This window comes from Lichenostomus cassidix, chromosome 18 (genome assembly GCF_008360975.1).
Source record: "Lichenostomus cassidix isolate B80296 chromosome 18, HeHo_3.0, whole genome shotgun sequence".
Classification (NCBI taxonomy): domain Eukaryota; kingdom Metazoa; phylum Chordata; class Aves; order Passeriformes; family Meliphagidae; genus Lichenostomus; species Lichenostomus cassidix.
The window spans coordinates 10,458,935-10,530,068 of NC_139498.1; the positions used below are offsets into that span (position 1 = coordinate 10,458,935).

General features: G+C 49.2%; 1 protein-coding gene across 1 annotated transcript; it reads right to left on the bottom strand.

Moving 5' to 3' along the window:
- Positions 1-20,991: 20,991 nt before the first annotated feature.
- On the bottom strand, positions 20,992-24,145 carry LOC146429697 (uncharacterized). The gene has a single exon (XM_085077985.1). The coding sequence runs from the start codon at positions 23,275-23,277 to the stop codon at positions 21,643-21,645; it is 1,635 nt and encodes a 544-aa protein (XP_084934111.1). The 5' UTR covers positions 23,278-24,145; the 3' UTR covers positions 20,992-21,642.
- Positions 24,146-71,134: the final 46,989 nt, after the last annotated feature.

Below are 71,134 nucleotides of genomic sequence, written 5' to 3' on the forward strand. Positions count from 1 at the left end.
CTGTGCTGCCCCTGGATCCCTGGAAGTGTCCAAGGCCAGGTTGGACACTGGGGCTTGGAGCAGCCTGGGACAGTGGAAGGTGTCCCTGCCATGGCAGGGGTGGAATGAGTAGATTTTTGAGGTTCCTTCCAACCCAAACCATTCCAGGATTCCATGGCTCAGGTGACCCCAGTGACCCTGATACCCAAATCAGTTCATCCAGCTCTGCCTGGGCTGTCAAATCCTGCTCCTTGTCCTGGCTGTTCCTTCCCATGAGATTGATCCACCTTCTTTGTGGGGTCAGAGAGGTTCACAAAGCTGCATCCTTGTCACCTGTCCCTTTATCCCAGAGACCCTGCACCCTCCAGCCCTGCAGAGAGGCTGCAACACCCGAGGGATCAGGGGAGAAGCAAATCCAGCTCCTGAAACATCTGCTGTGGTTGTTTCCCCTGCAGCTCTGGGGACATGCTGGGGGGTTCAGAGCTCTGGTGTCTGTCCCTGTGTCCATTGCTGTGCCATCTCCCTGGAGCACTGGGATGATCCCCTCATTGCCAGGGAGCAGTGTGTCCCACCAGAGGGCTCTGAGGCAGAGATTTAAGGGAGGCATCAGCAGCTAATCATCAGGTAATTGCTAATTTTCCTCTCGAGTTCCTTCATTGTGTGCCATGTCCAGGCAGGGTGCAAACACTGGACAAGGGAACTCTGTCCTCTCCCAGGGTGTGACAGCCAGGGAACAGGGAGAACAGTGTGAGATCAGCAGCCCAACTGCAGAAAAGGCAACCCAAACCCACGTGGGGATGGTCCCTAACCACAGGATGAGCAGCCATTCACACCAAGAAAATGCACATGGGAAAACCAGGGCTTGGAAATCTTTCCTTCTTAAGGCTTTGCTGGCTTTAAGTCTTCCAAGGCAAATAAAATCCTTGCTAAAAACCCTCCCCAGAGGCAGCAGGAGGGCAGGGCAGGCCCAGCTCTGCTCCTGAGCTGCAGGAAGATGCACTCAGCTCCTTGGCCACCTCTCCAAAGGTCACTCCTGTCTGTGCTGAGGAGCCCCAGGCATTCTGGAGAGGCTTTTTGCTTTCTGCCTGGATGAGGCAGGAAAATTCTAGAGCAAAAAGAGCAGCTTCTCCCATATTTTCCCAACATTGTCTCTCCTTAGAGTCACGGAATCACAGAATCACAGAATCATTAAGGTTGGAAAGACCTTTAAGATGATCAAGTCCAACCATCAACGAGCACTACCTTGACAGGGCTTTTCCTGAGAAAAGCAGAAGCTTTATTTCAGGTTGGATTTTTTGGGCAAACTCACTCAGGGCAGTGATTGGAGCCCACCAGAGCTGCCATGGAAGGGTACAGGAGAGGTGGTTTTTCTCCAGGTAGAAGAGAGATGGTTTTTCTCCAGGAAAAATCACGCAGCAGCTATTGCTTGTGCTGGGAGAGAGCCCTGAAGCCCAGCAGGAGCCACTGCCTGTATTCCCAGAGCAGGAAAATGTTCCCAGAGCCATGAGCTGTCAGTGTTGCTGTGACATGGCACAGGGAGAGCTCCCACCCTCCTGTGCTCTGTCATGGCTGGGATTGGATGCTGCCAGCAGCTCCTGATTTCCCAGTCACCTCCAGGGATCCACGTGTGCAGTAAGGATGGAGGGAAATTGCTGCTCCTTGTCTAACAGCATCTGGGGCTTTCCATTGTTGGGAAGGAGATGAGTTTTGCACTGGAGTTTTGCTTGGATGAGGGAGGCAAGAGGAAAAGTGTTGTTAGTGTAGATAACAAGCGGGAAATGGGCAGACTGAACCTCCAGCAGCTTGGAAAAGCTCCCAGGAAAGCAAAGCAGCTGCAGGAGCTGTCTGGAAACTGGGGCAGGACAGAGAGGAGGGATGAGGGAATTTAATTTAGGGAACTAAGTTTTGAACATGGCTAAATTAGGGCAGGATCCTGCTTGGGATCTGACTTCTGGTGTCATTTTCTGCTGAGTGACATGGTGGGACATGGCAGGGGCTGGGCTGGAGCTCAGAAATCAGACCAGGGCATTGATATTGCAGGACACATGGAGTGATGGGTCATCTGAGAGTCTCAGAATGACCTGAGCTGGGAAGGAACCCACAGGATCATCCAGTCCAACCCCTGGCCCTGCACAGACACCCCAACAACCCCACCCTGTGCATCCCTGGCAATGCTGTCCAAACACTCCTGGAGCTCTGGCAGCCTCAGGCTGTGCCCATTGCCTGGGGAGCCTGGGCAGTGCCAGCACCCTCTGGGGGAAGAACCTTTCCCTGATCTCCAGCCTGACCTGCCCTGGCACAGCTCCAGACCTTCCCTGGCACAGCTCCAGACCTTCCCTCAGATTGTTGAGGGATCCCTTGATCTCTGTGCTTCACAAAACCAGCCCTGTCAGAGCCTGGCACAGGAATCTCGATTTTGTTTCCTGCAAAACCTTGAGCTTCAGCTTTTAAAAAAAAATGCCCTGAAGGAAATGTCCCCCTCAGGGCCTCATTGCTGCCCGTGCTGAGGGGCTGCAGGAACATCTCTCACTTGTAATGACCTCCAGAGGGAGGGATGAGTTCTGCTAGAGAGCAGAGCACACCTGGGCTCCCTCTGGCCTCTCCAGGGAGCTCAGGGTGTGTTTGGTGGCTGCACTGAGCAACAAATTCATTATGGAGCTCCCTGGTGTGGAGAACAAAGGGCTCCCCCTTCCCACTCCTCACTCCTCTTTAGCACAGGACTCATTCTTTATTCCCCATCCGTGTTTTCCCAGTGAAATCCACTGGAATCCTTGTGGAACACCAAGGTCCAGCAGCTGTTGGCCACAGTGCCAGCAGGACTGGGCAGCATTAACCCATTCAGTGCTGGCAGGGCAGTGCTGGCAGTGTTCCTGTGCCTCAGTGATCTGCTCTCCCTGGGACACTTCCTTGGCTGCAGCCCACAAAGCCTCCTGCAGGACCTGCTGATAAATTCTCTGTCAAACGTTTTCCAGGGGGTGATGGGATTCCAATACTTGTTTTCACTTTTCTGAAAAGACTCCATTTTGCCTTGGGCTCGGGGGAGAATATTTGACCTATATCAGATGATTTCATTTCTTTATTCAGGCTGAAGTGCTTTGGATCAAATTAATTCAGGATGCTGTCAAACAGAATCTCTCTGCTGCTCAGTGGCTGACAGGAGCTGCTCTGCTCCGAGTCCCCAGCTCCTCCTCTCAGGATACTGATGGGCTTTTTCAGGAGAAAGGGAAAAGGTTTTCAGCCCCCATGAAATATGAATTGATTGAAGCCAGTGGGGTGATCTTTTCCATGGGAAAGGGTGACATTTTCCAACTTTAGGAGTGGTGTAATTGTCATCTGTGATTCCATGACTCAAAGTGCTGGCAGAGGATGCTCTGGGTCCTGATATGGTGATAATTAACAGAGGGAAAAAGCAGGAGGTGATCCTGGGCATGGATATCACTGCAAACCCACACAGGGAATTTCAGGCTGCCTGAGGAAGGGAACTGGAGCTGTAATCCTTGCCAGTGTGGAGTCTCAGGGTGCTCAAAGCTTTTCTCCTGGCAGAGCAGTGAAGGTCTTTGGTCAATTCTCCCAGTAAGCAGTGAAAATGCAGCTGTTAGTTCCTTCTGCTGGAGAGGCTAAAAAGCAGCTGGAAAACAGGAACCCACCCCCTGAGCTGCTGTGGGAAGGGGGTTTTGGGCTTTTTGCAGCCTGAGCACCCCCAGGCTGGGCTGTCTGCCTGGATCCTTAACCCTGCTCCTTCCCTGGGGGTGACATGGATGCATCAAACCTCAGGGAGCCCTCAGGGAGGAGCTGAACCTCTTGCAGGTGCCTTCTGGGATCTTTCTCCCTTTAACTGAGAGGATAAATGTGGGACCAGCTCTGCTCCCAAGCCCAGAGCTTTCTGTGGAGCACATCCCACATATCTGGGCAGCTCAGCAGGTGTTGGGATTTGTGTTAGGAGCAGCTTTAACCCTGGACTTGCTCTGCCAAATCCAACTTTGGGTTTGGTGTGGTGCTGGGATCACCTCGTGCATTCCACACAGCTGGAACTTACTGGAATAAAAACCCTGAAACTCTTGGTGTGCTGCACAACCCCCTTTGCAAACGAATCCTTGAAGCTCCAAATGAAATTTCAGGATGTCAGAGCCCCCCGTGATGATTTCCAGGATGGATTTACTGGCTTTGATTCACAGAGATGGAGGGAGCAGCATCCAGGTGGTTTTTTTCTGTTTGATTTAATGTCACTGTGTCAGTAACTGATCCCAGGTGAATTGCAATCAAACAGAAACGAGGGTGTCTAGACAGGGTTTGCATAGCTGAGCAGCACAACTCCCCTTGATTGGATGCTGGTTTGAGCACAGACCCACCAGGAAGGACAGCCACAACCAGTCCCTGCCAGCAGGAGTGACATTGCACCGTGCAGGAATCCTGGAGAGGGGGAAGAACCTCGGGAAAGGTGACTGCAGGGACAGCAGGGAGCTGGGAAAGCTGAGCTGTGATCCTTCAGGGTGTCCTTTAACCAGGGGGACTTCCTGCCCTCTGCCATGGCCTCCTGCACATCCCTACCTGAAAGGACACAGCTTTCCTCCTGCCTCATGTGGAGGGAGGGGACAGAGCCGAGAGAAGCAGAGAAATAAAACCCACACACATCTGACAGAGTACAACCAACCTCAGCTGCCAGAGGAGCTGCTAATTAGCTCAACGAGATTTCTTGGAACGAGGAAATATTACTTATTTCATTAGCTGCATGACAATTGTGCTTCGGAATGAAGCGAGAGATGAATCTGAGAATTAAGATGTAAAAATAAAAAATAACCACTTGCCAGAAAAGTGCTTTAACCCGGCAGCCAGGTTAGGTTTAATATCCAGGAATAGTGTGGGATTGTTGGATTCCATGGCAAGTGTGGAGAGCTTCTCCCCATGTCCCTGGGGGTTCCAACACCAAGGATTTCTGCTGTAGCACTTGGACCCTGAGCTGAGCCTGGATAACCCAAAATGTGGGGTCCTGAGTGGTCTTGGAGCAGAATTCCTGGGATTTTCAGCAGCACTGGGGTGGGGGTGAGCACAGATCTGGGGACACACCTTGGGCAGGGCTGTCCCAACAGAGCCCTTGGAACTGAGGGATGTCCAGAGGGTCAGACACCTCCACGGGTGGGTTTGTGGAGATCAGATCATTTTTTGGACACTGGAAAGCAGCAGGAGCTGCCAGGTTTGGGATGCAGCTGGTGGGCCAGCAGAATCTGGTGGATAATAGGAAAATTACTCCATGAATAATGGGCATATTGGATGAATAATCCCTTGGCAAATAATCTGGGATGTGCCTGAGCTGTCAGCAAGGGCTGTGTGCTGGGGAAGGCGCTGAGGAGTCTGCAGCTCTGGATCCAAGCTTTGTTCAACAAAGCCAAACAAAGCCCAGATGGTTCGTGAATAGAGAAGGTTTTCATCCTGTGGGAGAAATGCAAACGTGGAGTCGATGGTTCTGCTGAGTGGGGGTGGGGAAGGGAGGGAAAAGAAACCCAACAATTCGAGTTCACTCTGCAGTGGGACTGAAAGGAAAAATGCAAACAAACGAGGGCTGGAGCAGCTCTGGGGTGAAGCAGAAGGTGCAGAACATCAGCAGAGCTCAGAGAGTCCCTGCACCTCCTAAACAAGGGACCAGGGATGGAAGAGCCCAGAGCACTTCACAGAATTCATGGAATCGCACAAGGTTTGGGTTGGAAGGGACCTGAAAGCTCAGTTCATCCCACCTCTGCCATGGCAGGGACACCTTCCACTGTCCCAGGCTGCTCCAAGCCCCAATGTCCAGCCTGGTCTTGGACACTTCCAGGGATCCAGGGGCAGCACAGCTTCTCTCAGCATCTTCTCCCGACCCTCACAAGGAGGAATTTCTCCCCAATATCCCATCTAATGATGCCCTCTGGCAGTGGGAAGCCATTACCCCTTATTCTGTCACTCCATCCCTTTTAGATTGTCTCTCTCCCTATCTCCTGTAGCTCCTTCAGGCACTGGAAGGCCACAGTTTGGTCACCCTGAGGCTTCTCTTGTCCAGGCTGAAAAACTCCAACTCTCCCAGCCTTCCCTCATTGTGCTGCTTGACCATGGCCCAGGGCACGGAATGGCACAGGGAGTGGCACAGGGAGAGGCACAGGGAAAGACACAGTCCCCATCACCCCACACTGCTTCCATGAGGGGAGGGCTGAGAATGCACTAAAGCCACTCCCAAACTGCCCCAGGACTGGGCCACTGTGACAGCACAGGGATGGTGTCACAGTGAGAGCCCCAGACACGTTCCTGGGGAAATGCTGCCTTTAATGGGGCTGGGGAGCCAAGCCTATGGGAATTTCCAAGCATACCCACAGTGTGGGATGGATAAACCCCTGCTCTGCTCTCACCCACCCAGGCTGGCTCTGCTCTGGCAGCTCATGTCACACATGTGTCACACGGGACACACGGACACAAAGCCATCCCCTCTCACTGCTCCTCTGCCTCCTGCCCTGGGAACAGCCAAAAAGGGCAGGGACTCCCCTGTGGCATTGCCCTCATGGCCTGAGCTCCCCATCCTCCCTCTCCCTTCTGCATTCTTGCAGCTTCTGTGCCACATCCACCCCCCTGTGCCATCCATCCCTCCATGCCACATCCACCCTTCTGTGCCACATCCATCCCTCCATGCCACATCCACCCTTCTGTGCCACATCCATCCCTCCATGCCATCTCTCCATCCCTCTGTGTCACATCCATCCCTCTGGTGTTTAAACCTTTCCCACATCTCTCTGAGCTGCCCCTCTACAATCCCTTGGCCACTCCAAGCCAGGCTGAGGAAATGCTTTTGCTGCTTGGGGCTTAACCAAAGAAAGCAGGATCTGTGCTGGAAAGCAGGAATCTCCCCCGTGGGGATGTGCTCCTGAAGTGGCTCCATGTTTAGGGGTGATCAAACTGCTTTCCAGGCCAAAATTCAAGCCAAAATCTATTTTTTTTCCTAAGAGAGCGCAGAGAATGGAGAGAGCCCTCCCTGGTGTCACAGCCTGGCTCAGTCTGGGGGTGACATCAGGGGACATGAGCTCATTTCTGTCCCCATCTCCTCCCTCAACCAAAACCTTCTGCCAAGTTCATTTCAGTTCTAAACCTTCCTTTCAGGATGTGTCTCCAGCACAAACCCTGTGCTGAGCTCCTCAGCCAGGGCTCTGCAGGATCCCCCAGGTCCCATGCCACAGCTGGGACACAGGAGCCAGGGGACAACTCCAGCTATTGTGGCCTTCAGTGCCCCCAATTCTGCTGAGCCTGTCTGCATCGATGGTTCCATTTCTGTGCTGCTGAACAGACAGGGCTGAGTTCCTCCCTCTGCATCTCCACTGCACTGCTCTGGGTAATGCACACTTGGAAATTGAGAGCCAGCAGCTGCAGGGCTCCTTTGGTCCCCTGAGCTCCCAGCTTGTTTAATAAACTTGTATTTTTGTGAGCAGCACAGCCAATTGTGAAGGTGAGCTTAAAGGGAAAACTGCCTGTGAACAGAACTGATTAAATAGCAGGAAATACAAAGCAGCCTGAGACCCAAAAGACAGAGCCACCCGATGGAAAATCCACAAAGAGATTTTAATTAGAATTTATTACAATGGGCAAAAATAAACATCTAAAAAGTCGAGATTAAATCCTTCAATCAATACAGAACTTCACACAGAGAGAGGACTCTTCTTCCTTTCCAGCATCAGCCCAATCCCTTCTCTGAAGGCCCCTGGGAACAGAAACAAAGGAAAAAAGAGCAGATGCAGCAGATTTTAGAGCCAGGTGTAACCAAACACCCTCATCCCACCAGGGTGTCCATGACAGCACAGCATTTTCAGGGTGACAGGCTCAGCCCTCAGCACATCCATGTCCTGGATCAGTCCATGCTCTGGATCCATCCATGTCCTGGATCAGTCCATGTCCTGGATCCCTGATTTCTGATGTCCACCTGCCCCTTTGCCACAGGAGATATTTGCACCCAAAGCACTGGGATGCCTTCACTGAGAGCTTCACTTCTGCCAAATTCTGCCTCTGTTGTTCTCCTGCAGGGAGGGGGATGGGATTTGCTGGAGCTGGAATGTTCTGTGTGTCCATCACTCATCACGAGGTGACCCCAAATTCCTGCTGGGCAGCACCATCCTGCTGATGCTGTGTCCCCACGAGGGTCCCAGCTCCTGCTGTGTCACCTCTGTTACAAACCACCTCTGAGGCTGCTTCTGTGTGATCCAGCTGTGCCCAGCTGTGAGCCCAGGCTCTGCTGTGGGGCACAGGGACATACCCAGTGCTCCCCAGCCCCAAACCACAGCCTCTGGCCCCGGGGGTCCTGCAGAGTTCTTCTTCCAGGGATGCTGGGGAGGTCCTCAGCCTCTCCCAGAGGGACCAGCACACCGAGCAGCTGAGCTGCTTCTGCTGCCATCCTCTGGCAGCTGCTTTTCCATGGAACACTCTGCCTTTGGACACCCCAGGCCAAGCTCCAGGGGAGCAAAGAAGCCACTGTTCTCCCTCCAACACACCAGTTTAACTTTTCCCATCTTCCTAGCAGACGCAGACAGGACATCAGAGGTCACATCTTCATAGCAGGACATCAGAGGTCACCAGTTTGGCACCTGGGGCACAATTCCCAGCAGCTGATTTCAGGGAGGGGACGTGTCCTTGTCCATCCTGGTGCAGGACAGTGCCTGAGGGACAGACAGACTCCTCTGGCACTGCCAGCCATGTGTAGGTCCAGCAGGGAGGCCTCTGGACCTGCAGAGGTGACATGCAGCCCAGATCCTGCCCAGACCCACCCAGGACAAAGGGCCAAGGTCTGTTTGGTGCCATGGAGGATTTGTTTTACATTTTTGAGTAAACAGAAGAAGTGAATTCCCAGTGTCTGACAGAATGGGATGGAATCAGCCACAGACAAGGCAGTGATTCCCATTCCATCTCCACATCCCATTGGGATCCAGGCTGGAGCTGGGCTCACCCAGTGCCACTGGGGCAGAGCTGGGGGACACTGCCAGGCATCACCCCTACAGGAGTGGGAGCAGAGCAGACTGAGCTGCAGCATTTGCATGGATTTTTTAATGTTCTGACTTAAAACATCTTCTTGAATTTATCTGAGTTTCTCCTCCTCACAGGTTGTGAAAAGCTTCCCTCTATCTTTGGGATGCTCCTAACAGGATCCCTGGGATTTGGCTCAAGGTGTTTGGTGGAGATCAGGGCAGGTGACAAACACATTGCTCTGGTGACCTGGGAGCTCAGCAGCTCCCCTGGCTCTGGGGGAGCTCTGGAGGTGCCTTGCTGAGGTTGGGGGGTTGAGACCTGGGGAAATTCAGGATCCTGTCACTGTTGTCACTGGGAAAGGAAGAGAAAAGCTGGTTTCTCTGCAGCTCTGAGCTGGCTCTGTGCCAAGCAGCCTAGATCCTTGAACAATCCTGACAGTGCAGGAAAAACCCCTCCTGACAAGCAGATAATCCAATTAGCTCCTGGTTTTCACATCAGCTCACTCTATCTGTGAAATTGCTTGTCATTTATCCATCACTCCAAGAGAATCCAGGATCCAACTGCCTTTCCCGAAGGCAGGAATGAGGCACTGACAACAGGACCCCTTGGAGATGCCATTCAGGGCTTTATTGCTGCTCTCTCAGGTAATGGATGAAGGATTCAGGGCAGTTTTTCCTCTGCTTGGAGCCTCTGCAGGATCCCCCGAGCCAGGCAGAGGCAGAGCCTATAGAAAATTGTGTCAGGATAGGCAGCACAGCTCCAAAAACCCACCCACCTGGAGCAATCCTGACTTTTCATTCTGCATAGCTCGAGCCACCCTTTGTCACTGCAGGAAGTGTCTCAGGGGACAGCAGAGTGTGCAGCCTCCAGAAGGAACAGAACTGGGATTTAAGGCTGTGTCCAGTGAGGCCCCAGTGTCACAGCAGGGACAAACAGGGCTGGGAGGGGACAGACATTTCCTCATTGTTGAGGTTTAGGTACCTGAGGACACCCCGAAAACACTGTGGATCCAAGTTTTCTTGTCTAGGATAGCCACAGGAATTTGCAGCCCAGAGTTCATCCCTTCAGGATCCAAGTTTCTTGTCCAAGACAGCCACAGGAATTTGCAACCCAACATTCCCTCCTTCAGGATCTGAGTTTCTTGTCCAGGACAGCCACAGGGATTTCCAGTATCAGAATTCACCCCTCACTGTGCTCCCCAGGAGGATCACAGCAGGAGATGCTCAGGGAGCACCAAGGATTTGTGTTTTCCACAGCATCCTCTTCACAGTGGGCACAGCCAGGATGAGGCCCCAGGTAAAAGAGGGATTTAGAGAAATTACCAACCCAACTTCTGGCCTCAACTGAGCATTGCCAGAGCCCAGCAGGTTTTGAGGTTGTCACTGCTGAGGGGTTTCCCCAGGATTAGATCAGATCAGTAACTGTGGCCATCCCTCCTCTGGCTGGTTTTGAGTTTTCCTGGGGAAATCTCTCTGGTGAATCAAGGAAATCTCTGTTTCTTTCCCACCCAGGGAGCAGCGCCCAGCACCCCAGCTGGATTTATTATTCATAGAATCTCAGAATGGTTTGGGTTGCAAGAGACTTCAAAGATCAACTCATTCCACCCTTGACATGGGCAGGGACACCTTCCACTGTCCCAGACTGCTCCAAACCCCATCCAACCTGGCCTTGGACACTGCCAGGGATCCAGGGGCAGCCACAGCTTCTCTGGGCACCCTGTGCCAGGGCCTCCCCAGATGATCTTTTCAGATCCCTTCCCACCCAGCCATTCTGGGATTCCATGACTCTGTGACATAAAACCATTCCATGTGACCAGCACCCCACCAGGGAATCTGGGGTTTGAACAAGGAATGTGCTCCTCTCACAGACTCCTCAGCAGCTGCAGTGGGAAATGATTCCCAGAACCTCTACAGGGAGTGATTTCATCCATGGGAGAAAACACCACCTTGCCCATGAGTGCTGTGTGAGCACAACAGGAGTTACAAACTGGGGGAAGGCTCCATGTGAATCCTTCCTCCCTGTGCCTTTCAGAGAGGGATTTCATTTCTTCAAATATTGGCAGTTTGGGCTGCAGTCAGGAGCAAAATGGAAAATGTTTGGAAGGAGCAGGAAACCCCTGGTGCCTGTGGTTGCTGGGCTACAGTGGGGGCACTGTGCAGATCCCATAATCCCCATGTTTCTCTGGCACTGAGGGGCTGTTGGGGCTTCTCTGTGCACCTGAAACCTGCTTTGCCAAGGGCAAGAGAAAACTGGGAGGTGACATTTTACAGAGATCCAGGCTGCCCAGCACTGCTGGTCCCTGTCCTGGCCATGGAGCCACTCTCAGGGTGTACCACAGCCCTGGGGGATGCTCAGCTGCCCCTGGGCACCACCTCAACTCCTCTGCAGTCCCTGGTTGCTTCCAGCCCCAGCTCCTTTCATCTTGAAGAAAGCAGAATTTGCTCTGAGCTGCTCCCAGATTTGTGACAGGGAAATGTCTAAAAGGGTTGCTGAGCATTGTCTGTTTGGTTCTAGGAAAATCCCCATTTTAGCCTGCTGAAGCATCTCAAGATGAATTTCAGTGGATATGTTTCTGTGGCATCAGCTTCCTGCCAGCCCAAAGCTGTCACTCCTTTCCTGCCACTCCTGGCAGCTCTGTGTGCTCACAGCAGGAGGATCTGGGCAGATTTGGGTGATGAAAGGTGTTCAGTGCTGCAGAGCAGTCCTGAGTCAACCTCAGCATCCTCCTGGCACATTCACTCCCAAAGCATCACTTCAGTGCAGGGCTTTGCTCACAGCTCTCAAGGGTCTCAGGGGTTTGTCCTGGTCTGAGCCACCTCAGGGTTATTTCCCTGTGATGACATCTGTAATTCTCACCTGTCCTGCTTTAACTCCATCCTGGCAAAGCCCTCACAAGCCCTCTCTGGTCTGCACAGCAATCCACAGCATTTTTTGTTTAGGGAGCCAATGGAAGCTCCTGAGGCTTTAGCTGGGAGTCCATGAACAGAGAGCAGACTGTGACCTGAAAATGTGTAAAACCAGCCTCAAGCAGATCTGAGAATAAGGAGGAAGAAATCCTCACCATGAGCTCTGTGCTTCTCTTGGAGGAGAGCAAATTGCCATAACCTGTGACCTGAGAGTCACAGCCAGTGTGAACATAACCCACCAACCAGACTCTGCTGCTGGGGAGTGTGTATGTAGCATTTAACCCTTTCATTGAGGAGGCTTTTCTGTATTAGAAAACTTGGGCTGTCACACTACTAAAACTTTGCCCAAATTTACAATAAAGTCTCTCCTCCCCGTGTAAGAAGCGTTTCCTTTTGCCCACAGTACTGTTCTGACTGCAGCAATGTGATTCCAAACCCTCCTGCAGACGGGAAGGAATCCTGCCAGGAGGCCCTTTGATGTCAGCTCCACTCCAGAACAGAATCAATCTGCTGAGCAGGTCAGTGCTGCCCTGGGAATGCTTCTGGTTTGCTGCTTCCAGGGGAAGTGAACAAGGTGTTAACAAGGGCAACGAGCCCCGGGATGAAAGGCAGGGAGTGTGAGGCAGTTTCCAGAGGCAGGCCAGAGTTTTACGTGTTCCCAGCCCAGCCCAGAGCAGGCAGCCCTCCTGGGCTCTGAGGATCAGCTCAGCCTGCTGGAAGGTCAGCTCACCCTGGCTTTGGGGTTCAGTCAGTTGAAGGTGACCATGGTTTGGGTGTTTGCTGTGCTGTGGTCTCCTGGGTGACTCTGAGCATTTATTAATAGGAGTCCACTGTGAGGAGATTTGCAGATGACACCAAGCTGGGTGTGAGTGTGGATCTACAGGAGGGCTTTGCAGAGGGACCTGCACAGGCTGGATCTAGGGAATGAATCCAGCAATGGGAGGTTTAAAAAGACCAAGTGCAAAGTCCTGCACTTTGGACACAACAACCTCCTACAGGGCAGGACTGCAGGCTGTGGGACAGAGGGGCTGGACAGTGGCCAGGCAGAAAGGACCTGGAGGCACTGATGGACAGCAGGCTGGACATGAGCCAGCAGTGTGCCCAGGTGGCCAGGAAGGCCAATGGCACCTGGCCTGGATCAGGAATGGCGTGGCCAGCAGGACCAGTGATTCTTCTCCTGTATTGGGCACTGGTGAGGCCTCACCTTGAGTGCTGTGTCCAGTTCTGGGCCACTCAGTTTAGGAAGAATGTGGAGATGCTCAAGTGTGTCCAGAGAAGGGCAACAAGGCTGGGGAATTGCCTGGAACACAAGTCCTGTGAGGAGAAGCTGAGGAAACTAGGGGGGCTCAGCCTGGAGAAGAGAAGTCTCAGGGGAGACCTCATCACTCTCCACACTCCCCGACAGGAGGGTGCAGCCAGGTGGGGGTTGGTCTTTTCTCCATGGCAGCCAGCAATAGGACAAGAGGACACAGCCTTAAGCTGCTCCAAGGGAGGTTTAGGTTGGACATCAGGAAGAATTTCTTCATAAAAAGAGTGATTGGGCATTGGAATGAGCTGCCCAGAGAGGTGGTGGAGTCACTGTCCCTGGAGGTGTTTCAGAACAGACTGGATGTGGCACTCAGTGCCATGGTCTGGGTGACAAGGTGGTGTTGGGTCACAGGTTGGACTCAATGATCTCAAAGGTCTTTTCCAACCTGGTTAATTCTGTGATTTTGTGATTCATTCCCTCCTGTCCTGTCACTTCAGACCCTTGAAAAATGTCCCTCTCCATCTTTCCTGTCAGCTCCAAAGCAAAGCTCTGCAGCACATGAAGGACAATCAAGGTCAGGATGTTTCAGAGAGCCACCAGAGCCCTCCCTAAAGCAGGGACTGTTGGGTCACAGCTCTGACTGAAACCAGAGGCAGTTTTCAGCCCAGGCAGCATTTCAGGTCCACCAGCACCTCTGTCTGCTGCCCAAAATGCTCAGCAGGTGCAGTCAGCAGCTGGAAAAGCATTGTTGTGACAAATTATTGTCAGATTTTTGCAATGAGCCAAAATAGGGGAGGAAAAAGAGAAATGCAGAGAGAGGGAAACAGTTCTGACGTCATTTTTCTTATTAATGGATCAGACTCACCCAAGGTCATTTTGTGCCTTTGGCCTGGATACAGAACGATTTTAAAACATCCCAAATCTTTGCTCTGGGCCAGGCTGGATCAGCATATATGGAGGGCTGTGCTGCTCATCTCCATTCCACTGGTGGCTTCACCAGCTCACTGCCACCTCTCCCTCTGGGACACAGCAGGAGGGACTCTGCTGCAGGAAGCCTGGTGGCATCTGGTGGCTTCCAGAGGATTTGAGTCGTATTTGAGTCAGCTGCCAAGGGTCAAGAGTAGGCAGTGTTTTCTCATGGTGAGAAACTCTCCATGGCATTGAAGAGGCTGATTCCAATTCGGGCACTACAGAAGAGCTGTCTGGAATATTTTCCAAGTCCTTTATTTTGCTGGGAAGCAGTGCAATGTATTTTCAAGCAATCCCTCCTTTCACCCGCTGATTCTTTGCTGCTAACATGGATTTAATTCCAGAGCAGCGTGTTCCCAGAGTGTCTGGAAGGTAAATGACAAACTTCTGCTATTGAGAAAGAAAATAAAATGTCTTTCACAGCTGCTGCCTATTCTTGTGATTGTTGCTACTCCAAACAAGTTTGCCTGCAATGTAAAAGAAATGTCCTCATTTACAATCCTTGGAAATCACAAAAGAAGCAGGTGAAGACTTCCTGGGAAAGAGAGTGCAGGAATGAGAGGGACAGCAATCACAGAGAGCTGGGACTGAGATGCTTTGGGATGAGTTTGTCCTGGGAAAGTGGAAATGGCCATAGCTGGAACATCTCAGGAAGGGCACAGTCCTGGAGATTCCCTTCTGACCTGATCCAAAGGATGCCCACAGGGATGGAGCAAGGGCAGAGCTCTGAAGGATCATATTTGGGGCTATTGTTTCAAAGGGGAAGCATCAGCATTAAAAATGTGGATGGAAAGTCACCCTTAACTTGTCAGAGACACTAAAATCAACAGCAGGTCGCTGTGATGATTTCACAGCCTGTGAGGAGCAGACTGAGGACAATCCCATCCTCCCAGGGCTGCCCAGCTGTGTTTCCCCATGGAAAACAAAAAACCAAGTGGCCAGAAGTCTCCAGAGGGAGCAAATTCTCCTCTTCCTAACCTCGAGGGAGGATCATGTGTCTTGGAATGAGATTATTTGCCTAAAAAAGAAGTTAGAGGTCAGTGAAATGAATGCTGGTATTCGTGGTCCATGAGAAAGGGACAGGGACTATCCCAGGCACAATGGGAGCTTTGGATGAGGTTTCTTAGGGACACCCTTCCCCTGGGTCACACGGGGAAGGAAGGAACCCCTTGCATCCCAAATTTCTCAGACAGGGGTCTGGGTGCAGCTGGATCCAATCCCAATCCCAGATTGGTCATTACTTTATGTCTATAGGATTATATATGTACATATATATATGTTTTTTTGTTTATATTATATATATATGTATATATATATATGTGTGTGAACAAAATCAATGATTTATTTAATTTAATGATAAGGATTAGACTGAGAGATCTTAATCAGAATTATTTCCTACACAATGTAGGTAGCTATAAATATTAGTATAGTGCATTACTTATTGAAGCAATGCAAGTTGCAAAGTAATTTAAGTTTGCAAAATAATTATTATTAGAGATTGATTCAGACCAACACCCAGATCAACAACTGTGGGCAAATCTCCCCTTCAGCCCTGAGGAGTGACCTTGAGACGCTGTGTTTGCATGGAGTGGCCTAAGAAAATTCTGCTTTATTTCAGCTTTACCTTTGGCAAAAGATCCTGACATTAATTCATGAACGTTTGCAAAATACTTGGAACTTCTCTGACAAGAACCTCTATAATAGGCATCCAATTCAATGGTTCAATTATTAATTGCTGCTTTCAAAACTTCAGGCATTAAATTATTAATTGTTCTGATGATTACTGTTACTCAGACCTGCAGAGAGCATCTCCAGGTCCTGCCTCCGAAAATTGTCCTCCTTTGGGAAAGAGCTTGCACATGTTGGAGCACCAGGCTGGCACAGCCCTGACTCCTCTCTCGTGACCTAATCCTGAACCTTGGCTCATCCTGAATGAACAGCTGAGTTCTGAGCATGTTTTACCAGCTGGGAGGACAAGGTCCTTACAAACCAAACCTGATGTTCCCTCAGTTCCGCGGATGAAAGTTTGGAGTTTGATTCCTTGTGAAGCAGAGAAATGATTTTACAAACCATGGAGCAGCTGGGTGATATCCAGGAGCACTTGTGGACATCTATGGTTTATGGATCACGTCTAAAAGCTGTGATTTGTGTCTAGCAAAGCCCTTTTCATGATGTTGTGGCTCAAGAAGGACTTGTTTTCTTCACACATGTGCTAAAGGTGACCCAGCCTGAGGGCAGATCTGTTCACAGGGACCTCAGCATCTGCACATCACACTGACACTGTTTTTGTCCTCCTCAGTGCTGCCCTGGAGCAGCACAGGCTGCAAATCCTCCCCTTTTCTGCAACACCAACAAACCTTCCCCACAAAGCTGAGAGCAGAGAACTCAGCCCAAGAATTCAAAATGTTTGCAAGAAGAAGTAAAATTCAGGGTCAAAATTATTTAAGTGGCCTTAAATGTAGCAGAGACAACCCCAGGAGGGTCTGGAGAACTCCTGAGGGAGCTGGAGGGGCTCAGTCTGGAGCAAAGGAGGCTCAGGGGGACCTTGTGGCTCTGCACAGCTGCTGACAGGAGGGGACAGCCGGGGGGTCAGGCTGTGCTCCAGGGAACAGGGACAGGAGGAGAGGGAACAGCCTCAGGCTGGGCCAGTGTCACGATCCACTCCTAAGTGGACACATGATGGTTCATACCAGCTATGATCTCTGAGTGCAAAAAAGAAAGTAAGGCAAATTATCCAACAAGTCAAGGGAGTTCAATTTCAATCCAAACAGGAACTTTATTAACTGTGCCCATAAAGCAGCTTGCAAGAGAGAGGGAGAGAGAGAATAAAGGAAAAGACAGGGAGAAAAGGGAGAAAAGGGGTTTATAGCTACCACCATGGGTCCACAGACATCCAGCATCTCTGAGGTCCCATCCAGAAGGCATTCCTCTGCTTCTGTCTCGATTGATGTGATCTCATCAAGTTGAGAAGATCTTCAGAATTTAATTATTCCAGAGCTGTCTTTTATGCTAGTCCACACACCTGGTCCGTCCTTGCAACCCACCTTTGCTCCCCCTTAATTCCTGTGGAGATGTGGCAACACAGATTCTTTCCCATGGGAATTTTCTCTTCTTCTTCCTGTGTTTTTATAAATAAAGATAAAGTTTAGATGTTATTGAAACGGTCTTTGGAAGATAGGCGGCTCAAGCCTGGCCAGTCGGCCTAGGGGGAGGTTTTGAATTGGCCCAATCCGAACGACCTGTGAAAGTCTATATACGTTCTTAAAATAATTAATAAATTCAGAATTCTGTTCACCTGAGAATCTCTCTGGACTCCTCACTCTGCTAGCGGTTCAACAGCGACATGGAGATATGCCAAACTCCACCTGGCAGGCCACACATGCCAAGAGAGGAGTGTCTGAGGTGTGCTCAGCTTTGGAGGCAGCTCCCCTCTTCTTGCCCATGCTTTGTTGGGGTATGGGTCTGTGGTAAGTCCCATCATTTTTGCTCCATGGATCTTTCACAATAGTGGGTGGCAGGGAGTCTATGGCTCTGTGGTCTTGTCTTGCTTCATGGATCTTTCACAATAGCAGGGACTTGGAGAAGGGTGCAAAGCCTTCGTCACACACCAGCTTTGGCAGGAACAAGGCCTTTGTTCTGTACCAGCTCAGGCAGGTGCAAAGCATTTGTTCTGTACCACCTTAGGCATGTACAAAACGTTCATTCCTAACCAGCTTCAGGTAAGTACAAAGCATTCTCTGTGTAAATCCTGCACCTGTGGTTTCTGATGAGAAATGTTGAGACAGAACTCGGTTCTTTGACTGACCCTTACACCACCCGGTGGCTCAACATTTATCTTCAGGATCAGTTGTCTGTGTGATGAGTTGTCTTCTTTGTGATGAGTTGTCTTCTTTGTGATGAGTTGTCTTCGGGACCACATGGCAGTAGCACTAAGAGAGGGAGAGAGAGAGGGAGAGAAGGGAGGGAAAAAAGGGAGGAAAGATTTTGCATGACTTATGAGTTATGTTCATTCCAATAGACACAGGCACTAACTCAATAATCTGTGTAAAATTAGTTTTCAGAATTTGGTGGGAAGTGACTGCAGCTGAGTAAGAGAAGTCACCTCCCGCAATTACAGTAAAATTACAAACACAAGAATTCATGTGATTACTGATATAAACTATTACATTTCCTACTGTGATATTACTACAAACAGTTCTTAAGCATACACAACCTCTGCCAATATAGATTATTACAGTTTTAGGGTTAACCTCAGGATGAACTTCAAAATGGCAAACCTTTTGGTCAGTATCTAAACAAAAATCTTGTTCTGATGGTGTTACTTTCAGAGATAATTCCTAGTTGTTCCCACACAATGCAGGACTCCAGGTCTATCGTTTGCCATTTATCATTCACCTTTTGGGCCCATGCTCTGTGCTTGAAAGGATATAGTCCCATTGTGGTTCAAGCCTAATGCAAAAACATGATAAATCAAAATACTGAAGCATTGTGAAAGGTTAACACATAAGCTGTGACAGTGTTATTAACAGGATCATAGGTAAAATTTACCAACTTCCACCAAGATAGGAGGTTCTTTCCAAAATTGTTAGCACTATCCCAAATTATTTTCTGGATTTCTGTAGGAAAAATGTCTTCTTTGCCTTCTCCAATGATTGACGTGGCCACTGACACGTTCCCAAAGGCAAAAGGGAAGATTGAAAAGGCTGTTGCATTTTTGCCAAATCAAAAGCTGTAGTAAGAAGGAGAACAGGCAGGTTGAATTTCCGAGATACTATTTTGCATCAGCAATTCACCCCTTTTGAGAAACCATTCTGGTTTAAATAACATTTGTTGTTGGCCAGTGTTTCCAATTACAAAAGGTCCAACCTCATAAATCCTTGGTTGAAGTATTAATTTTGGGAAGAATCGTAGGTATTAAAACTTCTATTATCAATTCCCCCCAATATCTGATGTTATTTTTTCCACACGTGACCATATGGGAAAATTTTTCTGTGAAATTTAACCAACAGTCCAAATTTTGTGTTCTGCATGTTAGAATAAGGCCATGTGGTCCAATTCCTTAGCTGTTTGCTGGTTCAACAAGGGATTCAGTCATTAACTGGCATTTTATATAAACGTCATCACCTTGAGTAGGGACAAAAAGAGAAACTGTTTCTTTATTGTTTAAAACAAGGGAAATATCTTTGCTTTGGTGTGTGAGTGTTGCAACAAGTTTTGGTTTAGTTACAACATTTATTTTGAATTTCTGAGTTAAACTTTATAATGTCGGTCGAGTTTTTGGGTCAAATCTCCAATTGCACACCACATAGAAAGAATTAATCATAATAAAATTGAACCAGCAAACACCTTGGTGTTTCTCACAAGATTTGGCAACCTGTACATTAATGTCACTCGGGTTCCCGGAAGTATTGTTGCCGGTAAATTTCTGGCAGCAACACAAGATAAAAGTATCTTGTCTAATACATTTCCAATCCTTAGTAGGACATATTTCTTCCGAAATGCTGGGGTGAATTTTGGATGTCATACTGAAATCTAAAAAATTGCCAAAACCTGTAATAGAAGAGGCCTTTTCATATTGAAAACCAGGTTCCACTTTTCTGCATCCCACCTGAATTTGTTCATCAATGATACTGGGTAGAGTTCTAACCCACTCATTCTTATCCCAGGCGAATGGTAAACTTCGTCATCATGCATGACTACAGCCAAATTTAGATGGTTATTTTTTGGATAGTTTTCAAAAGAGCTAGAATGTCCTATGAAGGCTTGAGATCAAAGCCATTCAGTATTATTTTGGTTACAGCTAGGAGGTGTAATGCAGAAAAGTATGAGCAACCTAATCAAAATTTTGTAGGCCATTTTCAGATTTAAGTCTTCAATTTCTATTCATGTTTCTTCTGTAGAAATTCTTAAAGTCCCACGGGGTTCTCCTGCAAAAACAAAAATAAAAACTTGCCCTTTTCAGGCAAAAAGGGATTAAAATGATGAAACAATACAGCAGGTATAAATCTTATGTTCCTTTCCCAGGGCATTGGTGGCTATCCATGCATATTTATTTAAAGGGGCGTTCAGTACCAATGGTACACTTCCCACAGTAAGGAGTTCCACCAGACCTGGTTGTCCTGAGAAATAAGATAATTCTTTAGAATCATTAGGTTCTTTTACAGATGGAGTTAGAGTAGGAGCTTTTGGGCAAAAAGCAGTGATCTTTGGACATCCATTTACCCCCCAATGGTCATTCCCACCTTTGACAGCTTCCCACAGTCCAACATTCCAATTCCCCTCATGAGGTCCCAGGAGTTGTTTTAGAAGGCCATTGGTCCTTTCTACTATTCCATTAGCTTGAGGGTAGTAGGGGGTATGGAAAACCCACTTAATCCCTTCAGTCTTTGCCCACTCTTGCACAACCTTAGCAGAGAAGTGAGAGCCATTATCAGACTGTATTTCCTGAGGTTTCAGAAAAGTTCCAAACCACTCTTTCAGCACTTTCATGGTGTTGTCTCCCGTAGCCCTCTTAAAAGCTTCAGCCTAGACTAACCCTGATGTAATTTCAACACCAACCAGCACAAAATATTTTCCCCCTGTTCTTTTAAAGAGACCTATATAATCCACATGCCAGACATCCCATAAGCTTTTACCCTCTCTCAAATGCAAAGGATCATCCTCTATGATGTATGGTGTCTTTTGAGTCGTGATGGACATTGCTCTCAGGCTGAGATACAGGTGTTACACATTTCTCTGGTAATTGGCCAGCTATGAGTGAGGACTTCTCCATACAGGTCTTTAGCACTGGTGTGCTCATGTTTAACATGCAATCACTCAAGCAAGTGCTCCCAGTTCTCAGAGCTTTGGTCCTTTTTCATAGGAGCAAGTCTAGCCAGTTCATCAGCTTTGTTATTCCACTCTCCTGCAGTGCTCCCATCTCTCTGATGTGAAGCAACCCAGCCTACAGCAAAGTTGCCTTGGCTAAAAATTCTCAGAATCTCTTGGCACTTTTCCTTTTGCCACACTCGTACTCTGTTTACTTCCCATTCATTTTGCTTCCAGAAAGGGAGCCATTCAGTACATCCTTTAAACACAGCATATCCGTCTGTGTAGATATGAATGGGAGAAGTGGTTTGGGCTTCTTGTTGGAAAACACTCCATACTGCAATTAGTTCACCTACTTGAGCACTGCCCAGTCCTTCCTCTGTTCATCAGAAGAAGTGTGAAGAGCAACTTCTCTATATTTCCACACCTTCCCCTCTCTTTTGGCAGAAGCATTGGTAAATTAAGAATTTACAGTTTGGTGTTGGGAAAAAGTGGGGGCCACCCGGATGACTGAGGCAGGTTTATCTTAAATGATATCCAGACTCTCCATTTCTTGGATAGAAAGTTTCTTTGAGGCTCCTTCTGTTACAGAAGATACACTGCAAAAATGCTCAATCTGCGCACCTGTATCAATTAAAAAGATCACTGGTGCACATTTAGATCCTACAATAGCTGTGATTAACAAATCTCCTTTTTCTGTTTTAGTGAGCAGTCAAATATAAATCCATTCTCCATTTCCCTGACCACCACTAGGAATTAGAGATCCTAGTTTCCCTGTTCTGGAGAAAAAGTTTGCTTTGATGTCTTGTCTGCACCATCAGCAAAAGGAGGGGCAAAAGCTGTGACGGGTGCACTTTCTTTCACAGAGGAAACACAATGTGGTTTTGGCACACGCCACTGGGTTACCAGTTTGCTCAATTTTTCTAGAGGTAAACCATCCATTAAATCCTTAGGAATTCCTTTTTTAAGCCCTAAACGCCACCACTTAATTCGGACTGAAACAGATTTAGGTTGTGACTGGTTTTTGGCAACATCTGCAGTTTTGCTGGGACTGGGGAATGCGTTTTTACCTCCTACATGTTGGATGCCTCTTGATCTTTCTTCTAAAGGCTTCACAAGACAGTATTTTCTACTGTAATCAATTAATTCTTGTGCTACCTCCCCCCATGTCCAGACTTTAGACCTAGGGTGAGGTCTGTTACCTAGCAGGGCTGGTGTTGAAAAGTCGGAGGAATTTGAGTAAGAGTCTGTATTGGCACTGCCTGTATTTCTGCTATTATCCCCCCTGCACATAAAATTCTCTAACCTCTCTACAGGACCCATTGACGCCATGGTTCTCTGGAGACTTATCCCCGTGGTTTTGAGTGAATGGGGGAGCCCCCTTATTAAGGGAGTCATAATTTCAGGGTCAACAGGCAACATCATTGGTGATTCACATCCAGGAATTAATTTTCTCTCATGTATCATTTGCAGGCAAGCAGCTTTGTGTACACTTTCTAGTAATTGGTCAGCTGTGCCTGTTATTGCCAAGGGGTCTCCCCTGTCCAGAGGGTTTAACCCTCCAGCCCAGTAAGCAGCACGCTGAGTTAGAGACCATGGGGCATGGTGATCACCTGTTGTTAAGAAAACTCCATGTCCCCAATAACCCTCAGCCTCCTTTTCACTCAATTGTATTTGGTCACCCCCAGTTAAAGACACACGCCATACATACTCTGTTGCAGATTCTTTGATAAGACGCCCATATTCCCTTTTGAACTTTGCTAGTTCAGTGGCAGAATAGAGCATTTCTTTGGTGGTTATATAGAGGTCTATGTCTTCATCATTAAGATAAGAAAATTCTGGTTTGATTAAAGGTCTTAAATGAGGGGAATTTTTATCCAGTTTTCTCATTTGTTCCAATTCCTTTTGTGGATACATTGGGCTAATTGATCCCAATGATACTATATTCTGTGAACTAGTGTTCTGTGAATTAGTGGTACTCATGATAGGATTTACTTCAAGAGCAACCCTTAATGAATGGATTTCTTCCTCCTTGCGCTCCAATTTCTTTTCCAGATTAGAAATTGTTGTTTGGTGACAGAGCATCAGCTTTCCTAAGGATTCTATGAGTTTTTCTTCGTCACTACGCTGCCTATGACAGTCTTCAATGGCTGCGACCAAGCTGGCACCCAAAACAGAGCAGACTATTGTCTTGCTTTTTCCTGGTAGTAAAAACTTGACCTTAGCCTCATTCTGCAGTAAAGAAATTTGGTCCATTATACTCTGCAAATTTTTCCAATTCTCTCGAGCCCAATCTTCCCCAATAGGAGAGGGTCGAGCGTCATATTTAGCCAAAAATGCAAAAAACAATTCTCTATCATTAATCAACTGAGAATCTCTATTCTCCTGTTTTTCACTCATTATTTTCCCTATCCTGACTCAGAAACAAAACAATCTCAAAAACCAACCTCACAAACAGCAACAAAAAATAACTCTTTGACCCAGAAAAAAACAATCTCAAAAACAACACAACAACAAAAAAACAACTAAAATCCACTTGAGAAAGTTAAACACTTGCCAATGGCCACTCTCACTCTTTCTCAAGTGTCACTAAAATAAATATTCAACTCCCCTTTCTTGCACTCTAAATTCCAATAGCTGGAATCCCAACAGAGTCCTCAAAAATTAGTTTGGAGGGCTTTTCACCCCTCTGCCTCTATCAGGATCCTGTCTGTGACACCAGTTTATGTCACGACCCACTCCTAAGTGGACACATGATGGTTCATACCAGCTATGATCTCTGAGTGCAAAAAAGAAAGTAAGGCAAATTATCCAACAAGTCAAGGGAGTTCAATTTCAATCCAAACAGGAACTTTATTAACTGTGCCCATAAAGCAGCTTGAGAGAGAGAGGGAGAGAGAGAGAATAAAGGAAAATATAGGAGAAATAGGGAAGAAAAGGGGTTTATAGCTACCACCACAGGTCCACAGACATCCAGTGTCTCTGAGGGTCCTGTCCAGAAGGCGTTCCTCTGCGTCAATCGATGTCATCTCACGGTGGGGAAGATCTTCAGAATTCAGACATTCCAGAGCTGTCTTTTATGCTAGTCCATCCACCTGGTCCCCCCTTGTGACCCACCTTTGCTCCCCCTTAATTCCTGTGGAGATTTGCCAAACTCCACCTGGCAGGCCACACATGCCAAGAGAGGAGTGTCTGAGGTGTGGTCAGCTTTGTAGGCAGCTCCCCTTACAACAGTAGGTGGCAGGGAGTCTGTGGCTCTGTGGTCTCGTCTTGCTTCATGGATCTTTCACAATAGCAGGGACTTGGAGAAGGGTGCAAAGCCTTCATCACACACCAGCTTTGGCAGGAACAAAGCATTCGTTCTGTACCAGATGTGGACAGGTACAAATCACTCATTTCATACCAGCTATTGCAGGCACAGAGCATTTGTTCCATATCAGCTTTGGGAGGTACAAAGCACTCTTTGCATACCAGTTTAAGTCCTGGCTCCTGTTCGCTCCTTCCCCATCCTGCATTTCCCAGGGGGTGACCCTGCAGAGACTCTGCAATTCCTGGGAATCTCAAGGGCTTTGGGACATTGTGGGAACTCCCCCAGCAATGCACACAGAGAGGTCAGTGCCCTGGACACCCCAGCTGGAGATCCCAGGAGATGTTTATCCAAAGCAGATCAGGTCTGACACGCAGGTTTGGCCATGGTGACAAGGCAAAATGGTCCCTTAGCAGGGTGAAGGTATTTCCCATGGAACACAGGGAAATGCAGGGAGGTGGGATTGTCCAGCTGGAATATCTTCATGGGATCACAAAATCATTAAGCTTGGAAAAGACCTTAAAGATCCTCAAGTCCAACCACTACAGCACCACCACAATGTTCACCACTGATCTGTGTCCTCAAGTGCCACATCCAAACATTTTTTGAAATTCCAGGGATGGTGACTCCAGCCCTGCCCTGGGCAAAAGTGGTTTTGAAATGAGGTGTTTTATTCCATGAAAATATAAAGTGGTTTTTGATCCTCTGGGAATAAAGCATCTCCAAAGCTTGGTTTGGTCCCAGCTTCCTTTGGAGGATTATTTCACATTTCTGAACGTGACGATAACAAGGGAGAGTCCAACCTGTGGTGGGTGAAGGACTCAGGTCTGCTGGGAAAATGGGCTCCTCTCTGGCCTGGGGCTCTGCAGGGATGGGATGGGATGGGATGGGATGGGATGGGATGGGATGGGATGGGATGGGATGGGATGGGATGGGATGGGATGGGATGGGATGGGATGGGATGGGGAAGGAAGGTGATCACTACCAACATCTGCAGGGCACAATGTAAACCTTCCAGGATCTCCTACCTCCTCCTCCCACCCAATTCCTGCTTCCCCAAGGGTTCATGGCTGCCAAATTCCAACAATTTGCAGCAAGTTCCCATCTGGGCCTCAAGCTGAACTCGAGTGACTCAGACACTTCTCCTTGGCATTTGGATTCCTCATCAGGCCCTGTCCAACCCCAGCCAGGCTGCAGCAGGCACTGCTGGCACAAGCCTGTGCTGTCTGGAGCTAACGAGGCCCTGATTAATTGGGGTAAATATAAACCTGGAGTAAAGGCTCCTCTTCACAGACAGCAGCTCTCACTCCCAACAGAACCCCCAGAATCCCAGGAATTCAGCTCCCTGGGAGAAATCAATCCTGCTCTGGGTGCTGTGAGGGAGGAAATCTGTCCATCTTGTGTGATCCTTGTAGGATCACCATGTTTTTAGGATCATCATTTAGGATCATTATTAGGCAACTTCCCCAGTGGGTGCTAATTGCAGTAATGGAGGGTTCTACAAACCTATGTGAGGGTGGAGTAATCAAGTCAATATTTCTGTCTCAAAACCTCTGCTTTTAGCACCAAATCTGAATCAGACATTTTGTGCTGGAAGTAATTACTCCAAGAGAGACTCTGTACCATGAAGTGCAGTTTCCCACCCCTCTGCAGGGACATGTCATTAACCACCACACCCAGAGCTATTTGTAAAATCACAGAAGTTCCAGGGTCTTTAAAATAATGCCAGGCTGATCCTGCTCCCGAGGAAGGGCTTTCTGGGAACAGTTGGAAGCCTTTTCCTTACAACATTTTCTTTCCCATGCAGTGAATGACAAAATCTCCTGTGCACAAAGCCAAGATGTCAGAGCTGCTTTCAGACATCAATGAGCTCCATGAATCCTCCCTGCACTCCTCCTCCGTTATTTTTTTAATTGGAATATTTGCTTCCTGGATCTGTTCAGGGCTGGGCAGCACTGTTTGTGCAGGAGTGACAGCCCAGAGCATCCCAGGGTACCCAAATGCAAAACTCAGGAGGGTCTGCAGGGCCTCCTTTGCTTTGTGGGAATCCTTCTTCAGCCAGAGCATCCCTCTGGGCATTCAGGAGGCCAGGGTGACCTCCAAGGTCACCTCCCCTGAGGCTGGAGGGGTTGGCACTGGTCATGTCCCAGGAGGGTGCTGTGGGGGGCTCTGGCACTGTGGGCTTTTCAGGAGCAGTGGCAGTGCATCCCAGAATTTCTCAGGTGAGTTTGGAGCCTTTGCAAAGCCCTCACAGGTCTGAGATATTCCTCCTCCTGACCCAGCCCTCTCCATGGGACATTTCCAGTGCTGGGATGGGAGCAGCTGCTTGTCCTGGGCCCTGGAGCTGTGTGGTGAGAAAGTCTGGCAGAAAAGCTCCTCATCCTGCCTCCCATCCAGCACTCAGCTCCCAGCAACCTCTGTCCCTCCTGTGGGGATCATGGAATGGCCTGGGTTGGATGGAATCTTAAAGCTCATCCAGTTCTACCCCTGCCATGGCAGGTACACCTTACACTATCCCAGGCTGCTCCAAGCCCCAATGTCCAACCTGGCCTTGGACACTTGCAGGGATCCAGGGGCAGCACAGCTTCTCTGGGAATCTTTTCAGGGGCTGAGCCGCGGGACACAGGCAATTTGGGAATGCCCCATGCAGGTAGAGGTGGATCTGCATGCAGGGATGTCCCTGTTCTGGGAAATGAGTAGGACCAAGATAATCAAAGATTTCTAAATAGCAGAAAATCCCTGTGTTAATTCATAGACCAAGGAAAATCAAGGAAAAGGTGGGGGAGAGATCAGGGAGGAGAGAACTGTCAGTGACAGGGCAGTGGGAGGGATGGGCTTCCCTCCTGGCTAGTCCTTGATTCTTCAGATGAGGGAATCTCTTCTCCTGGGAAAATAATGAGGAATGAGTAACAAAACCTCTGCTTCCAAGGATTAACAGAACCCCATGGAGTTGGAGTTATTTGCATAAGCAGCTCTCCTGAAATGAAGTTATAGAAATCATTTCCTGGCCTCCCAAGTACCTGGGAATCAAACCCTTGGGACAGTTTTATTCCCAGCAGTGTCTCCCTTTTTCCCTTTTTTTTATGTGATCCAGCTCATGGCTCAAGGGCCTCAGCTGTCTCTCCCTCAGGGCAGGAGGGAACACCAAGCCTTGGTGTCTTTGCTTTAACAAATCTGGAGGGAGACCCTTGGTATCTAACTTGAACCAGGAATTCCATGACTGTGTTGTAACCTCATGTTTTAACACACCAGCAACAGCATTTCCAAACAAACCTTTCATTTCATTTTTTCCCTTTTTTTTCTTTTATTTTCTTTTATCCCCTATTTTGTTTCTTTCTCTCTCCTGTTATTACATTTGTCTGTCCAGCACCATCACAAAGTGCAGTTTATTTGAGCATAATCCACTCAGAGGCTGGGCTGAGACCTGGCACTCTCTGTGCAGAAGTGACAAGCTGGCACCTCTCCCAGCACTGTCCCATGTCTGAGGTGTCAGGAATACACAATTTTTGTGGTCAGAATGGTGCTGCTTCAGTAACTTTACACAGTATTTCTGCACAGTTCCTGCTTTGCTGTGGGAAAAGGCTGAGAGAGCTGGGATTGCTCAGCCTGGAGAGCTTTGGGGTGACCTCATTGTGGCCTTCCAGTGCCTGTAGAACCTACAAGAAAGATGGAGAGGGAATATTTCCAAGGCATGGAGGGACAGGACACAGGGAATGGCTTCTACTGACTGAGGGCAGGGAGAGATGGGATATTGGGAAGGAATTCCTGGCTGTGAGGGTGGGCAGGCCCTGGCACAGGGTGCCCAGAGAAGCTGTGCTGCCCCTGGATCCCTGGCAGTGTCCAAGGCCAGGTTGGACATTGGGGTTGGAGCAGCCTGGGACAGTGGAAGGTGTCCCTGCCATGGCAGGGGTGGCACTGGATGAGCTTTAGTGTCCCTCCCAACCCAAACCATCCCATGACTGTGACACTGCTGAGCACAGAGGCACTTCAGGATGACCCAGTGCTGTGTCAGCCCTTCCCTGCCTTTCCCAGCAATGCTCCAAAGGGCTGGCAGTGCTCACAGGGATGCTCCTGAGTCTCTGCCCCTGGTACTGTAATTACAGCAAGATCTGTGGCAATTCCTGCTCAAACCTTCCCCTGTTCTCCTGTAAATGGAACATTTTTAATTAACACACAATTTCAAAAGCTGCAAGACTTCCTAAATCAATGGAAATTCTGTGTTTGTAGAGGAGGAGGAGGAGGATTGCAGAGCCCCACTCTGTGAGGAATGAATATCATCTCATGGCCTCGGCTCAGTGCACAGATGTCTGCTCAGGAATGGATTTCTGGCCATCAAACATTGTCTTTGATGCTGTCAGACAGCTTTGCAGTGTTTCATCCTGATTACCCTGAGCATCCCACCGTGGGTTGGGGTGGAATTAGATAGGAAAGGATCCCAGCAATTTATTCCACATAATAGTTGTCCTATGAAGTATTTCTGTGGATGAAGTTACAGCTTGGGCAGATTTCAGTTCACAAACATTGGTGTTTCAGCTGGGGGGTCCAGGATTAGGGAATTCTCCCTTGAATTCCCTAATCTTGGACCTGCTCCATGTGCCTGTCAGGGTGGGGAAATTGAATCTCCAGAATCCTGAAAATAAGCAGAGGAAGAGCAGTTTCTCTGCTAAAATGTAACAAGAGGGAGAGTAGAGAAGCAGGTGAGTGTTCATTCACTGCCTGCAGACAAAGGGAAAATCATTTGGATTTTTTCTTTCTCCTTAATTATTTTTAAGGAGAAAGAAATTAATTCTTTCTCCTTCTCCTCCTTCTCTAAAGGAAGTTGAGGAAGAACAGCTCAGACCTAAACCATCAAAGCTTGAGCTCATACATTTCTGTCCCTGTGCTCCTCCTGCTGCTCACAGCTGCTCCCAAAGGAACATCCTGCACCCAGCTCTAGGCTCTGAGCACTGCAGCTTCTTCCACACTGGGGCAGAAGCTAAATTCCAGCCCCAGCTCTGCAGACCCTCACTGGGAATGCTGAGACAGGCTGGGCATGGGACATGGAACAAACCTTGCTGAGGTCACAGAATCATGGAATCACTGAGGTTGGAACAGAATTTGAAGGTTGTCAAGCCCAACCACCCCCCCAGCACCACATTCCCCATTAACCTTTGTCCCCAAGTGCCACATGCAGTTGTTTCATGGACATTTCCAGCAATGGTGACTCCACCACTGCACTGGGCAGCCCATTCCAATGCTTGACATCCCTTGCCATCTCCTCATATCCAATCTAAACCTACCCTGACTCAACTTGAGGCCATTTCCTCTTGTCTTTTCACTGGGAGAAGAGACTGACACCCCCTCACTGGAGCTCCTGTCAGGGACTTTTATGTGAAGACCAAGGTAGGAGGTCAAAGGGGGAAAAACCAGGCTGAAGTTCCCTCAGGTGTGCCCCAGAATGCCCAGAGGAAGCCACAGCAGCTTTGGGGTGAAGCTGGAGAGGTGGGATGCTCCAGGCAATAAGTGATGGACTGATACCTCTTTCTGTTTTAGCTCCTGCTCCAGGAAAGTTCAGAGGGCTGAGGAGAGGTGGTGTTTGTGGGGTTTCTTGGCTTGGTCTGAGAGAGCCATGCAAAAGCTCATGGAAAAGGCCCAGGGTGGGATTGTTGGGGTGTCCTGGGCAGGGCCAGGAGTTAGACTCGATGATCCTTGTGGCTCCATTCCAGCTCAGGACATTCCATGATCCCATGAAAAGGATCTTTGGATATCTCTGTCCGTATTTCCTCTCAGAGCAGGACAATCTTCAACAGCAGATCAGGTCCTCTGTGAATCCCAAAAACTTCCAGGGGCTGGCACACGCTTTCCCTGGGTGTCCTGCTTCAGGGCTGTGCTTCAGGGAGGATTTTCCATATTAAAAAGAGGGAAGACACAGGGAAATATTGGTGTGTCTTCCAATTCTTTGGAAGTGTCCAATTCTTTGGTGTGTCTTCCAATTCAAGAGGTTTCCCAAATACTGGTTAAACCAATGGATGAAACTTGCTACAGCCAGATCCAGATGTTCCTCACAGCTGGGACCATAAAATCTCGTGTGCTGGTTTTCCATCATGTCCCAGTCAGACCTTGCCCAAGTTTTAGGAATATGCAGTTCCGTAGGAGTGAGCAGTTCTTGGTGTTTGGAAGTGCATAAAACCAGCATTGAAGGGATCTCATTCTTCTCATCCCCTGTTCTCCATGAGGGAGAAAATACAGAAATCAAAGTTCTCCTCATCAGTCTCAGATGAAGGAATGTATTATCCATTAAAAGTCCCAGATTTAATGATCCTGCTTTGTCTGCACCTCTTTGGCTCATCACAATATTGTCATTTATATTTATGAGATTAGAGAGAGATTTAAAATGTTATGAACTTCCCAAATCCTCAGATTAAGAAGAAAAAAAAAAAAAGGAAGAGCTTTTTGTTTTGAGTTTATGAACAAAACAAACCAAGCAAAATATCGAGGGGGGAGGCAAGAAGAGTGAGTCCTGGTGGGCAGAGAAAAGTGGAGAAGCACAAGTCCATGCTGGCTTCAATCTGGGAATGTCTTTCAGGAAGTCTCACCTGTCAGGATTCTGGGAAAAGCCCATAAGGAGCTCACAGTTCCTCAGAAAGCTGTTCTGGCTGTGCAGAGAGGTCCTGGACATCCAGGAATGTCCTTTGGGGTCCCATGGATGGCACAGCACTGGCAGTTCCTTTATCAGACTGACCCAGTGCTGGCACAGCCTCTGCTGTCCCATTGGGTGGCTGCAGCAGGGCCATGGTCCCTCCTGGGCACTGACACCTCCTGTGCCCAGCTGGGCTCCTCCACCCCAGGGGTGACCTGCCAGGACCTCCCCATGGGCAGAAGGTGCTGAACAGGAATCCATGGGATTCTGAGGGGCAGCTCTGATCTCTGCTCCCTGGGACAAGGACAGGACAGGGAATGGCTGGAGCTGTGCCAGGGCAGGTCAGGTTGGAGAGCAGGAAAGATTCTTCCCCCAGAGGGTGCTGGCACTGCCCAGGCTCCCCAGGCAATGGGCACAGCCTGAGGCTGCCAGAGCTCCAGGAGTGTTTGGACAGCAGTGCCAGGGATGCACAGGGTGGGATTGTTGGGGAGTCTGTGCAGGGCCAGGGGTTGGACTGGATGATCCTGGTGGGTCCTTCCAGCTCCATGATTCCATGACCTCACAGCAGGTTCAGCCAGGAGCTGGGGGTCACCAGGGCACAGCAGGACACCCATGGCTCACGGTGACAGCACAGGACTTTCCTGGAGAGATTGAGTTTATCAATGCCAGGCAAACTGCTGGGATTAAATGGAGCTATGGAGTGATCTCCCTTGGACAAAACACCTGGAAAACTGCAGGTTTTGGCCTCCTGAGCTGAACAGAGCAACGATGAACATTCCTCCTAATTGGATGATTTCCCCCCTGTCTGATGTGTCACCAGGAACTCCTGTTCCTTTACCAGAACTCTCTGCCAAGGAAACCTTCCAGGCCTGTCACATGCTGTTTTGCTTCTTCCCACTAATCTTTTGGTCTTTTTCCAGGTTTTTTGGTCAAAAATATCAGAAAATCCTATTAAAATGGTCATCCTATGCTGATGGCATGGATGACTCAGAGCCAGGCTTGTACAAAGGACAGGAGCACTGAAGGTCCCAGCCTTGATTTCCTCCCTTATTCACCCACTCCATTCTACCAAACCACTCTCTGTGGCTTTGACCAAAAGCATCTCCTGAAATCCCAAATCTTGGAGATCCAAAGCCTTGAGTGAAATGCCCAAGGTCTGCCCACCTTCTCCTGCTCATGCCAGGTCCCACAGCCACTCCTGGGAGACTCGAGGCACATGAAGGTCTTGTGACAAGTCTTCCATGCCAGGACCTGGGACAGGGACATTGGAAGGGACACAGAAAGGAGGGAGATGAATTCTGGATTCTGGAGCTGGTTGAAGTCTCACCAAATCTCACAAAAGCTGTGTCCTGACAGGCCTGCCTCTTGTTCATCCTTTGCCTTCTGTGGGTGCAGCAGCCACAGTTCCCCTCCAGACCTGCAGTTCCTTACCCTGGGCTCAGGCAGTCCCTTCCCCACCATGGCAGCATCAAGGACATCTCCACCCATCCTCCTGGGCTCTCCTGCAATCCCTGGAAAAGCACTGGCTCTGTTTCTGGGTCACAACCTGTACAAATCAGCATCTTCCAGTCATGGCTTTGAAACCTTTGATGCTGCTAGGCCTTGATCTTCCTCCTTTGCCTTCTGTGGGTGCAGCAGCCTCAGCCCTGCTCCAGACCTGCAGTTTGAGACCTGAGCTCCTAACCTGGGCCCAGGCAGTCCCCTCCCCACCATGGCAGTGTGGAGGACATCCCCTGCTTCTTCCAGACTCTCCTGCAATCCCTGCTCACGGCATTTTTGGTTCGGTCTGGAAAAGCACTGGCTCCGTTTCTGGGTCAGGATGTGTGGAAATCAGCATCTTCCCCAGTCGTGGCTTTGAAAACTCAACTCCAGCTGGGAGGGGAGTGACCTTTCCAGGGCAGAACGATCCTTTCTGAAGCAGCTAGGAGAGCATTTTGTTCTCTGCACTGCTCAGGCCTCTCACAGAGGATTCTGGGCTGACGTTTTTCCTGCCCCTCCTTTAATTATTTTCCTTACCTTGAGATGACAGCCAGACTTCGAAGAGAAAAGCAAAAAATAAATTTCTTAGGCAAAGTGTGATAGAAAACCCAGTGAAGTGGTGCAGAGCAGGGCTTGCCTGATTGACCAGACCCTCCTGAGGCTGTCCAGCCCTTCCTGGAGGGACATGGAAGGGAACAAGGAGCCTCTGTGTGACTGGAACTATTCCTTCTCTCCATCTCCACATGGACCATCCTGTCCTCACCTGCAGTGGCTCCACAGGACACAGGACCCTGCCACCCTGACAGCTCTATTTTGCTCCCACTCCAAGATGATTTGCAGCCAAAAATAATTAAAAAAAAAAGCTAAGATGCAAAAGCAAGAAAATGGTGTCAATGGTGTTTGGCTGTGGCCCAAGCCCAGGAGCACAGCAGGCGTGGGAGCTCCCTTGGATGTTTTTGCTTGATGAACTCCCACTTGAAACAGCTGAGGAATTTCAATATTTGGACAGATGGCTGGATTCCCAAGGCTGAGTTTAAAATACGTATGGAAGCTCTGCAGAAATCACAGTCTCTTCCTTTGCTGGGAGTTATTTCTTGGAAGAAAATATTCTTCCTTTTTTGTTATTTGAATGACAACAGTTGGAAAACTCTTCCCACCATGGACTGCATCAGACCTGAGATCATTTCCTTACTTATGTTCCCTCCAGGATAGTGGGAAGGGCTGAACTTGGGATCATTGCCTCTACAACAGCCTGGATTTTGTCTGCAATCAAGGAGAGCTCTGGTATCACCAGGTGACAAACTCTGATAGGTCCATTCCACACAACTCCTATCCAAATTCTCCATTTCCACACAACTCCCATCCAAACACTCCATTTCCACACAAATCCTATCCAAATTCTCCATTTCCACACAACTCCTATCCAAATTCTTCATTTCCACACAACTCCCATCCAGATTCTCCATTTTCCCATAAATCCTACCCAAACCCTTCATTTGGCCGCACTTGCAAAGGAAGGAAGAAAATTATATAAGCACAAAGGGGTTGTAATGATAAAAAGGGAGGTAGAAAAACAGAATTCTGGTGTGAAAAGCCAATCACAAACACTTAACCTTCCTCCAAGTCAGCGCCATTCTTCTGAAAACAGGAAAGAACAACAAAACTAAAAGGGAAAGAAACTGTAGATCCTACAGATCCTACAGATCTTGTGGAGCAGAAGGAGCTCTGAGCCAGCCCTGCCCTCCAGGCAGAGTGGGACACTCACAAGTCACCCCTTGCAGACAGAATCTCACTGAGCATGAAGATATTTTCTCTGTTAGCATGGAAAACATGCACTCCAAGTCCCGTTGGAGTGTCAACTGCCTGGAAGCTCTTTTTGTCCCCAAGGAATGTATTTATTCAATCCCTCTTTGATCATCCAGGGATAGAAGCCTCAGCTATGTCTGTGCACATAAAACAACAATTTTTTTGTTGCAGCGACCCAAGCAGGTTGGTTTAGTGACAATGATTTATGGAGAGCTCCCTTTTTGGAGGCTATAATGTTAATTAATTGCTTCTGGAGGACTTGGATAAAAAGCATATTTACTCCTGCCACAGTCAAACGCTCAATATTTTGTGCATTCCCCAAATCTTTCCAATGGATGTCCACAGAACAATGGCTCAGCAAACGAGGCAGCTGCAGGAGGAGATCAGACACACTTCTGAAATAGTCAATTATTCAGATTAATTAATGAGTAATGCCTCTGCATGCATTTTGCATGTAATTTGAATATTCCAAAGCCAGAGCTTTCAGCTGTTACAGTGCCTTGGGCAGAGCCATATTCCTTCCAGCAATCACAGGGAAAGCTGCTCTACAGAAACTTCAGGATTTCTGTGTGCCACGAGTCCTTGGGAAATGCAGCAGCATCTCTGTGGAGCAGCAGAGATTGGTGTTGAAACAGGTTCCAGGGAAGAAAGAGCTCTGCAGGTATCTCAAGGAGCAGGAAGGCACCCCTTGGGATTGGTTCTGTAAATGCCTGGAACCCACAGCCAGATCCTTATCTGTATTCAGGCACCTCCCTCCCACAAAATTACCAGGGATTATGTGCTTTTAAAAATCCTACCGGGTGCTTATTTGCATTTTTATGTGCCTGGCTGCATTTAAAAAAAAACATTCTTGGCAGCCAAGTGTAAGGGAATCCAAGGGGAATCCCCTGGTCTCTGCTCACTCCAGGATTTGGGACAGATCCACGTGTTCAGTGCCACTCTCTGCTCACTGCTGGCCTGGGGGACCTCAGGTGACATTGCCCAGAGATCCCAGGATGGTTTGGGTTGGGAGAGAACTTAAGGATCATCCAGTGCCACCTCCTGCTATGGCAGGGACACCTTCCACTGTCCCAGGCTGCTCCAAGCCCTGTCCAGCCTGGCCTTGGATACTGCCAGGGATCCAGGGGCAGCACAGCTTCTCTGGGCACCCTGTGCCAGGGCCTGACCACCCTCACAGGCTGCCACTGCATTCCAGAGGGAAAAGCTCCTTGGGGATGGTCTCTGGTCCATTCTCTCTCTGTCCAGGACACACAGGTCAGCACAGCTCAAACCATGCCATGGAGTGTGCTAATGAGCAGTGTAATAATAATCAGGGTGCTAATGATCAATTCCCAGACCATTCCCTGGCTTTACTGAGCTCCTTAGTCTGCATTCAGGCTGAAATTCCCCAAACCAGGCAGTTGTTACTGGGTTTTTCCCCATCCAAGCCTGCAGAGCTGTCCAGAGAGCCAGGGAGAGAGGCTCCTCCAGGCTCCATGCTGAGAATCACAGAATTGTCAGGGCTGGAAAACACTTTTAGTTCTTCATCAAGGCCAACTGTCAACCCAGCACTCCCAACCAAGCAATTCCTTCCCTCTGCCTCACCAAGACAGAGGAGGAAATCATGCCAGGAGATGTGGGAAGACTCCTTATGCCAAGGCAGCCCTCAGCTTTCAGAATTCTCCTTCACAAAAGGACTGGGAAAAAAAAAGTTTTGCTTAAAAATGTCTAAAAACTAAAATGGAACCTGCAGGAACCCAGCCCAGAAAGCCCTGCAAAGGCTGAGGGAGCAGAGAGACCAGGCCAAAGCTCTTTCTGGAAGCACAAATGCTCTGCCTTGCCCTGGAAATGTCCTTTAGGAGCAAAACACAAAGCTGGATATCGAGGTCTCTCAGCTCCTTTGAAATGAGATGAGATGGGGAGGGTAGCACAACCTTCCAGACCCTCGGGAACATCTTCTCCCTCTCCCCTGGCAGGCAGGGAGGAGCTTTACCAGTGATGGAGGTGATAACACCTGATACTCTCAGAGGGATGAAACCAACACAAAAATCCTGCTGGAATTATCTCCCATGGTATAAGTGGGGGGTGAAGCCCTCTGAGATTGAGCCAGAGGAAAGTCTGATTTGTCAGAAGCACAAATCCAAGAGAGTGGGTGCCAATTTCTTGACTGGGGCCACTGCAGCTCTGAAAGAAGCCCCCTGTCCCCTCTCCCTCTGCAAAGACAGTTTGGGAACCTGCTGTGACATCTCTGAGGACTAAAAGATCCTTTGCTGTTCCCATCCCAGGGCAGGCTCAGCATCATGTGAGGTTCTCTCATTCCCTGGCCATTCCTGAGGTGTCCCTGCTCATCTCAGCTCTCTGCAGTGACTCCAGGGATATCCTTTGCTCTCTCTGGTCCAACAAGTGAATTAAGGTCAAGCCCTTGGGCTGATTTGCAGTGAAACCATTTCTTCCCCCCCAGACCTTCAGCAGATGCAGGTGGTGCCAAGCAGAGCAGCAAAGCCAGCCATGCTCCTGGGAGGAGCAGCAGCTCCAAAGCTCTGCCTGCAGGGGAAATTCCCCTGGGGAATGGGCTGGGAGACTGATTTCCCACGGATGCAGAGGTGGGTGACAAACCTGGGGGCTCCTGGTGGCTTCTCAGTGAGAGCTGTCACGCCTTCAGCTGCTCCAAATAGTCCCCATGTCCCTCCCCTCCAGATCTTCTCCATCCCACAGAATTCACAGGCCAGGAGCCAGGTTTGGCTTCTCTCTGTTCTTGAGCCTCACCCAGGCAGGGAGGGAAGGCAGAGCTGCTGAAGGCTCATTTCTGAGCACACTGGAGTATCCTGCACTCCCTCCTGATGGGTTCCTTCCAGCCTCTCTGCATCTCCTGTTCTCCCCAAAACTGCCTCAGGCTGTGTGTGACCAGGGAGTGACCACAGCAGGGAGGGCTCTCTGCTGAGGAGAGGCTCTGGCAGGTGTTTGTAGGGTAGGTTTGAGATGTTTGCAGTAGGTTTGGGATACTCAACAAAACAAAACCAAACAAACCAAAACCAAAACCAAAAAACAAAAACAAACACAAACAATACTTGCAGTAGATCTGGGATATTTGCAGTAGGTTTGGGATGTTTGCAGTAGGTTTGGGATATTTGCAGTAGATTTGGGATACTTGCAGTAGGTTTGGGATGTTTGCAGTAGATTTGGGATATTTGCAGTAGATTTAGGGTAGCCCAAGCCCCATTCAAGCACTGGGGTTGGGCACTGCATCAACTGGGCCATGGAGATCTAAGCTCAGGTGTTCTCACAAGAGCCTATCCATGGAAAAAGCCAAATCTGATGGAGAAAAAAGTTAATAAATAGTTTAATAGTCTTGCTCAGATTAATTCTGGGTTTCTATCTCCTTGGATTCACCTGATCCAAACAGAGGCTTAAAACTCCATCCAAAGCCAATGTGTAAATTTAAGAAACACCCTCCATAAACTGCAATTAATTGGAACAAAAAGAAGAACCCACCAGGTCTCCCCTGATGACCTGACACACAAATTCCTATAAATGGGAGCTGATAGAAGTGGAAAAGGTTGATGAGTTGGAAGAATATTCCTGTATTGAGGCAGACATATCTGTGTGGAAGTGTCACCTCCAGAGGACACTTTTCGAGCTGCAAAAAGGTTAAGTTTTGAAGTCCAATCCTCTGATAAATAAAATATTCCTGAACTCTGCAATACTGCAGGAAGAGCTGGGGATCAGCATAGCCTGAAATGAAAAGCCAGCCCACATGTGGGTGTGGAGAGGGGGCTGTGCCTGACACATCCTGGGGATCCTGAAAAGGCTCCAGGAGAAAAGGCTCAAGGAAAGCCTGAAGGACTGAGGAAATCTCCTCAAGCTGGACATGCCTGGGATGCTGGATTTGGGATCTACTGGGTATCTCTGAATGCTTTGAAGGCTGAAAGCAAACCTAGCAATGCTCCCCCTTTGACAGGAGTCCCATTTCTGTGTCTGGAGCCTCCCAGGGGTGTCCTGTGCTGACCAGCAGGGCAGGATGACCCCTGGGACAGCAGTGGGGTCACCCAGATAAGTGCCTGTCACTGTTTGAGACAGCGTGACACATAAAGACATTACTCCAGGCCAAGCAGAAAAGAAAGGCAGAAGCCCCATTTATTACTACAAAGTCTACTTTATACTATTTTCTAACCTTCATGCCATATAACTATTGGTTCATAACCTGTTATTGTACAGCACCATCGACCAGCTATTCCTAGCACACATGTTCTGGGAACAACAGACTCCCTTTTGCAGGTGTTGCATCCCAAGTTGTTTTCCTGGTCTTGTTTTGGCTTTTTGCTTCTGTCTCTCATGGGTACAAAGCTTTTTGCAACACAGTCGATGTCTGTGAGCAAAGACAGGCTGGTTGTCAGTTCCCACATGTGCCCAAAGCAGCTCCCACCCAGGAGCTTCCCAGGCTCTTCCTCAGCCCCATCCATCCTCTGCCAGATCCCCCCAGTGACCCTGGCTGGGCCCAGTGCAGGTGAGCAGAGCTCCAGGGCTCCTTCCCACTGGGATGTGCTGAGAGCCACTGGTGGCACTGACACTCCCCATGGGGACAGAGATTGTCCTTCCCAGAAGCTGACCCATGCTGTCCACACCTTTATCTCACATTTTATTTCACTTACAGGATGAGCCAAGAGCTCAACACTGTCTGCAACCCTCACCCTGTTGAGAAGGAACTCATTAGAAGGGATTATGGCAAATAAAGTTGAAGGAAATGAAGGTAACTCATTAAAGCAGGATGATTTTTGCTGGCAGCTTGCACCCCCTCGGAGCTCTGCTGTGTTTGCCCTGCAGAGCTGAACAGAATTTCAGGAGTCCTGGTCTTCCAAACTGCTCAGAGACACCTGGGGAGGCTTTAGGGGTTGCTGCTTTCCTTCCCTCTCCCCACCCTCACCCCCTGATTAGTGCTAAGATTAGTGATAACCCAGTCTGTGCAGCTCAAGAGAGACTTTTTTTCTTTCCTATTTTTCCATCTGGAAATAATGAGTGTCACTGATGGCTGGAGAATGCAGGGAGTGGGAAGGGCACCAGAGGACAGATCACAAAGGAATTTAAAAAAGAAAAAAAATGATGCAGCTGAGGTAGAGATCCACAAATACTGGGAGGAGAAAGCTCTGCCTGGGAAGTTCTCAACCATGAGGGTTTAAAGCCTAGAAAAAGGGCAAGTCAAGAGAGAAACAAAGAGGCAACAGGACAGGAAGTACATCAAGGGTCAGGCGAAAGAAAATGAGAAGGATTGAACCTCCAGAGCTGGGATTCCCAGCCTTTCCAAAGGCACCAAGTCCCTGGGAGTGAGGGCAGGGCAGTGAGGCACCCAGCAGCGTGAGCACACAGTGCCAGGGGACACAAATATCCGATTTATCCATCAGCATCGTGCCAGCCTCACCTGGGTTCAGCTGGGAGAGGCTGCATTTTCTTCCTCATGCTGTGGGGTTTGGGTTTAGGATGGGAATGATGTTGGCACCCCTGGGACAGTTTAGTTTGTGCCCAGTTGTGCTCACCCTACATCCAGGGCTGCACAGGGAGCAAGCTGGGATATTCCACACCATGGAATGTCATTCCCAGTGGATGGACTCGGGGAATTGGCCAGGAGGGGCTGGCAGAGCTCAGTGGGAGTCAATTCTTTATGCTGTGCATCATTTCTGGGGGGTTCATTCTCTTTCTTTTTGTTCTTTTAATTTCATTAAATTATTAAACTGTTCTTATCTCAACCCATGGCTTTCTTTTTTTCCAGAGTTTGTCTCCTTCCCACTGGGGCAGTGAGGGGTGGGAGGAGCACAGAGCTGTGTGGGACTGAATTCCCAGCTGGGCTTAAATCATGACACAGAATTCCAGCATCACTGAGGCTGGAAAATCCCTCCCAGCCCATGGAAGCCAAGCTGTGCCCAATGCCCACCTTGTCCCCAGCCCAGAGCACTCAGTGTCACCTTCAGGCCTTCCTGGGACACCTGCAGGCATGGCGACTGCAAACCTCCCTGGGCAGCTCCTGCCAAGGCCTGAGCATCCTTTCCATGGAGAAATTCCTGCTGCTGTCCAAGCTGAGCCTCCCCTGGCCCAGATAACGAGCTCAAGAGGATCTCATGGCCCCAAACCAAGAGTTGATTGAACCCTGAGCTCTCCATGTGACACACTGGGAAGGTTTTATGGCCAAGAGGAACTCCCAGAGCACTGCTGGGCTTGTGAATGCCAAGGACTGTGTCCTGACTGAACTCAAGACACATGGGATGGACTCACATGGCTGGGAGCTCTCTGAACCATCCCTGCCCTGCTCAGAGCTGCAGGAGCTCTGCAAGTGCTGCACAGAGGGAGCAGTCAGTCAGTCACTGCAGGGATACAGAACAGGCTGAGGGAGAACATTCCACTCCCGTGGAAAACACGAGATTCCTGCCTCAGGAACTGCCTCCTTGACCAACAGGAGAAGAACAGTTCCACCTTGAGCTCATTCTGCAGTGCCCAGTGGGATCTCCTGCTCGCTTCCCCAGCACAGCAGTTGCCAGGTGGATTTGCTGGCTCCAAGCTGTCCCTGCACAGTTTCCCAAGGAAGCTGAACAGAGCAGCTGCCTGCAAGCCAGGAAACTTTCAGCTCTTTCTCTTCTTTTGATCTCCTTGAAGGTTTGGAGCTCTGAGCCAGCCAGGGAATGCAGATGCTGCAGCAATTAGGAGCCCAGGACTTCCATGGAGCCATTGAACATCCCAATTATCTGCTCTGACAAAGGCTAAATTCTCCCCACATCTGTTATCTCCATTTCCAGGAGCTCTGTTGGAACCCTAGCCATGGATTGCTCTTGGCTGGCTCCTCTGGGAAATCTGCCTATGTCACTACCAGCTTTCTGACTGTCCAATTACTGCCATTCCTGCCCTTGCCCTGTCCCATCCTATTGATTTATTCCCCACTACAAGGGGGGTTTATCCAGCCCCTCAGGGTGGAACAGGATATCCCTGCCTGCAGCAAACTGTCAAAGCCAAGAGTGTGCAAGCAGGTGAGCTCTGGAAGGAGAAAGAGAGCTTGCATCCATCCCACAGGAAGAGAGGGATTAAATCCCAGCTTGGAGAGCACTTCAGGGAGTGGAACATGCAACAGAGACAGCCAGGGACCAGGACAGACAATTGGGAGTTTAGGACAGACAGTTGGGAATTTAGAACAGGCAGTTGGAGTCCAGGACAGACAGCCAGGGCCCAGAACAGAGAGTTGGGGTCCAGGAGAAAAAGTCAAGGTTCAGGACAGATATTTGGGGGTCCAGGACAGACAGTCAGAGGTTCAGAACAGACAGATGAGGTCCCAGGATAGTCAGGGGCCCAGGACAGACAGTTGGGGTCCAGGACACAGAGCTGGATTCCCAGGACAGAGTATTGGGGCTCAGGAGGGACAGTTGTGTCCCAGCACTGCTCTGTGAGTGCAGCACATCCAGGCAGGGCAGCAAAAGGACACCTCAAGGAGGACTCTGAGCTAAGCCAAGCTTGGCTTCCTGAATATCCAGGGACCTTCAGGGACTGTGGGCAGTTTGGGTGGAAAAGAAGGACCACTCAGAACACTGTGCTTGTTCTGGAAACCAGAAACCGGGTGACAAAATGTGCTACAAGTTGTTTCTTCCCCACCACCACTGCAACAAGGAGCTCTTCCAGCAGTGTCTGTCACCCTCAGCACTCCTGCCACCAGTTACACCAGTGCCAGGCCGTGCACCTTCCCAGTCATTTACAAGAACATCAAAACCAGATGCTCCTTTGTATCCCTTTCCTCATTTAAAAGCCCCATGGTAACAGTGCTGCCCTTGGTGCTGCTTTGATTTAAGTGAGAAAGTGCTCTGGGTTGTGTCATTAACTCACAGAACAGTTTGGAAAGGTGGCTCTGCTTTAAAATAAAACAAAAAAAGTAATGGATGCTGGACAGAAAGGAAGAGAAAGTGTGGAGACTTCCAGGGTAGAATCCAAGGAGCGATGGATTTGATTTCTGTAATCTTATTTTGTTAATTCAAATTCAACTTTACACCATCATTATAACCCCTAAAGGGATTATTTGTGAGGAAGAAAGACAATTCTGTTCACACACTGAAGTAACTCAGGTCTGGATGGTTTTTCTCAGGTTTCTGCCACAGCCTCAGCAGCTCTGTGGATGCAAATCCAAGGGCAGGACAGTGGGATGGCACTGCTGATCTTCTCGTTGGATTCTCTTTGGTTCTGACATCAAGACTGATCTCATTTAGTTGTTAAGTTTCATCTCCAGCCTGACCTTAAAGCCTAGGCAGGATATGAAAAGTTTCCCCAGTGCCCAGCAGTTTTCACATCTCCTCCAGATGTCAGAATTAAGGTGAAGGAAATGGAAACAGAATCCAAATAGGAACTGGATTCCTTTACAGGAGATGCTCCAATCCTGCCCAACCTCCCCTGTGCCTCAGTCACTGCTGATCTCCGAGGTTTAGACTGAGGCAGGTCCAACCAGCTGAGGGAAATCCTTGGATTAATTCACCATCTTTTCCAGCTCTGTGGTGCCAGCAGTTCTGGGATGAGGCTCTGACACCCCCAGATGCTGAGACACTCCAGAGTTTCTGCAGGAATCTGCAAGTCCTTTCTCTGCTTGGGTTGCACTGACAGCCCCTGATAACAGTGACTGTCTCCATCCCTCTGTCCCACTGGGTAAATCAGGATGCACAGGATGCCTCTGAAATCCCAGCTGACCTGAGGAACCCAGAGACTCTGTGAGTGGAACAAGCAGGGAAAGGACAAGGATGGAATTCAGCGGTTTCTGAAGAGCCCCCAGGGCTGCCTGGCTGCAGCTGCTGCACCAGAGAAATGTGGGGCTCCTTTAACCCCCAGAGTCACACCCAGAAATGACTCAGGTGAGACCCAACCTGCAGAGCTGATCCAGCACAGGCAGGAGCTGGAGCTGCTGGAGAGTCCAGAGGAGGCACCAGGATGATCAGAGGGATGGAGCAGCTCTGCTGGGAGGGAAGGCTGGGAGAGCTGGGATTGTTCAGCCTGGAGAGGAGAAGCTTTGGGGTGACCTAACTGTGGCCTTGCAGGACCTGAAGGAGCTACAGAAAACATGGAGAGAGACTTTTTACAAGGGATGGAGGGACAGGACACAGGGAATGGCTTCACACTGCCAGAGGGCAGGGATAGATGGGATATTGGGAAGGAATTCCTCCCTGTGAGGGTGGGCAGGCCCTGGCACAGGGTGCCCAGAGAAGCTGTGCTGCCCCTGGATCCCTGGCAGTGTCCAAGGCCAGGCTGGACATTGGGTGGAATGGGATGATGTTTAAGCTCCCTCCCAACCCAAATCATTCTGTGATTCAATACTGGCTTCAAAAATGCCTCAGGATGGAAAGAACTGAACACTGGTTCCTCTCTGGTTTTTCATAAACTTCATATTCTCAGAATTTCATTCTCATTACATACAGCTGCTTCTAGACTTGCTGATACCTTCCGGTAACAGAAGTATCTCTCAGTTTATAAAAATGCCAGTTCAATACATTTCTACAAAATATGATGGGACTGGAATTGAATCTCCTGCTTGTTTGGGTTTTCATTCTGTTATCAAGCAACTTGGCAAAACTAAGCACATTTATTTCATATATTTAGTGCCACTACATCTCCATTTACCTTCCTCCTTCCACATGGAGCACGGCAGGACTATTTAGTTATTTTCAGGTGGACTCAGCTCCTTCTGGTGGGTCCTGGGGCAGGAATTCAACAGCTTCACCTGCTCTGTGAGGGAAGCAAGGGATGCAGCATGCAGTGCTGGGCTGGGAGCTGTCACTGCCTCAGGGACAGGAGGTGGCACTGCCATGGCAGGTCAGGGATGTGCTTCATTGTCTCTGGTCACCGAGGAGAGGAGAGGAGAGGAGAGGAGAGGAGAGGAGAGGAGAGGAGAGGAGAGGAGAGGAGAGGAGGATGAAGATGAAGTTTTCCAGGATTCCAGGAGCAGGACAGACCAGCAGAGACCAGTATTAAGGGCAGGCTCCAGGATTATCTCCATCTCTCAGTACTTGTGGCTGTCCTGCCATCACACAACTGCTCCCTGCATTCACTGGGGCAGGACTGTCACCATTCCTTGTCCCTTCCCTGGAGCAGCTGGACAGGAAGGTAGGGATGGTGCTGGAGAGGGAATTGCACCTTGTTCCCCCTGCCAGGCCCTGCAGGGAGGGGTTGGCACAGAGGGGACAGGGAAGGAGGGACAAACCAGGTGTTCCTCAGACTCTCCTGGTCACCTGCACCACAGGAGTGTCCCTGGGGAATAACTGACCTGGGATTCCCTGAGCCTGTGGCTCCCAATTCCTGCTGAGCCCAAGAACTGCTGTTCTAGGAAGGAAACACCAAACAGGAAGAAAAGTGCTGACAGTTCTTCTTGATTGTCCTTTCTGTCTCTTGATGAGCAGAGCAGGGAGATTGAACACACTTCTCTGGCACTAGGGAACTGCAGCAGAGCCTTGGAGTTGGTTTGCACAGTTCCCTCCTCACACCCCTCACCTGCTCCCTTCTGCAGGAATTTGGGAATGTCCAGAGGAGCCATACAGAGGTGAAGCCTCCACAACACCCAGAACAGCTGCCCAAACAACCACAACAGGGTTGAATGGTTTCAGGCTGACACAATTCCTCCTTGACTCGATTCCAAGCCTGTTCAAACTCAACACCATTCCCAAGGAGCTGTTCCAGGACTTAGAGAGATAAACTCACCTTCTCTCTCCCTGCCTGCATGTGGATAAGGCTGTGATGAGTCCCAGAGATGCAGGGAGCACCTGGGAGCTGCAAATCCATGGGAACAGCTCCTTTCCAAGGGACCAGGCTCAGGTGTTCTGCATACCAAGCAATTCCTTCTCCTCTGCTGACTCATTTCCCTGGGTGAGCAGCACGAGGAGCAGAAAAGCCCTGCCTGCATTGTTAGGTCAGTCCCTCCCAAATTAATGATTTTTTTCTTACAGCTGACACTTGCTGTGAACACCTGGAGCTGCCAGAGGCTCTGTCAGGCTGCCAGAGGCTCCTGGAGCTGCTGGGAAACTGAGCCACTCCCCAGTGCTCCTGTCAGACTCTGCCCAAAAGGAGCAGCTCAGGAATAGTCAGACAGAACTTCCTGGGAGGAACAAGTGCAGACAGCTCCAATCCCCCTGGATCTGCTCAGCACTGCAGGAGATCTGGAGACTCTGGCTGCTGCTGCTGATTAGCCTTTAATTTGTGATGCTGTAATTAAGGGCAAATGTAGGGAATTCCTAATGATGCCACAAGCCTCGAGACCCTGAGATGTGAGAGTGTATGGAAGGCAAAAAATTCTTCTGCCAGTGCCAGGGGAGTTGTAGAACAGTTAAGGGACACTCCAGGCTGATTCCTTCTGGGCAGAAAGGGAAGCTGCTGGTGCTGAAGGATAAATTAAGCTTTGGGTGTTTTCCAACACCAAGCAGAGCAAAGCCACTGCTGCTTCATGTGAGTCTGACTGTGGGTTCTGAGCTCTGCTCTCCTGCCTGGAATGAAACCACAGAAGCCTGGAGTACAACAGATTGGAGTTTTCCTGGAACAGGGGGTCACTGATGGAGCACAGCTCTGACTTGAGGTGGCTGCATCCCTCTCTAAAGCCTCACTGAGGGACTCAAAGTGAGGCAATCTAGTTCTTCTCCTCTCCCCACACCACCCTGGCCAGGAGGAATCCATCCAACAGCTCATCCCCAGCCTTAAATCAGGGATGTGTTTGCCTCAGTGAGCTTTTACAGTTTTTTTTAATGCATTCAGCTCCCTGTAAGTAGTGTCTTTTAATTTCTCATGAATAATGATTAGTCTATAACTCCAATCAGTTCTTAAGATCCTGCACCTCATCAGGAAGTTAATTACACTTAGTTAGCAATTGCAACAAAAGACGTGCTTCTTGTTGACTCTGCTCCAAATCCTCATTTCGTCTCCTGATAGGCCTTGTCTTATCTCTCTGGGAAACATCTTGGCCTCCATTTATTTACCAGACTGTCTTTATTTCAAAGAAATTCTGAAGTGACCTGACAGGGAGAAATCTGAGGAAATTATGAGGGAGGCCTGGCTGATAGTAAAAAAAACAAGCAGAGATTTCCAGTAATAAGTGTCAGCTCGAGCAATGAGATGTCAGATCAGCTCGTTTGAGTGCATGAAAGGCTCCCTTCCCTTCCCTTCCCTTCCCTTCCCTTCCCTTCCCTTCCCTTCCCTTCCCTTCCCTTCCCTTCCCTTCCCTTCCCTTCCCTTCCCCTCCCCTCCCAGCCTGGCTATCCCCATTGCTCAAGGACCGTGATGGGATTGGTTTTGATCCCCTGATTTGCACTGAGAGCTCCTGCAGCTTCCTGAGCCAACTCCCTGCAGTGCTCTGCCTGCCCTGATCCCTCCTGGAGCATCAGCAGCTCCTGAGGAGCTGCTCCAGGCCCTTTTCCAGCTCCTGGGACATCAAACACTCTGAATGTGCCTGGAGGTCTCCAGAAGTGGGGACAGCCCTTGGCCACCAGCTCCATCCCTGCCATGTGTCACACATTTATTCCGAGGAGCTGCTGCCACTGAGCTCTCTCCCCAGCCCAGCAGCTTAGGAGGGAAGATTCCTTTCAACCCCTTTTTCTCTTATTTTTTTCTATTTATTCTATGCCCTTTACAGGCTTGGATTCATGGATAGCCTGTAGAGGTGAGTCCTCCTTACCGTTAAAGAAGTTTCCTACCACAGTGACTCCACCAAGTCTGCATTCCCAAGGGGCTGCTGATGTGCTAAAGGTCTCTGCTTTCCTCTTTGCAATGCTCCTAAGGGGCTCTGAGGGTGATTTAAAGCTACCTGGGAGTGGTTTCTCTCTTAAATTAAGGATTATTCTCCACGTAATCTCCATCTTCATGTTGTCCTGTGGCTTCTGTAGTTGTGCCTTTTGTCTCTTTGTGTTGCTAATTCTGATTTTTGCTTTATTTGCATCTCATGTTGTGCTACCACGAGAAATGCTTTGTCTTCACCTGCCTGGTGACAAAGAAGAGGCAGAGAAAAATCAGAGAAAGCTTCCTTTGGTGTTCCTGAGCACTGGAGTTGTCCCAGGGGGCTTAAAGGCGCTCTGTCACAAGGAAAGGGTGTGTTCTGGAATGTGGGAAATGCTCCTTTCTTCCAGTATTTTGCTTTTCTATCAGTATTTTAATACCTGGTACATTCATTATGGAGCCCAAATTACATTTGCTGTGAAGCCATCCAGCCCTCCCTGGGGTTATCCCTAAACAGGGAGGTTTCACCTGGATTCAAAGACCTGTCTGTACTTCTGATTTTTAGTGGAAAAGGAGAGGATGCATTTTTCTAAAGGTTTTGCAGCCCACCCTCCCCAGGATGGAGATTTACAACAGATTTTCATGGAGACTTTTAGTGCCTCTTAGCCTGCATGATATCAATGGTATCCCTCTGCACAAACTGGTCAGGAAAGCTGGGATGAAACCAGCAACTAACTGGTCAAAGGAGGGAAATCTGCACTGCAGGCCAGGAGCTGAGGCTGCTCAGAGGATTTAGGATTTTGCTGATAGAGGAGTGATGTTTGATGTGACTGTTGAGGTGATTGCACCTGAAAAACTGCCAAGAGTGGCCAAGCCTTGTCCTGCTGGGGAATGGGACTGGAAGTGCTGCAGGAGGGACCTGGCCAGGAGGAGCCCAGGGCTGGGAGGCAGCACAGCCTGTTCCTGTCCCTGTCCCTGTCCCTGTCCCTGTCCCTGTCCTGGGAGGTCACCTCCCATGGCTCTGTGTCACTGCTCAGCCTCTGCCTGGATGGGCTGAGCACAGGCAGGAGTTGCCTGAGGCCTGATTTCAGCTGCTATTGAACCTTTTTTACGGTTTATGACCCTGACACTCCTTTGTGTGCCTTGGGATGGGAGCTGGCTCATTTCCCTGCACTCTGAGCCTCCTCTTGTCCCTCAGCCATCCCCATCCTCCTCTGTCCCCACCCAGGGCAGGCGTGTTGCCTTTCAGCTGCTCTTAGAATCATGAGGTGACACAGTTAAAGGGGTAAAAGGGCTTTTCCTTGGGATTTTAATAGGATCCTGGATGCACAGCTCTTCAAAGGTGGAACACACTGAGATGCACACACTGTACAACGTGTATACAATTATTACAGATATTTGTCTAGGATTTTCTAATAAGAAGCTTAATAAATGAAATAATGTGCCCTTATTCTACAGAAACCTTTTCCAAATGAGGCTAGAGCTCAGCTTATAAAATATATTTTAGAGAGGTTTCAACCAAGTTTAAAACCTTGAGTTCTGAGGTAGCACAGAGCTCTCTGGCTTCTTACTGTGAATGTTTGGTTTTTCTGCCTTGCAAAACCCCAAAACTAAGCTAGAATATCAGACTGCAAAAATTACAATGTATAGGCTAAGGGTTCAAAGAATGTATAACAGGTACAGAAAATACATAAAAGGATAAAAAAAATATATAAAATGGTATATAAAAGGAAAAGGCAAAAATCATCAGCAGGGCACTGATCCCATCATCCCAGCAGCCTTGTTTGGGAAGTGCCACCCCCAAACCTCCTCAGCAAAACCCTGGTTTGATCCCTTCAGCCTCCTGCCATTCCCAAACCCAATGGCTTTACCTAGACCTCTGCACAGCTCTGGATCCAAACCCAACTGCTCCTCCTTCCCTCCCAGCTTCCTCCTCCTGTTTGTTTATAAAAATTCTTGCTGGCTTCCACATTCATTAGCAGTTTGCCATCTGCTGTCTTAATAAAGTAATAAATGAGTGTCGTGGTGAGTTTCTTGACGGGCTTGAAAGCTTCATTTGCATAAGTATTTTCATCCATCTCTTCTAATTCTGCTCCCTTTCATCTGCAATGTGTCCTGACTCTCTGTTCCTAGAGGTTTCTCCCCAAACGCTGCTAATAGGGGGACAGGTGTTTCTGAAAAATGCCATTGCAGGATCCCAGATTGATCTGTCCTCGATGACTTTCAGAGTGGAGCTGCTGCTTTCAGAGTGTTGTTCTTCTTAAAGCAAGAAGAGGCATCTTCCCACCACATCTGCACCTTCCCACCACATCTGCACCTTCCCACCACATCTGCACCTTCCCACCACATCTGCACCTTCCCAGACCTGGGGCTCAGGCAGAACAGGGTTTTCTTGGTTTCCAAGCAGAGCAGCACCAGGGTGTTCTCTGGGTGCTGCTAATTTTAGGTCAGGCATGTAAAAAAATACCCATTTTAGCAGCTGTCATTCCTTCCTGCCTTTGGGTTCATGCAGCAGGGAGGAATAATCCACTCCCACAGCACTTCTGAAGGAGTTCATGACACGAGCAGAAGGTGCAAGACTTGTCCCTGCTGGCTTTCTCTCTGCTTGTCAATAATTTCTCACCCATGGCAAGAGTGGCCCTGGCTGTGGATGGGCTGCAGTGTGTAAACATTCAGCACAAGGCTCCTCCAAGCTTGCACTGAGGCAGGAATCTCTTTTTGCAGGCAGGCTTCACCTCAGGTGTGTGAGGGAAGGGAGGGAATCACCTGCAGTTACAGAATCTCTCCAAACTCAGGCAAAAGGAGCTGCACAGTGCAGTGTCCCTCTCTGCACTCCTGTTTTAAAGGCTGTTTTCATGGAATTTCATGGAATTTTCTGAGCTAGGAGGGATCCACAGGGATCACTCAGTCCAACTCCAGTTGATCACTCAGTACAACTCAGTACAACTCCAACCCTGCCCAGACACCCCAACAACCCCACCCTGGGCATCCCTGGCAGTGCTGTCCAAACACTCCTGGAGCTCTGGCAGCCTCAGGCTGTGCCCATTGCCTGGGGAGCCTGGGCAGTGCCAGCACCCTCTGGGGGAAGAACCTTTCCTGATCTCCAGCCTGACCTGCCCTGGCACAGCTCCAGTCCCTCAGGTCCTGTCCCATGTCACACAGAGCAGAGGTCAGTTCCTGCCACTGCTCTTCCCCTCATGAAATTTGGGATTTTGCTGAGTCTCCTCTGCTCCAGCTGAACAACCCAAGTACCCTCAGCTGCTCCTCGTGTGGTTTTCCCCTCTAGAAAAGGACTTTATTCCCTCACTTTAGAGAGGCTGTTCCAACAGAAGTGCCACCACATCCTCTCCCTGCCAGAGCCACCCCTGCCCTGGCTGTCCCTGGGGTGTGGGGCTCCCTGCACCCCTTGTCTGATGGATTTGGGGTGTGAGAGGGCAGCATCTCCCTCAGGGCACTCTCTCCAGCAGGACCCGAGCATCCTCTGCATCCCACTTGGAGTTTCCATCTTTCAGAGAGGCTCAGTGTCCAGATCAGAAGATGGGAACATCCTGGGATCACCAGGAGCTCCTGATCCTGCTCTTCAAATGCACCCATCGATGCCAAACAGGGATTAAAAGTAGCCCCCATGAGCTGAGAGTCAATCACATCTGGCCTTCAGATGGTTCAAGGACTTGGCCACAGCAGCCATGGGTGACATAAACCTCCCAAAAAAAGCTGTGATATCTGTGGTGTTTGTCCCACACCAGGCAATTCCAGGTAGGGGCTGAAAGCAGAATGTGAGACAAACAGCTGGGTGGTTTTTTGCATTGGTTTTGTGGCTTTCTTTCTTTTTTTCTTTTTTTCCCCCTGACAAATAGTGGATGTGCTTAAAAAATGCAGTTTCAGAACTTTTTGTGAATCAGTAAATAGTTTCAGCTGGGGAAAAAAAAAAGAAAGAGAGTAAAAGAGAGAGAGATGAAACAGCCCAAGTTAAAGGAAAACAATTTAATTCCAACTTTTTTCCAGACACACCATTTGGTTTGGAAATCTGGCTATAAATTATCATTGGAGGAAAGAAAGAAAAGCATCAAGGTTAATTGCAGTGAGGTGAGGATGTGTGGGGGGTGTGTGGATGTTTTATTCTTTTCTTCTCCTATCGTTCCTGTTCATCCTTTGATTTTTGTGAGGAAGATGATAAGGCATTGCAAAAACTCAAGCTACCAGACAAAGCTCTTTTCCTGATGACTGATCAAAAATATGTGTTTAGAAAGTCTCCATGGATGGAGTGGAGAGAAGAGAGGCTTTGGGTTGGAAAGGGCATGAAAGATCACTCAGTGCCACCCCTGCCATGGCAGGGACACCTTCCACTATCCCAGGCTGCTCCAAGCCCCAATGTCCAACCTGGCCTTGGACACTGCCAGGGATCCAGGGGCAGCACAGCTTCTCTGGGCACCCTGTGCCAGGGCCTGCCCACCCTCACCCTCAAATCCTTGGCTGTGTCACTGAGCAGCATCTTCAGAGCTGTTGAACATTTCTGCTGTCCCACTCTTTCCTTCAGCTCTTTGCCTTTCCACCTCAGAAACTCCAGAAAGTTTAATAGGGGAAAATCTCTACTTTTTATTCAAAGTGCAAGGTGTTGAGGCTGAAATTAAAGCATTTTCTTGTTAATCAGGAGGAATTTTATCCACAGAGGAAACTTGTAGGCAAAAGAAATACTTGAGGGTTTTCCAGGCAGGAGACTGGAGCTCTGCAGTCCTCATCTCCATCCTCCACAGCTCAGTCCCCCCTGAGGGACTTCCCAGGGGCATGGGGACAGGAATGTCACCTCCCTTTGTGGAGCAGGACAGCATTCTAGGCAGCACCCCAGGGACAGGGAGGGGAGCATTTCAGTGCAGAAGGAGATAAAAAGTTGGTTCTCCTGCTGGGTTTGCCCAGGAAAGAAGGATGATGTTGGCACTCTTATGCATTCATTCTGGCCAGGAATCCCTGTTCTCCACTCCTCTGGGGATCCACCAAGGAGGTTCCACCACAGGTGGCACTGAAAGATTCCGAGGCACCATGGAGCTGGAAGGGAACCATCCCAGAGGGGCAGAGAGGCTCTGTGAGGATCCCAACACCCCAAGGCACCTCTGTGAGCTCATCCCAGCACTGCATCCCAAGGATTCACCCCTCCAACAGCTCTGCTCTGCTCTGCTGGCCAGCAAACAACCAACCCACATTCAGTTCAATCCAGTTTAGCAGTCTTGGATCCCATTTTCTGTGGCAATCTGTGCCAGGGCCTCAGCACCCTCACAGGGGAGAACTCCTTCCACATATGTCATCTAAATTTCTCCTCTTTCAGTTTGAATCCATTACTCCTTGTCCTGCCACTCCACTTCCTGGTGAACTATCCAACCAGGGCTTGGGGACTGAAGTTTTTTCCGAATTATCCTGCAAAATGCAGAGGCTGCAGCAAAGGGGATGGTCTGGAGCAGAGCAGAGCAAACATAGCTCTGCAGGAGCACACCTGGAGCAGGGCCTGAGGCAGGACCTGGCAGGACAGCAGGAAAACAGGGAACTGAGATGAGGGAGGGAAGCTGGGATAAGGACGAGGGATTGAGGCTGAGGAAGCAGAACAGGCATTTCCCCTTTTTGCTGGCACTGTTCAGGGCTGCAATCCCTGAGTGTGCAAGAGAAACAGAACCCCCAGCAGAACAATTCCTTGTTTCATCCTCTGAAGAGCCAAGCTTTTTGTGGTTTTCCTGGCTAAGCCTGGCACAGGGGAGACTCACCCCAGTTTCTCTTCCAGGGATGATCTGGTTGCACTGTTCCCCATGCAGGCACCAGCAGGGGAGGTGAGAACTGCTGCAAGGGTTGTCCAGAGCCTGGAGAGGGAGCTGGGATGTTCTCCTTGCTATGGGAAGTGGCTCAGGGATTGCAAGGCACCTGGATCCCTCCAGTCTGGAAATCCCTGGCATGGGAATGCTCCTGCCAACACCTTCCCAGCCCCGGGATAAGCCTGAGCTGGGGGAAGGAGGGTGGCAGTGCCCGTGTGATTTAGGAATTGTTTCATGTTTCCATGCCCCATTCCTGCCTCCTGGCAGCCCAGGGAGTGTTCTCAGGAGATCTGTTGTCCTTCTTCTCCCACTGCCCCATGCCTGCCCTCCATCCTTCCCCAGGACCTCACTGCTCTGTTCCAAGGCATCACAGCTGGGATGAGGGAACTGAACAGGGAAAAGAGAGCTGGCATTTCCAAGGGATGGGATTTGGGGTGCTGAGGTGCTGTCACTGCATCAAACCCGCCTCACCCTCCATAAACAGCTCCCATGGGGCTCCTGGGAAGGGGGCAAACATTCCAGGGGATCCCAGCTCTGTGCCCAGGAGAGTGGGGAATGAAGCTTCTGTTCAGGGTCTGACACCTTCCTGCTCTGGACAGGGGCTCAGGCTTCTCTCAGGGAAGCACCCTGAGAGCTTCCCGTTTTCCTCCTGGACATCCAACACCTTCAAGGAAATGTGGGAAGTGCCAGGATGGGCCACAGGCAGGGCAGATTCCCTGACAGGAGCAGAGTGCTTGGACCCCCAGCTCCTTCCCAGATGCTCCAAAGCCAACATTTCCCTCCCCTGAACACCCAGGGACTGGATTAGAAACGCCAGCTCTGCTTTCCCATCCATTAAGTGTTGGGCTCTGGGAGAGCTGACAAATCACAGAGGTTTGCAGTGCACACAGATTTCTGCTGCTTCTGCAAACTCCAGTAGGATAAACAAGGGCATTTTTCATCCACTTTAGGAGCACTGATGGCAACTTTTGATTTTAATTTGAACTGGGATTTTCCTTGTTATACAGCCTTTGACTCCTACAGCTCTGGTTCTGTCTGGAAGGGCTCTGAAAAGCTCCATTCAGAACTTTCATCCTGGTGTATTTTGAATTCCCAAATGTTGAGAGGTGATGTGGTCAGCAGATAAATGTGCTTCAAAGAATCCCCATTTTTCAGGGTTTCAGGCACTTGCACCCTCAAACCCTCTCAGTTACAAACCACAAGTCAGAGGCAGCTCTGCATTAGTGCCCAGACAGCAACTGGCAGGATTGAATAGAATTGACAGGATTGAATAGAATTGACAGGATTTAATAGAATTCCCTATCACCTCAGGCAAGAACAACTCAGACATCTCAGATATTTGAAAACAATTAATAGCCCTGGCTGAGGACAGGCTGCTAAAAGAACAGCTCACAGCAGGGCTGCAATGTTTCAGTGTGAGATGTACCAGGGCAGCCTCCCCCACTCCAGAGGCACTGGCACAAGGATCCTGGTCCCAAATCGACCTGCAATCAACATTTCTTCTCTCTTTTGCTTGGTGAAAATCATGTAGGTTTATCTGACCTCCATAGCTGGAGTGAGCAGTGAGGGAAAATCTTGGAAGGTGGAGAGAGGTGGTAAAAAGATAAAATTATGAAGGCATACCAAAAAATAGCATTCAGAGTTGTCTTTAGGGGGAGGCGTGTGCTGTCCCTCTATGCACAGAATCATGGAAGCTCCTGATTGCAAAGAACCCACAGGGATCATGCAGTGCAGCTCCTGGCCCTACCCAGACTCCCCAACAGCCCCACCTTGTACATCCCTGGCAGTGCTGTCCAAACTCTCCTGGAGCTCTGGCAGCCTCAGGCTGTGCCCATTCCCTGGGGAGCCTGGGCAGTGCCAGCACCCTCTGGGGGAAGAACCTTTCCTGATCTCCAGCCTGACCTGCCCTGGCACAGCTCCAGCTGTTCCCTGTCTTCAGATGTTGATTGTTTCCTGTTCAGCACTTCCTGTGAGGGTGGGCAGGCCCTGGCACAGGGTGCCCAGAGAAGCTGTGCTGCCCCTGGATCCCTGGCAGTGTCCAAGGCCAGGTTGGACATTGGGGCTTGGAGCAACCTGGGACAGTGGAAGGTGTCCCTGCCATGGCAGACTTGGAACTGAATGGACTTTAGGTTCCTTTCCAACCCAAACCAGGCTGGCACTCAGCACAGGCAGAAAGGCTCCAGCCCCACACCCAGCTCTGGGTCACTCCCTATGGGAAGGAATCAAGGCTACAAGGAATGGACATTTTCCTTGGCTTCCTCCTGGAGTTCTTCTGAGCCCACACTCCCCTCCTCTCCCCATTCAGGTCAGAATTTGTCCCCCAAAGCTGCTCTTACACTGATTTTGAAGCAGGCCAAATGCCAGCACCTCGCAGGGGGAGGATGAGGAATGACCTTGGCCAGGGCTCAGAGCTCCAGGGAAAAAACCCTTTTGCATTTCAAGGCATGGATTTCCATCTCCTGAAGAAAAGCAGACTCATATCCTGCTGCAAATGGCTGACACGCAGCTTCCAAGGGCTAATGAATTTCCTGAGAACTCATTTGTAAATCCAATAATTAGTTTATGAATAACAATTAATTAAAACTTGGATCCCCCAAGAAATGTAACATGTCATCCTGTCATGGGCTCTGATTGATCTTCCCACAGGAATATTGCCAAGGTCTGAGACACATCTATGGGAAAAATTAACTGGAATCTGGCACAAAAGCTATATTTTAGTAAAAATTGATTGAAGGGAAATGCAATTATTAATGATTGCCATGGATAATTGCTGTGATTATGGGGAAAGGACACATCATTCAGACAATTGGCACATCAGAGAACTCCATTTGTCACCAGCTCGCCCCAGGGCTGGACAGATCAGGAGTTCTGCCAGGTCACCCTGTCCCAGCCAGTCCCCAAAGGGTCAGCATGGACCTTTGGGAAGGGAACTGAACTTCCCAGCCTGGAGCTCCTGCTGGGAATGGCTGCTGCTGTCCTGGGCTGGTGAGGCCACAGAGATGGGGATTGGGGTCATCCTGACCCAAATCATCTCCAAACATGGTCAGACTTTATTGTTCTTGTTTTAACAAGGAGTGAAAGCACAAGAAACCTGAAATTCTCAGGAGCAAAATCCATTTGAAAATGAAAATAAATGCTCCAAGACTTTCCCCTCTCCCACTGAAGGAAAAACACTGAGCAGGAGGCCCAAGTTCTGAAAAGGAGACAAACATTTCACTTCATGTCAATGGTAAATTTTAGTTGACTAAAAATAGTGTTTTTAAAGGCAGTGCTCATCCCACTTACAAAGAAGCAGCACCAATCTTGTTTCAATGTGACATGTGCCATTTTGCTTCTGAATTTTTTTGGTGCAGCAGCTGAAGCAGAATATTCATTATTTCCCCAATCTCTATGCAACCAAGTGTTAGTTTAAAAAATTAAGTCTGAGATAGACCAATACCTTTTGTCTGCTTTTCAGTAGCTGAGATAAACCTAGACCAACTCACAGCTGTACTTGCTCTGCTTTTCAGTCTGTCACTGAATCTGCCTTTATTATTTTCAAGATGATTTCAGGCTGATTCTGCATTTCTTCCCATGCTTAAAAAAAAAAAAAAGGAGATAATTTGGGTTCTTGATTAGTTTTTGTGTACAAAATTTTAAATTATTTCGAGTAAGTGAGGCAATTCCCAAAGAAACAAACAGTAACAAGGGAGAAGGGGCTGTAGCAGCAGTCAGGCTTTATCCCTGCTGATCCTGCAGCCCAGACTGCTGAGTGCCCTGAGCCCTGGACAGGCTAAACAAGTCCCTGTGAGGGATGTCTGACATTGATCCCAGCCCTGGGGAGGTGAATCTGCACTCCTGGTGATTGTCCCACAGACAGCCTTTTACCTGGAGATTTGAGCCTAAAAGAGCTTCCCATGTTGATTTGTAGAAAGTGGCTGGGCTGGGACTCAGGGAGAGGAGCCTGGGCACAAAAACCATCTTCTAGCAGCTGGACCATGGCCCAGTGTCCAGGAAATGTGGGGATACAGACCTCACACGATTCCTCATGATTCCCATGAGGAGCAGGGATTGCAGATGGAATGAAGGTTCCCCCTGACTGCTCATCCACCCCACAGCCCCAAGGCCAGGGATGAGCTCCAGGTTCTGCCCAAAGCTTTGTCCTGGTGACAGGGGAGGGGTGACAGGGACAGGAGCCAAGGAACAGCTGGAGCTGTGTCAGGGCAGGTCAGGCTGGAGATCAGGAAAGGTTCTTCCCCCAGAGGGTGCTGGGCACTGCCCAGGCTCCCCAGGCAATGGGCACAGCCTGAGGCTGCCAGAGCTCCAGGAGTGTTTGGACAGCACTGCCAGGGATGCACAGGGTGGGGTTGTTGGGGTGTCTGGGCAGGGCCAGGGGCTGGACTCCATGATCCTGTGGGTTCCTTCCCAGCTCAGAAAATTCTGTTGATTCCATGATTCTCTGACCCAAAGCTCTCCTGTACCCCAGACACTCAGGCATGACCTCTGTTATCAGCACTATTCACAAGTTCCCTTTTTCCTTACAAACTTTTGTGCTCACTGTCCTCAGCTTTCTAAAACCTGAGAATTCTAAAAGCTCAGGAAAAGCTGAGAGTCCCCATTAAACACCAGCTCATAGGAATGTCAGTGCTCAGAGCAGAGCCCAGCACACCCAGATGTGCTCAGAAATGAAGGCTGTGCTCACCTGGGACTGGGCTGGGGATTGCTCCCAGCAGGAATTGCAGGGAAACTGCACCTGGGGGAGCTTTCCCTTGCCTCCCAAACCATTTTTACAAACCCAGAAATTCCCAGTTTCTCACTCCAGGGAGGAGAAACGCTGGCAGGCTGCAGTCCAGAAAAGCACTTTTAAGCACTGAAGCAGTTTTAATTCTGTCTTTCAGTAATGATGAGGAATAACATGTTATTGTCAGAATGCTTCTGAGATCACACACAGCCAGGTTTGAAAGTTTATTTGATCTTCTCCTTATTTTTCTCCCAGTCCTTAAACTTGGTGCTCCTTCCTCCATGTGAAGAATTCTTTGAACTGCTTGAATAGGACAGGCCATGCCCTCCTTCTCTGATGCCAGTGAAAAACATCACCCCGAGCTTCAGCCCCTCTCTGATTGGCTTCCTAATGACCTGGAAAACTGTTGCTCCAGGCATCTTCCATTTCTCCCCACTCAGGCTGGAAAATAAGAAAATAAACACTTGTCCATCAAAGGAGGAGAGAGGAAGATGCACACAAATTATCCACAGGGGTTCCTGGAAGAGTCACCTGAAACCAGACAGGAGGTGAGACCCAAACACAAGAGTTCTCCTATCTGGGTGTCTTTTCCTTCAGCTCCACAGCCATGGGAAGTTTATCAGTTCCCAGAAAACTTTGTGTTCTGAGTGGTTTGGACACAAATCATGGGGAGAAGATGGCACAGCCCAGAAAGCCAAACAAATCCTGGGCTGCAGCCAAAGCTGTGGGCAGCAGGGCCAGGGAGGGGATTTTCTCTCTGCTGAGACCCCACCTGGACCAGTGCCCAGTTCTGGTGTCCCCAACAGAAGAAGGACAAGGAACTGCTGGAGTGAGTCCAGAGGAGCCCATGAAGTGGCTAAAGGGCCTGGAGCAGCTTCCCTGTGGAGCCAGGCTGGGAGAGCTGGGAATGTTCAGCCTGGAGAGGAGAAGGTTGGGTGGAGACATCAGAGCACCTGCCAGGGGCTGAAGGAACTCCAGGGAAGCTAGAGAGGGATTGTTCATCAGGAACTGGGGTGACAGGACAAGGGGAATGGGTTCAGACTGACAGAGAACAGGTTTAGATGAGATGTTACGAAGGAATTCCTGGCTGTGAGGGTGGTCAGGCCCTGGCACAGGATGCCCAGAGAAGCTGTGCTGCCCCTGGATCCCTGGCAGTGTCCAAGGCCAGGCTGGACATTGGGGATTGGAGCAATCTGGGACAGTGGAAGGTGTCCCATGGCAGAGGCGACACTGGATGGGCTTTAAAGTCCTTTCCAACCCAAACCATTTGGGATTTTATAGAAAATCTTTTCCTGCACAAATATTTCTCACCAGTCTGTGCACAGCTCCTGAGCTGGTGGAATTTGGATATCCAGCTAGGAATGAGCCTCTTCCCTGCTTTATTTGCCCCATTTGCAGTGCTTTAGGCTGCAGGAGAAACACCTGAAGTTCCACCTGAAACTGGGGCAGATTTCAAACCCTCTGGTGGCCTTTGCAGCTCTGAATTTGTGAGGAAAACAACAAAACCAAGTTTACTCCTCAGGAGCCCCAGGGAGTCACCAAAAAGGTTTGGAGGTGGAAGGGGAAAACAAGAGCAATGTCCCACTGGCAGGAACAGGGGACATCCCCAGAGGGGAGTTTGGGCTCCAAATGCTGAAGATGTGGATCATTCAGTGAAGACTCTCCAGCTCTTTGGTCCAGGGCAGTAAGAGGGAATTTTGGGACATCTGTGGGTCAGCAGTGCCCAGACCCCAATTTTATCAGTGAGCAGGGGGAGAAGAGCATTCAGGTGGTGATGGCTTTGAAAATCCCCACTAAAGAATCTGTAGCCCCTCAGAACCTCAGTGGGAATTTATTCCAGAAGGGAGAGACACGAGGTTGGTGGGAGGGCAGAATGGGGCCCATCTCATCAGAAAAAATAAATTAAAAATACTGGAGCAGATGAGAAATTATTTGTCAAAATGGGTTTATAATGACAGGTAAACTACAAGACACCAGGTAAAAAAATATTCCATGAAAATACACTTTATTTTTGGAAAACAGGCAAACAGAAAGGCAATTTTTTTTCCTCAGGAAAGGAGTTTTTCTGAAACATCATCTCTGAACATGAGTATTTCACTGGAAAGTGTTGATCTCAAGCAGAAATATTGACCCCAAATATCTATTTGACCACCAAACAGATGCTTTGATTAAAATGACAAATTAATGCCATTATTTTGGGGGTTTTTTTTTCACCCACTCAGGAGGATTCCTCAGCCTTGTTCTCCAGCCTGATGGGATTTTAGGGAGTATTTAGAAATGAACAGGAAAACAGGACAGAGTTGCTGCTCCTGGACAGATCCAAACTCTCTGCCATGAATACAGGTCCAGCCTGGAGCCAACTGCTCTGGCCTGGAGAAGTTTTATCCTATTTTCCTCCCTTAAAACCAGGAAAATTCACTTTTCCCTCCATGCTGCCTCCACTGCTAAAACAGAGCTGAGATTTTCACCTGAATGGATGTTCATCCTGTTCCTTGAGAATTTTGTGCTTAAATAAATCAACTTCGTATTTATCTGTGAGAAATCCAGCTTTTCTCTTCCTTTCCCTAAATACCACACTTCTTCTCCGAGTGCCAAATTAATTGTATGGGCGTTTAGTATTAAATATGTTAATTGGTTTATGATTTTAAATTAATTAAAGAGTGGTCTTCTGGGAAATTTAGCATCTCCTGTCAAACCACTTTGTTGTTTGTAATGAGTCCAAAATCAGAATATCCCATCCTTCTTCAACTTTCTGCAGAGTTAAAGCTCATTAAATTGTATTAATTTCTTTATTTTTAATTTAGGCATAGATTGACTTTTTTTTCCCTCAATAATTGGCTGCAGCTGTTTGGTGCCTTTGTCACCACAACCAAGGATACAGTTGTGTTAACAGAGAGGAATTCTTTGTCTTGCTAAATCTGTCACCTCATTTTGGATGGAGTTTGGGGTGTGGATTCCAACTTCAATCCATGCCTTTGAGCCCCTCCAGTATTCCTTTGGGAGAGAGAAATGCCTTTCATCCCATCCTGTGGCAGATTTCTGAGGGAGGTCGAGAGGGTAAAGCTGAAATTAGTTTTCTCTGCTGACAAAAAAAGAGATATCAATAGGATATCAACAGAGGTATCGAAGGCTGCTGAGATGAGCCCATTCCTGAGCCAATGGGGCAGCACTCCCATTAAAGCAGGGATTTGGGATAGATCTGCCCACACGTTTTCTGAACAACTCACAAACAAAACAAAATGCTCCTTGAGCTCTGAACTCTGTCTCATCTGAAGATAAATTAGAAAGAAAACCAAACCAAACAGTGAACGGAACTTGAATCGCAGCAGTTCTGCTCCATGGAAAGGAACATCTCCCTGGAAATGGCACAACCAACACCCTCAGCCCATGGAAGGGTGGAGAGGAGCCTGATCCCAGCCTTGCTCCAGTTCAAACCTCTGCACAAAACCTGCAGAGCCCATGGCACCCTTTTCCTACCCAGGCTGAAGTCACCATCCCTGGGAGGGTTCAAACAACGTGTGGAGGTGGCACTTGAGGATGTGGGTTAGTGGTGAACATGGTGGGGCTGAGGTGTGCTTGGACTTGTTGATCCTAAAAGCTTTTTCCAGCCTCCAGGACTCTGTGATTCTCTCCCTGCTCCTGCCAGCTCCAGGCTGTGCCTCCTGTCCTCTCCTCCTGCCTGTCCTACCCCAGCTCCAGGGCAGGGCTGTCCCAGGGATCCTCTGGATGCAGCACGGAGCAGCCAAGCTCCTCTGCACACAGAAAAGTGGGAAAATGAGCTTTTCTTCAGATATTGTCCACTGGAGAAAACAATCTTTTCTTTGCTCTCCACCAGCAGGCGAATAGCTCTGAGTTCTGACAACAGAGCAGCATCTCCCCACCCAGGAGATTAGCTCTTCTGGCAGAGAACAATTCTCCCTCATGGACGAGATAATGGAAAAATAACAAAAAAAGAGGAGTTCCCAAGTGGCACCTTTCTTTATTGCCTGGTTTAGACTCTTGGCCCGAATCTGAGAGAGTGAGAAGCTCACAAAGCAGGACTTAAATCAAAGTGTGTGTGGCCCACAGACAACAGCAGTGCCCCATCCTTTGTCCAAGAGTCATTTTAAAATCCTCTGGGATCCTCCTGCCACACCAAAGCTGCAGTCTGAAATGAGATGGAGAGGCAAGAATAATCTCAGTTGTGGTGGTTGAGAAAGGACCAGGCTAGAATATTTCTACCCTGACTTAACTTCGTTAGGAATCTTAATCCAGAGATATCCTCGTCAGTCACAGTTTGTGCTGCAGGGAGGGAAGATATCAGGAAGACATTGAAAATGCTTGGGAAATGAACAGATTTTGAGGAAAACCCCATAGCCTGAGGTGTGGAGTGGCAAAGGTTAAATGTGACCAACTGGTTCCCAGCTTGACTTTCCTTGGCTTTAGTTTGTCACTGCTGTCCTCTGGCTTTGGCTTCTCAAGTGACATCTCTGCCCTCAGCTTCTGGAAACCTCTTCCTGAGCTCAGAGTTAGGCTGAGACTAATGAACTTCCACAATCAAACCGAGGGTTCCAATCTCTCCTTGAGCAGGGCTTTCCTGATCCCAGTCCTTCCCAAGACTCTGTTCTCCAACCTTCCTGGGTTTCCTCTGCTATTGCTTTCCTTGAGGGCAGAGCAGAGTGTCCTTTAGAGATGTCACTGGCACCAAACAAAGGGGATCACAAACTTTGTTCCCCATCACTTGACCTCTTTGGATTTCTGTATCCAAGGATCTTGCTGGCCCCAGGAAACCCAGCCAGGGATTTAAAGCTGTTTCTCCTCTCTGTGTTCCAGGATTTCTCTCAGACTAAGATTTCATTCTCTGCCTTGATGCTGTTTCTGACAGGCCACTTAGATCAGCTCCTACAGAGCAGTGTGACGAACCCAGCAGCACCCAGAAGTAAATCTGGATCCCAGAACGTCCCTGGGGTTTGCCTCTGGGAAGCCTTGAAGACCCCTGAGGGTTCAGGTTGGGTGGATCTTCTGTTTGATTGCACAGCCCCAGGATGTGGAAAGTCTCACTTTGCCTTTGTCCTCCAGCCCTGAGTCACCACTGAGCACTGTGATCTCATCTGCTGGGTTTGCTCTAAACCTCAACAACCCTGTTCAGTCTCAGCTCCTGCCAACAGCTGATGATGGGGAAAAATCTGGGAATGTCCCTGAACTGCACAGGAGATGGACAGGCTGAGGCTACCCCACAGGTAGGATCTGGGGGAGCATCCTGGGTCTCCTCCTCCTCCTGCATTTCAAAACCAGGCTCAGAGGTGGCTCCAAACCTGATGCCCAGCAGGGATGAAACAGCTCAGGTTGGGAGGAAGAAGGATTTAGGATTTACCTTCCTCTTACAGGCATCAGCCCCAGTCTGGCAGTGCAGGGTGGCTTCACCTCAAGCCCCTCCTGTCCCTCAGACACTGGTGGCCCCCAAAGGTCTCTGATGCCTATCCCACCATGAGCTCTGCTCTAAAGGAGCTGCCAGTGCCTCCCACATGGGCACAGTTCCTCTGTGGCCCTGTGAACTTGGCCAGCACCCCAGGACAGGGGGATGGTGTTTCATCTCCTTCCCATCAGCCCTGGGGGGGACAGAGCAGTGAATTCCAAGGCAGAGTGCACAGTTAATTTCCAGGGAAATTGTCTTTTCTCGTGGTTGGTTTTGTCTCGTGGCAGTGCACAGAGGCAGCTCCATTATCTGTTTGTGCCAGAGCTTCTGGTGCTGAAATGTCTCTAATTAAAGGCAGGCCGAGTTGTAGATACAGGAGATCTTAATTACATGTGTGTGAATAAAGCATTGAACAAGATGTGAGAGGCCTTCCCTTCCCCTTGGAGCCAGCAGATCAAAGAACAAACCCACTCCCTTGGAAACACAAAATGTGTGGTTCCTCCAGGGCTGTTTTGTCACCAGACTTCGCCTGGGTTGGTGCCAAACTTGGAATAAATCAAATAAAGAGGGCTGGGGCTGCAGCAGGGAGAGCAGCCCTGCTTAGAGGGAGCCCAGGGATGCCCCCAGTGAAAGCTCAGCAGGGCAGGGGCTGCAGACTCTCCCTGCACAGGCATTGGCACATCTGGGAGCTCCAGCCACACCTGGAGTGCCCAATTTGCAGCCAGCACCTGCTCAGGGGGATAATCTGAATGGTTTCACTCCCTGGCTCCTGCTGCCAGCTGGGAAGAGGCAGCTCTGCCCTGGTTCTGTCCCCCTGGGCTGGGGACAATGGACAACCTGAGCCCTGTCCCTCAGGAAGGTCCCACACTCACAGGAGATGTCCCACTGCCAGGTTCCCCCAGGCCCTGCCCCAGGGAGAAGCTCATGCCCATGCCAAGGATTGTGTTCACACTGTGGGCTGGCACAGCTGGAATACAGAGGTTGGGATGAGCAGGAAAAGGGATCCACGAGCTGGGATTTGGCCCTTGGGCTGTCCTTGCATCATGTTCTTGATTACTGCTGGAGAGGAGGTGTCAAACAGATGTGCTGGGAAGCTCTGCCCACCCCTGTCCACAGATGGCCAGATGTGCTCTGCAAGGACATTGATCAGGGATCTTGCTTCATCCCCTCAAACAATTTCAGTGCAACAGGAAGAAGAGTCTGATTTCAGGTGAGGCTGCTGAGAAATGGAGAGGATGTTCTGGAGGAACAGAGAGTCCTTTGGGGTCTTATGCTGGATTGTTGGTACAGCTGAGGAGGGAAGGAGACCCTGGGTGCAAAAGCTGGGAGTCACTCTGAGATGAGGGAACCAAAAACACCCTCAGCCAACTCCTCTGCACTGCAGGAACCTTTTATTGCAATGCTTTTAGGGCAGCTCAAACTCCAGCACAGCAGCCCCGAGCAGAATGTGACAAGTTTGTGTGACAACATCTCCAGAGCGTTGCGGCTCTGGGCAGCACAGGAATGAAACACTCCATCCACAGCAGCTTGGCCAGACAACAGCAATTAAATCTCACCAGGCTGTTTTTCCTGCAGAAAGCTCCAAGTGGCCCTGAGAGGGTTTCCAGAAGCTTTCAATCAATTGTTCTCTGCTGCATTTCATTTCCAGCCAAACACCAGAGTTTGGGAGAATCCCTGGATTGAGTTTAACCTGGAGAGGTGTCCAGGGCAGTTTGTGGCTTGAAGGGAGTTTGAGCAAAAGCAGCACCTAGAATCTGGCTCTCTGTGAAGTGCAAACATTCCTGTCAGCCAAAGGTGAGGTGAAACAGATTTCTAAAGCATTTCAGAGACTTTTCAGCTTTTTAGAATGTGTTTACCCAGGGAGAGGTGCTCAGGCCACAGCAGTTGTAAACCTTGCTGGAATTTGAAGGAATAACACAAGGAAGGTATAATTCAAGCACTTTGGGAAGTCTCAGCTCTGCTCCCTCCATCTCCAGCGAGGAAGAAGATGCTCTAATGCCAGCCCTGCCTTCCATGGGAGAGGCAAGTCAGCAGCCAAGGTCACTCATTCCTCAGCTTTGCTGCATCCCTGGCCAGGTGCCACCCCAGTGTCCCTAAATGGTGCTACTGGACAAGTGTCCTTGGCAAGAGGGGAAGCACTCTTGGCTTCCAATGCCTTTGCCTTGCCAGGGGGAATCCACTGGGAATGAGAGTTACTGGGAAGCTCTGGGAGCAGGGGAAGGAATTCACAAGCTTCATGCAAATCTTAAACTGCTCTGATTGCAGCTCCTTGGATTTTTATGTACTGGATACAAAACAAAGTAAACCTCAACACAATCCAGTACAGCTGTGCCCAGAGGTGACTGGGGAAAATCCCAGAATCCCAGGATGGGTCAGGCTGGAGGGACCTCAGTGGGTCCCATCTGTGCCACCTCCCTGCTCCAGCAGGGCCATCCCAGAGCTCAGGGCACAGCAGTGTGTCCAGGCAGCTCTGGAATATCCCCAGGAAGGAGACTGCAGCCCTCTCTGGGCTCTGTTCAGGGCTGGCACTGCCCAGGGAAGAAGTTGTGCCTCCTGTGCAGTGGAGCTCCCTGGGCTCAGTCCCTGCCGTTCCTCTGGTGCCATTGCTGTCCCTGGAGCAGAGCCTGGCCCTGTCTGAGCTCCCTGCAGCCAGGGACAGCCAGGGACAGCCAGGGCTGAGGGCTGCTCTCAGCTGGGCTCCTCTGGAGGCTGAGCAGGCAATGGAAAATCCAGTTTTCCATTTAAGTTAAGTGTTTTGCCTGTTGGGAATTCCTGATGCTGCTCTTGGGAGGGGAAGCAGAGATGCAGACAGGGGGATCTTTTGATCTTTTGTTCCCTGGTATGGTGGGATCTCACTTCCACCAGGAGCAACTCAGACCTCACCAGGTCTTTCATTCCAACATGAAAGCTGAGACACCATGAGGCTTCCTCGGGCAAATGGAGGGGAGGGAATGAACCCACCTGGGCTGCTGGGATTTCCATCTCCACTTTCTGAGGGTGAGGTTGGTTACTGACAGAGCACAGACATCTCCACTCTCTTCTGGCAGGAGTCCCACCAGGATGACCCCAGCTGGACAGGAAATCTCCATGGTCAGACATTCCCAAAATCAAGGCATGGCATTGCCAGTGCCCAGCCAATCCTGGTCAAGCTCCCAGGAACTCCTCAGCCCCTCCCCATGCCCTGCCCCATGTGCTCCATCACCTGCAGAGCTCCCAGGCAGGAATTTGGAGCTGCAGCCCCATTCTGGGATGCAGAGAGTGAATGGAGCTGCTCAGGGCAGCCTGGCCCAGCCTCCCCCTGCAATGCTCTCATCTTTCACCAACATAATAAATAACAGCCACCCCTATTTCCCCTGAGTTTAGATAAGCTTTCCCTCTTCATGGCATTACTGTTTTCTCATGGAGCAATTTCTCCCCTGTCTTGGCTCCTCTTTGCAGCGGATGAGGTTGTTTTGATTAAATGAAAATGCTGGAAATTACCAGAGAGGCTCAGGGCTTCTGGATCATCCAAACCCCCTGCAAGGAGCTGGGAGGACACTAAGAGCTGCTGAGAGGTGCAGGGAGCAGGGTTACACTGAACATTCATCCCTGCACTTCATTAGCTCACGGCCATAAATCCTGTGCCTCAGCTCTCTGTTTTATTGCCATCAAACATTATGGACTCTTTCCAAGCTGAAGCCGTGGCGTTGGGAATAATCTGTCCAGCAAGCAATAAAGCAAGGTGCTTTTAAAAAATTTACTCCATTGCTTCCAATCCAACAGAAGCAACCTTGCCTGGAATAACTGCAGGGAAGCAGGGCTGGGAAGTGATGAGTCAGCTGGGGGTGCAGGAGGAGCTTTCGGGGCATTCAGGCTCCGTGTTTGTCTCATGTGAGATGTAAAAAAGCAGAATAGCTACACTGTTGCCATAGTTACCTGAACACTTTCTAATCATCAATAGATTTGTCCTCCTTACACAGCACTGTGGTCAGGGATTGATGCCATCCCCATTCTGTGGAAAGAAGCCTCAGGCAGAGTCCAAGGACACTCAGGAGCTGGGGGAGAAAGGCAGCAGCTGAAATACAGCTGAAGGTCTTTGGTAGACACTAAACACAGCATTCTTTCCTCTCCTCTGAGATGGTGTAAATCCAAAGGAGCTCCACTGAAGCCACTGGAATTAGGGATATGGAACTGGGGGGCTGGAGGGGTCACTCCTGGCTCTGCCCTGGTGCTCTCTCGTTCACAGCTCTTCCTGCTCCCAGTGTCTCCAGTGACTCCCCTGGATCCTTGAAGTGTCCAAGGCCAGGTTGGATGGGGCTTGGAGCAACCTGGACAGTGGAAGGTGTCCCTGCCATGGCAGGGGTGGCACTGGATGGCTTTAAGGTCTGTTCCCAACCCAAATCCTTCTGGGATTCTGTGCAGATTGAACAACCCCAACTCATCAGGTCCCTCCAGAGGTTTGGGTCCATGGCAGGGGGTGGCACTGGACAATCTTTAAGGTCTCTCCCAACCCAAACCATTCTGTGCTTTTATGATTCTCTGGCACTTCACTTGGCCCTTCTTTGATGCTGAAAATGGGTTCCCTGCCTGCTGCAGGGACATCCCACTTGGGAAATCCTCTGGCCTCCTCCTTCACTGCCTGTTCCAACAAAGAACAATTCCCCCCCTGCTCAGGACAGGGCACAGGCAGCTGAAGGCCTTCAGTGAGGTATTTTTCTCCCCAAATCCATCTCTGAGCTCCATCTGGGAAAGTTGCAGAGCACATCATAAATCACATTTTAAATATTCCTGGCTATGCCATCTACAGGGGTCAAGGGAAAGGCTACCAAAGCATTAGCTCTGTCAAGAACAAATATCACCACCACTAAATCATATTTGTCTGGAGGTTTCTAAAACAGAAAAAAAAAAGAAAAACAACCTTATTTTTGTTGTTGTTTCACCTGGACTTTTTACAGCAAAACAAGCTAAATTTTGCCATCCAGAAGACAAATTGAGCTCAAAGCCTATTGCAAAGTTCAGCCTGGGAAGGTCTATTTGCCATAAAATTCTCTTCCTTAGTGGAAGTGGTGAATATTTCTTCTTACCTCAGATTAATGCATCAAGGTGGAAATCCTGTTTAACACACACACACATAATATTCTTACAGATAAAATATATTCAGGTTTTCCAATTGCCTCTACAATTGCAAACTGACCCTTAGAGCCCTGAGAGGCCATTTCTGAGCATCTCTGGCATTTACAGAGAGTGAAACACTTTGAAAATCCTCCTAATTCACAGCTACATTTTGAGACCTCCAGATAACTTAAAAAACCCCATTTCCATGTCTGTGCACAGCCAGGGGCTACTCAAGCATCTAATTACCAAAGCAATTCTGTAAGAGCTGGGAAGAAATCATTAATTGACTTTGGACTTCACTTCCATTCTTTCTTCTCCTCTGAGATGGTGTAAATCCAAAGGAGCTCTACTGAAGCCACTGGAATTAGGGATATGGAACTGGGGGCTGGAGGGGTCACATGGGACTGGAGCAATGTGACAGCTGTGACAATGTTCTTCAGAATTTTGCCATAACATCCAGAGTTCTGCATGCACATGGAAAAGATCCTGCCTGGCAGGAGCAGGCTGAGTGAGGAGGCAACCTTGGTAAAGGCAGAAGGGTTTGGGAAAAGAAAGCTCAGAGAGAACTTTCTCACTCTCCACAAATCCCTGACAGGAGCTGGAGTGAGGTGAGGGTCAGGCTGTGCTCCAGGGAACAGGGACAGGAGGAGAGGGAACAGCCTCAGGCTGGGCAGGGGAGGCTCAGCTTGGACAGTAGCAGGGATTTCTTCACTGAAAGAGTGGCCAAGCCCTGGCACAGCTGCACAGGGAGCTTTGGAGACACATCCCAGGGTGATCAGAGGGATGGAGCAGCTCTGCTGTGACTAGGAGCTGGGATTGTTCAGCCTGGAGAGGAGAAGCTTCAGGGTAACCTAACTGATGCCTTCCAGTGCCTGAAGGGGATCCAAGAAAGATGGAGAGGGACTTGGGACAAGGGATGGAGGGACAGGACACAGGGAATGGCTTCCCACTGCCAGAGGGCAGGGAGAGATGGGATATTGGGAAGGAATTGCTCCCTGTGAGGTTGTGAGGCCCTGGCACAGGGTGCCCAGAGAAGCTGTGCTGCCCCTGGATCCCTGGAAGTGTCCAAGGCCAGGCTGGACATTGGGCTTGGAGCAGCCTGGGACAGTGGAAGGTGTCCCTGCCGTGGCAGAGTGGATGAGAGGACTGTGAACTCCCCAGTGTCTCATGAGGAGGATGAAGGCATCTCTGCACAATCCCAACTAAAGCAGAGCAGCAATTCCAGAGAGAATTTGCATCCCCAGCCAAAGCTGGGTGCTGCTCTTGCCCATCCCAATGCAGACCTAAAGATTTCTCTAAACCCCAATTTTTCATTAACCTCTGCCAATCTTTCCTTGCCTCTTTAAAATTTCCCATTCAGCACTCAGGCAAGGGTTGCACACAAACCAGGTTAAATCCTCCCTCTTTATCTTCCCCTTGCATTTTGGGAAAGGTTCCCTGCATGGCCCATTTCAAATACAAATACTGGCTACTAATTTTATTCCATATTAACTGTCCTGCAAAGTAAATTTCACAAGTCTTTGCACTTCATCAACAACACTCAAACAGTTAAGGAAGGGATTTGCTGATGGAAGATGTTAAAATGTCTGTCTTTAATTAATCCTGGAAAGAACATGCTGAAGTGGAGAACCTTTGCTTCATGTCAGCATTTCCCTGTCCACGGTGACATTAATTCAAGGATCATGGATTGGGATAAGCTTTAGTGAGACAGAGATTGCTGGAGCTCTGCCATTAATGCAGCTTGCTCTGGGGTTGTGGGGAGAAGTTGTTCTCCACACAAGCAGGGGAGCACTCATAGTCCCCAAAAAAAGAAATTCAGGGTTTTCTAGTGGCTCTTCAGGATTCCAGTGGGTGAGGAGAGATTTATGGGATCCTCCACTGCCAAGTGTGTGTGGGGCAGACAGAGGTGAGACCACAGAGGAGAAATATTGCAGGAAGGAAGAGTCAGATGCTGGCAGCATCAACCTGAGATGAAGGGAAAGCCCCAGAACTGAAACCAGAGCCATGACCTTTGCTGGGTTGTGTTTCTTGATGTCTAAGAACACAAAAACTGGTGAATTTGTGAATAAAAGAATTGGCATCTCATGCTCAAGTACCATTTCCCTCCCTCCCCAAACAGAAGGGATTTGCAGGATTTAGGATTTCCCCTGAAGCTGGTGGTGTCCCAAACCCTGCAGAGCTGGGATCCCCCTTGGCTCCCTCTGTGCTCCCACAGGAGCTGCCAGGGCTGCTTTGGAGAACAACAAACAACTGATTTTGTAGGGAACAGGCTGGGAGGAGCCCTGGGCTGGGAGATGCTGTCTGACCAGCATCCCTGGTCAGGGAGGATGTGATGGGAAGTCATGGATTTTCCCAAAGGATTTGGGCAGACAGGCCCTGAGGAGACCCCCAGCTCCTCCTTGGAGCTGGAACAAGGATCAGGCTGAGCACAATTCTGTGTTTGCTCACCATGTCCCAGAGCTGGTCAGGCTCAGCCCCAGCTCCTCATTCCCCCAAACTTGCCTGTTTGCTCCATTTCTGGTTGTTCTCCAGCCTTCCCTGGGAAGGAAGGAACACAAAACTCCTGGATCAGAGCAAGTGAATCTGCAGAAAGGATCCCAGAGAGAGGGAGGGAGCACAGTGGGGAGGGGAATGGTTTCTCCCAGGAGCAGAATGTGTCAGGTGTCACTCGGTGGGAAATGGGACATTTTTCCAGGTCAAGGATTTCTGTCTGCTTTGGTTGAGAGGAGCTGCAGAGCCAGAAGGGCACAGAGCAGATAAAAAAATGAATAGAATACTAAATGTTATCATATACCAATAATGTAGATACTAATAATATACTAATATACTATATAAAGATAATATATACTAATGAAATACTAATATACATAATAGAATACTAATGAATAGTATGAAAAATATTTAAAATATATTAAAATAAAATAAAATAATTGTATTGTATTGTATTGTATTGTATTGTATTAGGTTTTTTTCAAGCAGCTCCTTTCAGAAGTGAGAGCCACTTGTGATAAGTTGAGGCCTTGCAGGCAGCTGACCAAAGCAGAATGAAGATCTCTCCAGCAGCTCTCAGGCAAAGCTCCATCCCTCTGGTGTGATTCCCCCTCCCTTCCCCTCCATTCCCACACCCCTGGCAAAACAGTGATGCTGTAAATACAGACCAGCATGGAGGAAGGCAGGAAGAGCCAGGATGAGTTACTGAGAGCTACAAAAGAAGCCATAAAAATGATCATTAAAAAACCCATTCCTGACACAGGAGAACTGACACTGGGTGCTGTTGCTCCATAAAATTGGCAGCTGGAAAACATGAAAAAATTGAAAGAAACCTCATCCAGCCTGTCCCTCCTTGGGATTTACAGTCCCTGGAGAA

What these genes read in the sequence shown, in the direction of transcription:
- LOC146429697 (XM_085077985.1), bottom strand. Translation starts at nt 23,277, where the DNA reads ATGAGTGAAAAACAGGAGAATAGAGATTCTCAGTTGATTAATGATAGA.